We start from the raw sequence: 72,089 nt of genomic DNA, 5'->3' as shown, positions 1-72,089 counted from the left end.
AAAAGTAATCAGAGTTTATTTCTTTCCTGGAAATGCTATTAGATAACTATAGTAACACAGAAACACAACCTAAACTGAAATTGTCACAATCCTGCTCCTAGGTTATTTCCAGTTAGTATAATATTTAGAATTGAGTCAGCATTTTATTTCCTTAAGAATAGAAAAAGAGCTGTGCTGGGTCAGACTAAAGGCCCACCTAATCCAGCTTTCTTCTTCCAGTAGTAGTCAATGAAACTGGATATTTCCCCTCATTGCCGGGATGGGGAACATGTGGCCTTCCATGTGTTGTTGGACTCTAACTCCCATCAACCCCATCCAGGGTGGCCAACCACCTGTGATGATGGGCATTGTAGTCCAGCAACGTATGGAGGGCAATCGCTTCCCAACCCTGCCCCGTGGTGTTCAGACTCACATGGAAGTGTCATTGAACTATCACAGCTAATCTCCACTGATACATCTATCCTCTAAAAAACTAAGGTAGTGGCAATCACTATTTGTCAGGGGATGGAAAACCTGTGGCTCTCCATCATTCCTGATGATTAGCCACGCTGGCTGGACCTGATGGGAGTTATAGTGCAGCAACATCGGGAGTGGGAGTTATGTTTCTATTTAAGTTCAAGCATTGGATTTTAATTGTTACAAACAGCCTACCAGTAGGTAGTATCTATCTAGCTACAGTCGTACCTTGGAAGCTGAGCAGAATCCATTCCGGAAGTCCGTTCAACTTCCAAAACATTTGATAACCAAGGCATGACTTCTGATTGGCTGCAGGAGCTTTCTGCACACAATCAGAAGCCGTAGAAGCCATGTTCCAAAGAACGTTCACAAACTGGAACACTCACTTCCAGGTTTGCCGTGTTTGGCAGCCAAAACGTTCGACTTGCAAGGCGTTCGGCTTCCAAGGTATGACTGTATTATCCTACTATCTATCTATCTATCTATCTATCTATCTATCTATCTATCTATCTATCTTGCTATCGATGTATCTAAAATTTATTTAAACACATATATACCCATCAGCCATCATTCGGATACTACACTATCCTTGTGAATAGTTGGGAGCAAACAAGTTCCTTTCCAGTGTTTTTAATCATACATGGGCATTATGGTTGTTTGTTGCTGTCATTACTGATATATACATAAAAAGTATATTCTGTGCGTCTATGCTCCTGCTTGTTAGTTCTTAAACAGGGATGGGGAATGTGTAGGTTATGGATGATGGGAGTTGCAGGCCACCAATATCCGGAGGGCCTCAGGCTCCCCATCCTGTTGTTAGATGTGCACATGAACCCTTCATTATACCTGTTTGAACCCAGGTGGAGCGTTTTTCAATCCAGCACCCTTCTCCCATCTTTTCGATACTTTGGATCTCATTTCCAGTGTAGCAGTTAATAAAATATGTGAGCTGGCAAGAATCCCCGCTTCCAAATTTATTAAGGTTTTGTCTCACAGTGTTACTTCCCCCCCTCCCCCTTTGGTTTTGATGGTCTGTCAAATGCAATGAATCAATTTTCAGAAATAAAAAAGAATTTTGGAAACCAAAGTCTACCCAGTAATTGGAACAAGAGTCTCATAATTTCAAGCTCCCGAGAGAAGCTACATTGGGGTGGGGAATAATATAGGTTTTTTAAAAAGTGGTCTATATAAAAATCACAGATCGTTGAGTGAAAAGAGAGTTGCAATTATTTCTAATATTTACAGTGAAGCAAGACGTTTAATAAAAGTATAATAAATCTAAGGGTGGGTTCAAGGCAATGCACATGTAATACTGTACCATAACCTTATCTTGAAGGACCTCTTTCTTTTTTTCTAAATCTACGCAGTGGGTTCCTTTCCAAATAATCTTAGTTCTTTTTCATAAAAAAGCTAAGTTTGTCCTTTGGAGAACACCTCTGAAATTCTATTACAGCAGGCACAAAACCCCCAAACGAGGAGCTGGGGAGAAAGGGGGAGTCACATGTGAAGCTGCCTTTAGACTGCACCTTCTTAAAAGCCAGGCCATTAGGGGTGTCAGGCACCAGGTCCATTGGCAGACCAACTCTGCATTACAAAGATGAAGGCTGGCAACATCAACCCTGCTATGTGGGAATCCCTTGCAGACGACCACAGTGCCTGGAGACAGACAGTCAGGTGGTGTATCCATAGCAGTGACCAGAGGAGGAATGACCGCTGGGAGGAGCGCAGAGCGAAGAAACACCACGGTGCATCTGCAGCAGCACAACCAGACACCTCCACCTGCCCCAGCTGCAGCAAAACATGTCTCTCCCACATCAGTCTCTACAGCCACAGCAGGCGCAGCAACCTTCCAACAGTTTGACTTCACCCTCAAAGATGCACTCTTCCAACAACCAACAACAGAGATTTCCATTCTTAGCCTGGAAACAGCACCCATATACATGGTCTCTTTACCTGCTCTAAGTGGAACTGCAGCCCCTGTCCCTCTCAGTTTACTGCTCCATCTTCCCTCCTTCTCCTTCAACTACCAGATTGGATTCATGCTAACTTGGCAGGGTAGGGTGAAGGACTGGAGAATGAGAGTATAGGGAACCCTGTATAGGGAAGTTGTTAATGTTTGATGTCTTACTGTGTTTTAATTTGCTGGTAGCCACATAGAGTGGCTGGGGCAAACCAGTCAGATGGGTGGAATAATAATAATAATAATAATAATAATAATAATAATAATAATAATAATAGTTGTTGTTGTCGTTGTCGTTGTCGTTACTGAAGGACAGAACAGGAAGGACAGAACAGGAAGCTCAGCAATGGCAGGCTCATTCAAAGCATTTAAAGGTATGGGGATCTGGCAACGATATAAACAAATAATGTGGATAATGATGGAGCCAGTGGGGCTTTATCACAGACTCCTTTTAGCTCTTTAGCCATCTCTTCTTGCTCTATCCTCAATGGATCAGATAAACAGTTTATTTTGCCTTTCTGAATTGAATGCTGCCAACACGTCCCCATTTTGCAGTGCAATCCTGTTCCTGTCTGCTTAGTAAACTCCGTCGAGGGCCATGGTACTTACAACCAGGTAAGGGAGTATAAGATACCAGGCTGCTTGGCACAATCCTAACCATGTCTACTGAAAAGTAGGTCCTACTGAAGTCAATGGAGCTTACTCCCAGTTTAGTGGGTTTAGGGTTGCAATCCTAATCACCTTTAGCATATCCTGAAACATACCTAGCATGTCCTTCCAGAAATATATGAGTTACATTTGATAACGGTTGCTGTGCAATGGTAAGGGTTTACTTCTCCTTAATGGCACATTTCCTCCCCCCCCCCCCCCGTTGGTAAAATAATAAAAATAAGAAACAAGTTTTCCAAACACAGCTCCCAAATTGGGCCTGAAACTCTGGGTTGGCTCAAGATCTCTGCTGAGGCTCACCACAGACTTTCCGGCATGATTTCCCCCCCTGGACCTGGAATGTTGCCATTGTTGCCTTGTCAAAGGTCAGCCTTTCGCCATAACTCCTTTTCATTACATGGAACTGGCTTCTGGGAATGCAGAAGCCGTAAGCTGGCTTCCTGCCCCCCTTCCTGGTACTTTCTCCCATTAAGCTGCTGTTCATCTCTGCTCTCTAGTTGAGCTAAGGAGGCAGCTGCAAAGGGAGAAGAAAGGAAGTCGTTACTTTGGTGCCTGTGGGAGAGGCACTGATGTTGCAACAGAGCTTATCAACAACTTCCATAGGCCCATGAATTCATGGAATTATTTTGCTCCCTGGGGTTCCTCCAGTTTTGTTAAGTTTCCAATCGGCTCTACTTTTCATTTCGACACACTCAACACTGGCTTATGAGAAGGAGAACACCTGAGGAAATTAGGCGAGGGGAGCCATTGTTCCGTATAGTCAACAGAACTTCATAGTTTTTGTTTTCATGTGCTCATAAATGCAATTGTCCATTCATAACGTGCATTGATTTACAGAAAAAAAAATATTTACACCCTGTCTTTCTATCCGTCAGGATCCATATGGCTTAACAATATAAAAGTAATACAGTTAAAAATGAAATAGGGATAGCAGAATTGTTTTAAATGCCCAGCAACAGCAGTGAGTAGCATAATGAGAATTAGTTAGGAGAAAATAGCACAAGCCCTTTTAAAGTCTTGGGGTCTGACTGTGGACATTCTTCTCTATGGAAATTTGAGAGGTGCCAATTATATACATACATACATATACGCATACATAATACATCATTTTATTTGTATGTCGCCTTTCCATGCTTCAAAACATGCTGAAGGAAGATTACATCATGAACACTATATAAAACATCAGAAAGTACACGACCAAATTGAACATTGCCATGTAAATTATAGTAAGATCTAAAATAAATATACTAAAAATACCAATAACAGCAACAGCCACTTGCCAACAAAACTCCATAAATAACACTCAGACCTGGGTCAGGGCCTTGCTCTCCCAGGCCGGATGGAAAACACCTGCAAGGCAGGGAACATGACTTCCAGGACTCACAGACAAGATACTATACTAAATTTCTGATGCCTTCTGAATACTTTTTTCTTTTTCTTTAGACAAGCTTTCTCAGAAAATTGATCCCATCCATGTACAACTAAATTTTTAAACTGTTTCATTGCATATTGATATTTTAAATTCTGTATATCACCCTGAACATTTCTAAATACAAAGTTATTAATGAGTGTTCATAAATAAATTACACAGAGAAAGAGAGAGCAAGCATGATGGTTGACTCTGTTTCTCTACTGACTCTATTTCACTACTGGCGCTATGCCTCATAGTGTTTTCCTTCCTCCTGCTTCTCCTTTGAAACATGGGTAGGTCAGGGCCTAGCCTTTTAATATCTTATGAGAACCATCAAACTCTGGGAACAGGATGAAACATTGCTCCGAACTGCTAAAATCACAGCTTGTAATGCCTTGCTGTAGTCTCTCAAATGTTAACAAATTCTACCACTTTCACACATCTGCCTTAGGTGAAATCACACCTTTCTGTGGTGAAAGCAACGTAGCGTAGTGGATTGATGTTTTCACAGAGAAAACCACAAAAGGCAATGAATAATTCAGGGTGGGGTGGGGGGACTCACACCTGTATTGCATCAACACCACACTTTTTTATTTCAAGCAAAACGTACTGTAATGCCATATGATGAAGGTAAAATGTGAGGAAATCCCACTATTGGATGGATGGACCCAACTAACTCCTGCTTCTCCAAAGAACGTCAAGATTTGTACAGTGCCTGTGAATTTAATTGCTTCATTCTAATCTTCTGCTCCCACCCTTTTCCTTTTCCTTTTCCTGTTAAGCCCTTCTCAGCCAAAGCACGTTTCACTATTCTGAAATGATTCATCTCTCCTTCCAGCTTTCCAGCTATCTGTTTCTCTTCTCCACTTCCTAACATCCTCTGTTATATATGCTCTCCTGGTCTCCAAATGTTGCTCCAGTTACTGTTTGATGGTGGAATTTCCCAGGAAATCTAGGCCAAAGGGTTTGTACATGGATCTGGATTAATATCCTTTTGCCTTATTTGTATTTTATTTGATATCAAAGCCAACACTCTATAAAAGCTGTATAAAAAGGCTGGTACAGTATCTTCACCCCTGAAGAGCTTTCTTAAAAGCAATTGGATAGAATGATGTTTCCAACCTTCCACTAAAATGTTTATGAAACATCCTGTGGATCCAACAGCCTACATTCTGAAGAGAACATTATAAGGTCAACAACAGCAAAAACTGGAAGGAGATAAATTTTCTGGTGATGTTATCTTTCTCAGTAGCTAGAGAAATGACGCAGCAGGTGAGATGTTGCTTTAAATCTCTGCTAGACAAACCCAGAGGAGGAGACCTTGAAAACCTTTTCTTTGGCTGTTTCACTTCACAGTATCTCTCCACACATAGAGATTTTTTAAAAAAACTGGCTCCCAAGACTTAGGTCTCAAGACCCTTTAAATAATAAGATCTGGGTAAAATTGGTGAAGTAGTAGAATTTTATTAAAGGAAAAGCATCATTGCGCAAGGATGGGTGACCAATACAGGCACACTTGGATCAGGAAAAGCACAGGTTATAAAGTCCTTTGTCCAGCTGAAAGTCCCTCCTCTACATGCCCACAGTAAAAGGCTGAAGAGTTTACAGCGTATCCCGTCCGCCTTATTAACATATTATCATCCTACTTCATTCGTTACATTGTATAAATATGGTCAAAGCCCCCCCCCAATATAAATTGAATGATGCACAAGCAGTATGTTTTTATTACAAGATTGTCCTACTCGGGGGCGTAGCAAGAGGGGCATAGGGTGTGGGCCGCCCCCTGTTCCATAATGGAGGGGGTGACAAATGATCAAGGAACAATAACAATTACTGCCCTACTAGGGCGGTTCATAAAAAAAAAACTTTTTTTAAAAAAATGCCTGCTCCAACGGTCTTATCTTACTATACTAGGGATTATATAGCTATATATGAAATTTCATGTATATCGGTTAATATCTTGACCCTCCTCCACCCAAATAGCTGTTGACTTGGCTGTTTTCCTATGTCGTGAAGGCTGAAATTTCAGTTCAGTGGAGCACTTACTGTTCCCAACCCTAACCCTGTGGAAAGCCATCTAATTAGACTTTAATTTGATTTTGAGATGTTTTTAGGAGGTAATTTATTTATTGTTTGATTTTATACCAATGTTATGTATCTGATGTTAGCCACCCTGAGCCCGACTTCGGCTGGGGAGGGCGGGATATAAATAAAAGTTTTTTTTATTATTACTTGATATTATTCCTTTTGTAAGAAAATATGAAATAACGTAAAACCATTTTTGCAAGGGGGGGGATCAAAATGGCAAGAAATTTTCCACACTGGGTACCACCTGATCTTCCTATGACTCTGGGGGGAGGTGACAAAAAATCCCCCCCCCCGGTACCAATATACCTTGCTATGCCCCTGGTCCTACTTACATACCTGTTGGCCGCAGGCTACCCTAGTTACTAAGTGTAAACCACCTTTTGTTTCTAATGTAACCATAAGCCAGTTCCTTATCTGATAAAGCTAAGAAGACAAACCCCAATTCGACCACCAGTCACAGATACATGCAGCCTTCGTATCTGGGTTCCTTACCACAAGTTACAGGCCTTTCAGGTGTGAGATGGTTTTGTGTCTAGGCTCCTAACCACAGGCTACATACTTTCTGTGTATCCTTTAGGTGAGAGCTGCTTCCATGTCTAGGCTAACCCTCGTGGTTACCTTATCAGCTATAACCTATCAGATTCTATGCTCCGTAATATCCTAGCAGATAGCTGCTTTTTAGACCTTTAGACTTTTATGAAAAAGCATACAGAAGCATAATTTAATGATGCTAAGAGCATCATTAAAAATGAAGAAGTATTAGGAAGGCAAAAAGTTGCTTAGAAACATCCCATTCAAAAATGGTCAAACTATAGATTGAGATAGCTGCATCTTAGTAAGAAGCATTAATAAAAACATTCTTATAATAAGAAGCATTAATAAAAGTATCCTTATCCTAGGGAAATAATGAAAAGGCAACATATTGGCAACATACTTCTCACATGAAATGGCAACTAATCAATAATAATAATAATAATAATAATAATAATACACGTTAACATTTTCCAGGCCTTCAGAAACTGGCAAATGTTACCTGCAAAATTTATTGCTGGTTGTTTTTTGTGTTTTATTGTGCATTTGTGCGTTTAACTGTGATTTAAAATTGTTTTAATGTTATTTCAAGATAATTGTAAACTGGCTTAAAAGAAGAATTGAGTATAAGGAAGGAAGGAAGGAAGGAAGGAAGGAAGGAAGGAAGGAAGGAAGGAAGGAATCCAATGATCACCACAGCTTCCCTTCAAGCCTACCATCTTTAGTCACCGTATTTCCATTGTAGAACCAATATAATTCCACTTCATGTTAAACACTTTTCAGAATTTTCTGTTTATGGTCTATGAATGGACTCCCCCACCCCCTTTCCCCACCCCTTGCTATGGAGGGCTTATTAGAGCAGTTTTATTGCTACTTTCACACATTTTCTTTGTTAAAGTCTAGTTTAGAAGCTAGTTTCAGAAGCTTGTAAACAGGAGGTGTAGCAATTTGTTTGGCAGTCATTTCATACACCCCTCCTGGTGAAAACAATTGGGTTACATGGGTGGCTTCTCCACTCAAACAAAAAGCATGTGCACCTCCTCCATTTTGAAAGGAAGCCAAAGTGGAAGGCAACTGCCCTGTTGCCACCGGCATATGAGCCTGTGGTTTCAGAGCATGATTAGAGGTGCCTGAAATATGTTCGAGGAGCCAAAGGAGAAATGTTAGGGTCCAAATCTTACTTGAAAGAGCTGAGCCGTTCAGAAATCACTGATGTAATGGAAGGGCATTTTTATGCAAGTTGAAATTGGCTTTCTCCCAATGTGTGAATGTTAAACCAATACATTAATGCAATATACATTCGATTTTTTCTTCTGCAAACTGACCTACATCAACAAGATTCACACATGGTCCAACTAGCAAGGGAAGAATTCAGCTGCACTTCGGGTGTGAAGGAATGTCACATCTACATTATTGCAATTTATGTATAGAATGGTACCATCTGGGATAGGGTGGTGGGTGGCCAAGGATGATGTGATACTTCATGTTTTGTTTGTTGTTCTAACTTAATTGTCTTCTTGTTACTGTTATTGTTTTTATTGTTGTTTTTATATTGTTTAAAATGCCTTGTGTTATTGTTGTATTTTGTTTTTCTGTGTTTTATTGGAAAATAATAAAATCTTATTAAAAAATAATAATAATTGTCTTCTTGCATAATTAATAATAAAATATAAAATATAAAAGAAACATCATACTTAATATAGGGTGAACCTTTCAAAAGTGGAATAGAAATAGGAGAGTTTTCAAGAAATAGGAGAGTTTGAAGAATCTTCCTTCCTTTCAATCACTCTATGTGAATCTTTCTTTCATTCACTCACTCACTCACTCACTCACTCATATATAGTGATAGGTGGTTTCTCTCAGTTTCTCATTTTTCCAGCCTTCAGTTCTTCACATTTCTGCATCAGTTTGCATTTTCAAAAGATGTCTCAGTGAAAATTTGCCAGTGCAATTTTTCTCCAAATATACACATATTTCTAAGCCGTTTTGCCTTCTCAACATAGTTTTGCAAGCAAATTCCTCATATGCACTTTAAATGTTATTTTCACTAGTATATGCATTATTATGCATACTTCTCCCAATATACTCATTTTTGTACACATTATTTGGTTGGGAAGTTGCATCACAAATGTCTGAGAAGTGTGAATTTCAAAGGATAGCTGGGCTTCTGTTCATGTATCGTTTTGGAAAGTACATTTTTTTAATTCTATTTCTATACCACCCTTCTTCCAAGGATCACAGTGTGGTTTACAATATAAAAACACAAAAATACGTAACATGGTAACAAACAAAAACCAGGTAGGTTGACATTAATATCAGGTAGGCTCACATTAAAATTCTAACGAAATCGAATTTCTCCTTCATCCCTACTCACATATTCAGTTATATCTCCACAATAGCTTTGTAAATGATGCCTTTAGCACTCTAGGTGTAAACAGAAGGGGAAATGGTATCTGGGGGAGAGAATACTGCAAGTCTGTCCAGTCTTTTTTTTTTTTTTTTGATCCTGCAATTTCCCCCACATAGACCATCAAGGGGGAAAGATAAATATAGAAATCACATGATGTGTGCTGGGTGGACATTGCAGAAAATGACTAATGAGGTCTTATTCAATAGAAATTATCATTAAAATATAAATTTTGATGATGGTGGTGGTGGTGGTGGAATAAAGTCCATAGCTTTTTCTGCAGAGCCCTCTGATTTCTTAAGCAAGACTCGCTGAGAGTCATGGCCCTCAGAGGCTGTAAGCCTAGAGGTTGTTAGCTTTCTTCTGTAACTCTCCAAATAGTATATGTATGTATTTAGAATATGTATATATTTATTCAGGTTGGAGAGAGCAGCCTTCTCTGTTAATAGCTGTGGTATTGTATAACAAGTCGACAAGCATCAAATTGCTCCTATGTTGAAATATGTTGTTCTTAGAGCTACTGAGAGTGCGTTTCCCTTGACAAGAAACACAGATGTTTGAAACACAGAGGGAATTCTGGGAGATTTAAACCTAGTATCCCCCCCCCCAAGTTGTTCTGCACACGGTCTTCAAGTTTAAGGCTCCAAAAAGGTATTCATAAGTGCACTCAGAGAAATCAATGGATCCAATAGCACAATACATATGCTTGGAGTAAGCGGAGTTCAAAGGGGCTTACTCTCACGTAAGTGTGAACAGAATAGGATTGCAGCCTAAGGATGTTTAGGACCACTATCTACCTCCCTCTCTTCAACTCCTTCTCTTAGTATTGGGCAGACTCCCTATAACAGGCAGGTAGGTAGCCGGGTTGGTCTGCTGTAGTCAAAACAAAATAAAAAATAAAAAAATTCCTTCCAGTAGCACCCTAGAGACCAACTAAGTTTGTTCTTGGTATGAGCTTTCACGTGCATGCACACATCTTCAGATACTTCAGATCTGAAGAAGTGTGCATGCACACGAAAGCTCATACCAAGAACAAACTTAGTTGGTCTCTAAGGGGCTACTGGAAGGAATTTTTTTATTTTTTATTTTGTTATAACAGGCATAATCCATCAAGCGTTATTTCTCATTAAATCCAATCTAAAATCAGTTTGAATCCTATTTGAAATATCTTATTTGTAATTAACCACGTGTTAACCATGCCAGTATTAACCATGTTAAGTCCCATTCCACTGTCAACAGGATGGGAGTAACAGCAAACTTTAAAATGGTCTTCAAACTAAAACTGTGTGTGTGCCTGTAACATACACACAGCATATGTACAGAATTATAGGCAAAGGTTTTCTCCAGCACATACTGTTAAGAGGTGATTTCTAGACTATTTCTTGGGAAGAAAAAAAAAGTTAGCGGCATAAATGAAAAGATACAAACATTTTTTAAAAAAACTGTTCCAAGCCAACACCTTTTTCGGGCTTTTATCATGGCTTCCTCACCATTTGAGACATTTATTTAAGTTATTAAAAATTCCCTAAAATTCACAGCTGAAAAGTTGGCTTCTGTTTTTTCTACCAAGCTAACTCACCTGATTTGTCAGAACAGCTTGAAAATGAAGTGCTAACTGGTGGATTTTATTGAAAGGAAACCAAGTGGAACAACATATGTATTTTCTTAGGAAACTAAAAAGCTCACAGTCCTGTGCCATTCCTTGGGGTAAATTCTTTGTTATGAATTACAACCTGCTTACTGATGAGTTGTTAATAAAAAGTGGAGCTGCTGGGCCATTATTTTTTTCCACACAGTATACCTAGCATTGTTGGGTTAAAAAAAGGGGTTTTCATTAATGCACTGAGTGTGAATAAATCTGTTTCCCATTTGTAATTGTTTTCCCTTCAACTAGACATTAATTTACTGCCAGATCTAACACTCATCTATTTTCTAGTACCCTAGCAAACTGAAGATTTTTTTTAAAAAAAACAAATCTCAAAGAGGTTGTGCTGCATGGGAGATTAAAATGATAGACACAAGACATCCAAGCGTCTTTTGTTTCCTCACAGACCATCCAAGGGTCCAGGATCATGAGAAAGGGGCAGCAGGGTTCTTGTGAGGCCCCAGCCACGTTTGGCGTAAAGAGACGCCAGCTGGCCTCGTACACAGCCAAGAAAACGGGCCGAAGGAAAACGTCAAGGGAAAGTAGAAACAGATGGTAACCTGAGGTGGCAGTATGGCTTTATTTACTGAGGCGGCTTTCTTATTTATTTATTTATTTATTTGGTTTTATTTATTTAATTCAAGAAATGCATCTGCTCCCACTGGGGAGTCTCTTCAGTTTTACTCATTACTGCTGGCTAATCAAGTTCTCCAAATAAGGGAGGGGAAATATATCAGGTTGGTTTTGAGCACTTTGGGTTTATCAAATGATAACTTTAGGCGCTGCCCAATGGAGGTTAAGGTGAGTCTGGAAAACATATGCTCAAAATCTCTTGGTGTTACTCTATTCTGGTGGTTGGTTGGGAGGGGGGTGGAGGGGGGTGGGGCAGAACAGGGGCAGGAGGTTTTAGATAGATATTCTAGACTGAAATTGCAACCTCCTCCCAGGCCTGTCTGAGGGATCCTATATTTCAGAAGAGTGAAGATTTTAGGAAGAAGAAATATGGAGTGCCATTTTCCATGATTCCTGAAAGAAAACAAAAGGCAACCTATGGCCTTAATGTGGTATCCCGTGGAAAAGTTGTTGTTTTGCTGCTTGAAGACATGATTCAGAATCTTGAGAATCATCAGCTTTCAATAAAAGGAAGGGAAATTGCATGTTTCTTTACTTAACATTTTACTAAATACCACTCTCTCACTCCATAAAGTGAAGTGTCTCACATACAGATGCACTGGGCACCAAAATGGAGATGAGACAGAGATGGAGGCCTCAGAGAAAGGAGAGATCCCAAGGTTTTTCAAAAAGGAAGGCCTGCCTCCTCACAAAAACACACCCACACTACAAACCAAGTCATACGTAGGTGGTAGGTTGCTTTTATCGCTGTGGATGAATTGGGCATGACAGTGCAGGATGGGTTGGAGAGGGAAGGGACAAGGAGTGGTGGCATGAGCAAGTTTTTATGAGGAGGCAGGCCTTCCTTTTTGAAAAGCCTAGAAGTTCCTCCTTCCTCTGATGCCTCACAGGCCAATTGGGAAGCCCTGGTGGGAACTAATTAGGCCCAAGAGATGGAGGTTTCCTACTGCTCATTAAAAGGAAGGAGAGGGAATGGAAGGGATGAGTGTTTTGGGGACTAGCAGGAGTGAGATCACTCCAAGCCCTTGGACTGGCTTTTTACTATTCAAAAAGTGGATGTATCCTACACGTGAATGCACTGGGCACAAAAATGAAGAACGAGAGAGGGACAGAGGGACGCTTCAGAGTAAGGAGAAATTGAAAGGGAAGGCATACTTTCTTGTGAAAACAGGCACACCAGAAACAGACAGGGATGGAGGACTGTACATGCACACTGCCCTCATGAAAACATTGATATGTCAGTGAGTTGGGTATTAGGCTGAAGAGAACACTATTCACTTCTCTTGAGTCTTGAATCTAAAGGCAAGGGAGTCTGGAGTCTTCACACACTCCTTGATGCAGTCCTCACCAACCCCAAAATGTAGGAGCTAGAGGCTGCAGAATCAGACAATGGCATGTTTAGCCTGGAGAAGAGAAGGTTAAGGGGTGATATGATAGCCATGTTCAAATATATCAAAGGATGTCATATAGAGGAGGGTGAAAGGTTGTTTTCTGCTGCTCCAGAGAAGCGGACACGGGGCAATGGATTCAAACTACAAGAAAGAAGATTCCACCTAAACATTAGGAAGAACTTCCTGACAGTGAGAGCTGTTCGGCAGTGGAATTTGCTACCAAGGAGTGTGGTGGAGTCTCCTTCTTTGGAGGTCTTTAAGCAGAGGCTTGACAGCCATCTGTCAGGAATGCTTTGATGGCGTTTCTTGCTTGGCAGGGGGTTGGACTGGATGGCCTTTGTGGTCTCTTCCAACTCTATGATTCTATGATTCTATGATTTTAAGAAACAGATAGTTCCTCATAGGAGGTGGGGTTAACACGTGATGCAGACCAGCCTTTATAAGGCCTAAAGATGCTATTGAGGCAACACTCTCCTTGGATAATTTAATTCTAGTCAGAAGGTGCCACAGTGACCTGTCCAGGGTCCTGACAGTCCTGGCCTACCTTCAATGGATATTAAAATACATACATATGATGGCTTAAAAGAATTGTAACCAAAAACCCATTGTAGTTTGTCTAAGATGAAATGCAATGCTTGGACATTCTGAAACTTTCTTAGTAATTTTTTTAAAAATAGAAGCCCCCAATAACATTCTCAAGAGGCACTCTGAAGATTGTTCTGGGAAGCTTATTAGAGGTTCTCTAGCCTTCTGATAAAATCTTCATTGAAACAAATATGTGAAACTGCAGTAGCCAAACAGCCCAGAGTTCTCTCTGCTCCCTGCACACACACTGCATACCGAGGACTTCACTTAAGAAAAAAAAAGTGTGTGGTTGGGGGGGGAGGGAGAAATGGCTGATTGACATTCCACATTCATCTCACCCACATTTAGTGTGACCAATAAATATGCTTAATTATGAGCAACCCCCAACCACTGGCACACCCTATAAGGGTAGCCTGTTTTGATTCCATAGCTTTTGGTGTCCTTTTGATATAAGAATTAATAGCATGAGGACCCCAGTGGGCTTCTTGGGTGGGCATATATACATTTCTCCAGTCCACTGTTGTTGCTTTCATATTTTGGCAAATGGAATGTGCTAATCCTTAAACCATTTCAAATTATTTCCAAAATTTGGGTAGATGGGATTACCAATATGCATTCTCTGGGAAAAGTGAAACGGGGTAAGTGTTTGTGTTGGAGGGGGTGAAGCAGGGAAAGGAAATGCTTGCAAATCACACGACTCAATTGTAAACCAAGGTAGAGTTTGGTATAAATTGCTTTTACTCCAGAGGCCTACCCTACCCCCATCTGCTGTGTCTTTAATAGGTAACACAACAAATCCTGTTCTTTCTTCCTCCCTGTCTTGGGAGCTGCTGCCTTGACTTCCCCAAAGGTGCTGGGCTTCACACGGCTTGTAAAAAGCTGTTTGGCAGCTAAGAGAAAATGATGCAGACACATTTTTCATCCTGACCTCCTCCCACCCCCTAGCCCCCCACTCCTAACCACAGTTAATTCTTCCCTTTTGCCCTGTGTTATAGGACTTACGTCCGGAAACAATAGGAGCCTAGCACCTTCCCATATGATCTCCTTCTTCGTTTTAGCTGCTTGTAAAAACCTATCCCAGTCCCTTGAGTCCCGACGAGTAATAAGTACAGTGCCTCCAGCATTGCCTTCTCCAGATGGGATTCTCATCGGGATTGAGTCTGCAAACTGAACTCAAACGAGGAGCTTCGGAAAAATCAACAGCCAACCTGTCTGGCAATAGTTTACTGCACGATATCTGTGTCCAGCTTCCTGACTGGATCTCTTCAAAACAGGGATATTCCATTGTTTCAGGAGTTTTTCAGGGTTACCAGCCAGATCCCTGATGCAAAGGGAACATTTTCAGTTAAGAGCTGCCACTCATGGTTTTGGCTGAAGGGAAATCTCATCATACACCACCTGTGTTATTAGGCCAGGCAGGGCACATTGGCAGGAAGAGAGCAGATGCCAAAGGAGGCTTTGGGGGCCTAGGAAAGCAGGGAGGCTACACAGACTGAAAGGGGTTTGGATGAGAGATAGAAACTGTTTTGTGGCTGAGCCAAAATTTATCAGAAAGGAATGCTCAGACTTTTGAAATTATATCTTTCCCCCTTCAAACTCCTGTAATGCTATTGAAGAATTTCATTCCTCCCCTGGGGAACATTTTGCAGAAAGGCCCCCACACCTGCAATTATATTTTAATATTGACGGAGGAAGAGATGGACTGGACCCCTGCTTCTTCCAGCCCTCCTCTGTTAGCCCATACCTACCTGGGAACTTCATGGGCTTTGAGCAACAATAAGGGAGTGAGAAAAAAACTGCTGGTGAATTTATCATTATTATTATTTTGCTGAATTGTGACACGGTTGGAAAGGGCAGGTGAATTGGCATGAGAAGTGAAAGGCAGGACCAGGCGCCAAGCAGGGACAACTTGCCATGCAATCACTTCAGCCCCTGCCTCTGATGGCAATAGCAGCGGGCAGACCTTGATTTCAAATTTCACAAGAGGTGAAACCTCACAAGAGCCATAACTGCCTATTTAAAACCTGGGTGGGACTTAGATCAAGGTTACTCACCCCTATCAGGTTTGGCCCTTTCAAAAGCTATTGAGTATATACTGCTTAATTGAAATGCTAGAGTCCTAGCCACTGTGAGGCATGAACAAGGCTGGTATGAACACACTGCATTCTGAGACATGAGCACACAAGGCTCAAATATTCCATCAAATATATGCAGGTCTGCCACGTGGAGACACTTTTCAGCTTCCTTCATGCTGGAGCTGTGAAACTGTAAAACTTAAACAACCGCCAGGTTCAAGTGAATGCATGGCAGATGAGTGAGGTTATGCAAATTAATTTGTTTATATGATGATGGTTAGATTTCGTATTCACCCTTCAACCATAATGGCAGGTGGGTTACAGCCTTTTTAAAAATACAACATTAAAATCAGTTTCAAGCAAGTTACAGTGAAAAGTATGTATCTCAGATTATTATTTTTAATGCAAAATGTGGACAGTGACCCCATGCATCCACTTGCACTTGCACCTATATGTAAAAAGGCCTGTTTTAGGTATTTTGTTCTCACTCAGGACCAGTTCCTCTTCCCTTTTTCTTATTTTTGCAGAAAAGATCCTTAAGCAGGGTACTAAACTCCAGCCACTTCCTACTTGTGCAAATCTCTGTTATTGTGTAACATTTTCTGGGTGTATTTTTCCAAGAGGGAAAACAGTTACAGTGGTACCCCAGGTTACGTACTTAATCTGTTCCGGGTTACATAACCCGAGAAGGACGTAACCCAAACAATTCGTTCTGCTCATGCGCAGACTGAAAAATCCGTGAAAAACGCTCTGCGCATGCGCAAATTGCACGCGCATCAGGTTACACTTCCGGGTTGGTGGAGTTCATAACCTGAAAAGTACGCAACCTGAGGTATGACTGTATGTAACCTGAGGTACGACTGTATATGAGGATGGGAGCTATGCAGTGAAGAACACAAGAATTCAGAGCTTGTGATCCCAATAAAGAAACCTCAGAATAGTCAGAAATGCACCTGCAACCTTTACAGTCGTCTTGGGTGTTTTTTTTATCTGGGATGACTTTGTGTAATGTTGTTTGACATAATGTAGTCCCATGTAGTGTGGGTGGAAAAATATGTGTCTGCAGCTACCTTGACCCTGTGGCAGATGCCATGGAGGAATAAAGTGGAGAACCCTCTATCTTATTGTTATTGTCTCTCCTCCAAGCAATATTTTCATGCATATGTCTTATTCTTTTTGTCACTAGATGGCAGCATGATGGATACATTCACAGCATTTCCCAATATTTGCTTGGGGAGGCTAATATTTTAAGTGATGTAATCTGTTTAGGACATAGCACATAGCAATGAGTGAAAACATAATCACCAGCTCACCTCATGTTCATTTCCGAAGATTTATTACAGTGCTGCTGTCATTTGCAATGTAGCATCTGTGTTGTATGCGTGCTGCATTGCAAATAGGTGAATGCATGAATACTATGGGAGGCTGCTTGGTTTGTCTGGCCCAGGAATGTCTCTCCAGATGTTGTTGATGTTGCCCCATTTCCCATCAATTTCAATCAGTGTGGTCTATGAGTCAGGAATGCTGGAGTCCAGCAACATCTAGGGAGCAGTGGCTCCAAGTCCTAGGGGCTGAGGTCATTTGTCCCCCCCCCTCCTTAATTTGGGGGTGGGCGGGCAGGAGGAGAAGGAGGAAACCAGGCCACCAGAGAAGAGTAGCTGCTAGCTGTTGATGCTGTACTGGAGCAGTGTTCAGTTCTGCTCCTGGCTCCTCCCAAATATATTGTAACCAAGAGATTACAATGGATAAATTAATTTGAGCACCAAAAATATGTTTTTGAATGGCATTAGCTTTTGCATAAAATGAAATACTAAAATATGACTGGCAATATGATAGCAGCTGCAAAAATTATTATAACTAAGAAGTAGAAAAGATGAGCAACCCATCCATAGAAAACTGGCTTTGGAAAGTCTGGTATGTAAATGCTCATGTGTAAAATTACTCCTATGGTACATGAGTGCTTGGGGAGAGGGGGGAAGCCATTCAAAGGTTTGTGGAAACATGGCAGTGATTTGTAGAACATTGGAACTCAAAAGAGGACTGATGACAATCCACGCTCAGATTTTTCAGATGTTTACATTCAGGAGTGATGTACATTGGCTGCATATATTTTTGTACTTGATTTTTTAAAAAATGCATTATATAATTCTCTTATCCATGCATAAACAACAACAGATTTCCAGAAAATCCCAATCCAATTTTGTGGATCCAGTGTGACCACATTACAAGCTTCAGAAGAGACTGAGTTTCTTCTGTGAGCCACTGATTGATGTTCCATCAATTGTATAAAGATGATTGGTGATCCCTTGAGTTTTTACTGGCACACCACACTTTCTAGAGAATACAGATGTTGAAGTGGGGGAGAGGTTGCTTCAGTGTGAAGTGAGAAAAGTTTCCTTATAAAATGATATCATACGTGATTGGCGAGCCAGGTTGAAGTGTGCTTTAGAAGGCTAGAATGATGCCCATCCCTTTTCATGGACTGTGTTTTCATAACACCCTAATTAACTGAAATGTCTTCATCAGAAAATAGCTTTCTGTAGGCATGTCTCCTGTTTTTCAGACCCTGTGGACAATGATTCATTCTCTCTCTCTCTGGCTTTTATTATATGTTTCCCCCCGCCCCCCGCTCACTACGGGAAAGTACTAATAATTCATGCACAATATTCAAAAGTGATCTCTTTGCATTAAAGTAGTTCTATTTTATAAAGCAATGCAAAACAGTTGAAAATTTAGCCAGTTCTATATGTTCAAAAAGCAAATTATTATTAATTGGATTGCATTTTGAATGTTCAGGGGGTTCTTCAATGGTCTTCTCTCCCCCCCCCCAACCAATTGTGGGGCAGGAGGTGGGGCAGGACGAGGTGTGCTGGCAACATCCTGACATGAAGCAAACAGCTACGAAGAACATCCCATTAAGTCAGCAGCGCTTAATTCCAAGTAATTTTCCAGTTTCTAAGCCATGTTTAGAAAGCATCTTTCCCATATGGATTGGCTCTGCTGCCAATGTAGAAGGGTGGGAGAGGTAGAGAGAACCACCTAGTAGTTATTGGGATTGCAGGAGCGATGGACCAAGCATGCACCTCCTACATTAAGCATGGGGAGAGAGAACTTGGTGTTAGACTCACAGCGCAAAACCCTATACATCTCTACTGATTGAATTCATTGTGTCTTACCTCCAGGTAATTGGGTATAGGACTGCAGCCTTAGTCCAAAAAAATGCCCCCATGCCTGTGAGCTGATTATCTCTTTCAGCTAAAACAGTGCTAATTCGGAGGAGTGAACATGGTGTCCTCCAGATGTTGCGCATTGGCTATGCTGGGTGGTGTTAGTGGGAGTTGGAGTCCAACATCTGGAGGAAACTAGGTTGGCAACCCTGGCATTCAGCGTAGCATGCAATTTCTAGTTATATTATGGGATCACCCACTGGCAGCGCAATTCCTGTCCCAATGTGTTCACTCAGAAGTAAACCAATTTGAAATGAATGGGACTTCTTGCCGGGTAAGTGTGTTTGTGTGTATTTATATAGTGTGTATACACATATAAAGGATTTCAGCCTAAAGTGCTTAAATCCATAGGTTTCTAAAGCAGCAGCTACAAAGACCTTTGGAGAGACCCATGACTGAAATCTCTCCCTCTTTCTCTGAGCACGATGACTCAGTGAGAAAATGGCTTTCAGCTCCAGATTGACTTTGGATTTTGTATTTGCAGCTGTTAACACAAACAGAGTTCTCAGCAGGGCTGCAGCATTGTTTTTTGTTACACGGACAGAAAACTATGCATGGTAATCTGCAGATAGCTTAGAATTTAAGTGCAGTGGTGGATTTAAAAACACCACATGTTCAGGAGTCTTTATCATATTATATCACCTACATATTTCACTAGACAGAGCTAAAGATTGCAGGATGTCTTACTTTGCAAAGCTCCTAATTCCTTTCAATTGTGATGGTAAGTCGCATCCACAGTGTCATTTACACAGTTCTCTGAGGTGGGGTGCAGCATTGCAAGCACAGTTAACTTGGCGCATGGAGCTTGTGTGATGAAGCGGGTAGACTGGGGAAACCTAGGCTCAGATCCCCACTAGGCCATTAAGTTTATTGTGGGAGATCATTGGCCAGTCTCTGTGTCTTGGCCACCCTCACCCCTATGGGACTGTCACAGGGACAGAACAGATATGTGTTACATTCTGGATCTGTTTCGATCAAGGTTACAGAATCACTTACAGCAGGGGAGGAATACAAATCCAATAATCCTTGACCATTGGCCATGCTGGCCTTGGGCTGATGGGAGATGGAGTCTGACAATATCCAGAAGGCCACTAGTTCTTCACCCTTATGGATCAAGACTTTATAAGACAAGCCTGGTATGGCACAGCCTCTAAGCTGGATAAGAAGAGGCTCCAACGAGCAATAAGAATTGCAGAGAGGGTAATTGGTGTTAGTTTGCCTCCAACAGAGACACTCTACGCTGCTCAAGCCAGGAAGGGAACAGAGAGAATTGTCGCAGACCCTTTGCATCCTGGTCATTACCTGTTTGATTTACTCCCATCTGGACGTCGTTACAGGACTCTATACACAAAAACATCTAGGCACAGTAATAGTTTTTTTCCTTGTGCCATCAAACTGTTGAATTTGTGCAGAAGGGAGGTCAGTTGGTGGTATGGGGTTCCTTTGCTGTGCTGTTGTATCGCAAAGGGAATAGTGTTTGTACAAGGTACGTTTTTTTTTACATTGCAATGTAGTCGAAGCAAAATTCCAAGTATGATTGATACTTGGCCAATAAATTATTCCTTATTCCTTATTCCTTATTTTATAGGTGAAGGTTTTACAGTTTTTTCTCAGCCTGTGGCCTCTCTCCTCAGGCCAGAGGGAATGGGTGTTACTCTTAAACTTTTTTTGCATAGTATATATTCATTTTTGTACATTTATATCCTGCCTCTCTTCTCTTCTAGCATGGAACGCAAGATGGTGTACGTGTGGGTCCCAGGTACTCACCCATCAGGCATTAGCCAAACCAAGCTTGCTTCTCCAGCAAGGTGTTACTTTGTGTGCCTTCAGATCATGCCTTGTGGCCATAAGTAACACAACACAACCAGACTGCATCCTGTTGTTGCACACTTGGGAGGGAGGACAGGCTATGAACAGAACCGGGCTTGCCTGATTTTCTTCAGTTGTTGTTTTTTCAATCCACAGTGGCAAAAAGAAGGCTGCAGTGCCAACACCAGCCCAAGGTTGGTTGCCTGCAAATAGTTGGAGTGATGTTTAAGCCATGGAAGGAGACCTGAAAGAGTCTTTAGGCATCCAGGATGTCTAATATCTCAGAACACTTCATTTTAAGACAGAATTTCATACGGAAAATATCCCTGTAAAATTATATGAGGAAAACTGGGCCCTGGTGGGACTCTTTAAAAAGTAATTACTTTTCCTCCCATGACCTCGGTTTGATCTTACAGAATCCAAAGAGTTTATGTTTGAGTTGTGTAACTCTCTGGCAGGAGAGCTGTGTGCTGGAGCAGCGTTCAAATGGGACCCGAGAACAGGGTTAAAGAGCCCAAGGGGAAAGATCACTAATAGTGGTGCATCTGTTAAGTATTCTTTTGTCTTGCTGTCCATTTTGGGGGGATTGCTTCTGTCTGAAGTGTATTTTCGAGTTGGCCCAAATTGGCTTGGCCCATTAGCAGATGCTCAAGGTCATCTAGCAACTTGCCACATAATATACTCTCTCATCTCCAGCCCTGCAAAAACTGATGAATTATTTGCTCTGTCCAAATAGTCCTTGGACTGCAGTCATACCTTTGAAGAATGAAGGCCTCAGTCCAGGATTCCAATGGGCGTATGCCCTTGTTTCACACATGCACATTCCATCAAGACACTTTAAAGGGCTAATGCTGCCAGTACATGTGAGGTATTTTCTCCTGGGTTTCCTTTGAAACTGCTTTCGTGTCTGTTCCTGAGGGCAGCTCTTGAAAACAAATATGTCTGAGGTAGATGTCATTCTCTGTGTGGTGTAGTGGTTAGAGTCTTAGACTAGGAGTGTGGAGACGTGTGTTCAAATTGTATTCTGCCATGGAGCAGACCTTGGGACAGTCTCTATCTCTCTCCTAGTCTGCCTCACAGGGCTGTTGTGCAATAAAATGGGGAAGAACAATATTTGTCATCTCAAGGAAAAGTGTGATTAAATGTGATTAAAAATAAAGTAAATGTAACAAATTAATATATAAATGTTATATACGAACACATATAAAATTAATAATTATCTGGGGTGTGTTTTTGTGTGCTTCTTTTTGAAAATGTACAACAGCATTTGAGAATATTTACAAATGTTTTGGAGTATGCTGTGATGCCTCTGAATTTGACTGCATTGTCTGGAGGCTTTCATGTTGGGCTACCTGAGGGAACTGGCACAAGATAACAACAATGCCCTCCAGCTCTGGACAAGACAACCCTTTTCTTAGCCAATTTTAGATGCCACATGAAGTTGGTCCTCTTTTGCTGGGGTTTTAACAACTCAAATCTCTTTCTCTGCCTCCCTCCTGTTGCATTTTTTTTTCTATTTCTAGCTACAGTTTGACTGTTGTTTTATGGAAAGCAGAATTTATAAAACTAGGGAGCAATTCTAAGGTCCCTAGAAGAGTGTCTGAGGAGATGCTGGGTGTTATAGACCTCCCACCTGCAGAGAGGGAGGTCTATAGTAAGGTTACCAGATTCCCCCCCCCCCAATTAATTTGGGGGACACTTCATTGAAATGAGTCGGAATGATAGGATTTTGTCAGGGGACTGATTTGTAAATCTGGGGACTGTCCCAAGGAAACGGGGGTGCCTGGTAACATTAGTCTATAGACTTTGTAAGAAGTGCAGCACCAGAGGCCTCCTCAAGATAGCAGTGAAAAGTTGAGCCACCATCACGCCTCCATTGTCAGTGATCTTACAATGGTAAGAGAAAAGGGGAGTGTGGGGGATAAGTAAAGAGTGGATTACAGGGAAACCTTGTATTCACAGAATCAAAAGCCTCCCCATTTCTTCAAGGCCACCTCCCCTGCAAGAAGGGGTGAAAGCTACACCAGCCCTCGTGTCTTACTTGCCAAAACACTTTACAACTTCTTGTTTATTTGAATGAAGCTGTGCCTCAGAGTGTGTGTCGTGTGTGGGGGCGAGGGGGGGGGAAGAGAGAAATAGGTGTTCCTACCAGAAGTCAAAGACTGCATTCAGAGTGGATTACATGCATGTTTTTTAAAAAGTGTTAATGTGTTAATCTGCTGGTTACTTGATCCAGGCAAAATGCCATGATATTCCACATGAGCAAAATACCACGGTTGTTGGAAGTTTCCTATAAATATTACCCACTGTGTTTCCACATTTGAAGAGCTGGTCTTGTCTATTAAAATCAACACACCGGAATGGGTATCTGGAGATAAGCAATATTATTGCATTTAGATTTATAAACTCAAAATTTAAAAAAAAAACCCTCTTCATTTTATTAAATAAAGTGGAAGGGAATATTAATCTTCTTGTGATTTTATTTGCCGAATGTGAATATTTCATCCGTGCCTTCCAGCAGTAAAAGCACATAGTACCACATGTTTGACCATTGTGTCCAATAACGTTAGGTTCTCTGTACTGTACTGAGTCCAAAAACAAAACAGTGAGCATGGGAGGCAACACAAGAAATATATTGATTTACAGTGAAATAGGCCTCACACTAAATAAAAAGCTCATTCATGATTAAAACATCCAGATTTATACAGTACTCCTGACTCAGTTAAACAAAGAAAAATTACTTTTTGACAAAAAGAAATCTCGGTGCGTTTAGACCACACATAGTGCATCTATTCATTGTAGATGTATCACTGGATTCCTGTCAGTAAATTGGCCGAAGCTTTTGAATGCAAGTTAACAACTGTTATTGTTAATGGTGGATTAAATGGGCTGGCTTGGATACATAGGAAGTAGCCTCTACTTGTATTGTGTCATGTATCGCACCACTTTGGGGACCTCTTGACTGAAAAGCAACACAAAAATAACTCTATTGCTGAATAAGAACAGCGTCATATTTGCTTCCACCCCCTGCCCACTTCGGTCTGTGGGCTTCTTGGGTTACAGCAGAATTTTAAAAAGAGGAACCTAAGCATGAAGATATTCATCATAATAATGGTCTTTGGGGAGAGAAATTGGGGGGGGGACCTAACTTGTATTTAGAAAGCATTTGTCCTCAAGCAAAAAGGCTTCATCTTTTCAGCCACCAAAACCTACACACTTTAAGCCTCTCGTGTTGTTAAGTACTGTACTACTCTGCATAAAAAGTGATATTTGGGTTGGTTTTTCAAGGAACTGAATCCGGTGCAGAGTGGCAGATGTATGTGACTGAAAAGCCATGATTTTGAACCTGGTATGCCCAAGATTTTAAGATTCTAACATCCGTGGACAGGTAACACCTTTAAAAACCAACTAAAATGACACAAAATGGTGAGCAAGCCTTTGCATTTTTTTAGAACCCTTCATCTGGCTATTAAACAAAGCAGGGCAAGGGGAGCTGGCTTGATGCTGAAGCCACAGTGCCTTTGGCGAGTCAATCTTCAGACAGAGCATGAGAGGGAAAGGCTACTTAAATAATTTGACTCCCGTCTACTGTGTGCTAAGCAAGTTTCAAGTTGCACCTGGGACTGCCCTGAAGACTGCTGAAGTGGTCCTTAATTACAGTACTTCATCATAAGTTCAGCTAATTCTTCGTAACCTTCCTTGTTTTGTGTGAGGGAGGTGGGGAGATGGAGACCTGAAAAATATGACCCTGAAATCAATAAAACTTTGAGGAGGAAATACAGGTGGAGGCAGCTGTAGTCAATCACTGCAGCACTCTTCTTCCTACCCCTCCCCAAACAGGTAAACATGGGTGAGCCAGAAGTGGAATGTTGTGGTGATGGCGAGGCAGGGGAGACAAAATGGCTACCGGGAGCAAAAGTGCAATTGTGCTTGGAGCATTACACTGAGGAAGGGCGAGGAGAGAGTTGAACAAGGCAAGGGAGAAGGAGTATGGAAATCCTGGGAGGCTACAGCAGCAGCCATGTTGCCAGTGGCAGAACCTGGGTTCTCAAATCTCAGCGATGCCAAAATTCAGTGCCCCCAGCCTCTCACCTTCCATTCTACATAATGGCTGTGCTGCTGCCTGCAGCATTCCCGAGGCTCCACGCCCAGTGCGATTAAACTGGTTGTGCTCCCCTAAATCAGCCTCTGCAAGTAGCAGAGAGAGGACAGGAGGGAGAAAAGGCAATTGGAGCTAGGAGTATTGGGAAATGGGTCTGAGGAGGAAGCTCAGTGGTGAGCCAGACTTTGTTTATTAAGTTAACTTTAGTTTTAGGGGAAGTCCACTGATGAGAACCGTCCCTCTCTTCCTCAGGAGGTAGAGAGCCACCAGGCAGGCCCTGAAGTAAGGGTGCACACCAGGGCTTTGCAGGTTCTGTCTAGAGATGTTTCATTACTTGTGTTGTTGTGGGGACTGAAGAGGCTTGAACACTGTTTATGGTCAAATTGTGTCTGTAGCATTCTGTAATGTCTCCCAAGTCTACTCAAATTTTTCAGTCAAGGGTCTGGACATTCCTCCTAGTGATTCTCCCTGCCCAATTGGACTTCTTCCAACTTCACAAGTAGGATGGTGTGCACCCAGCGGCACAAATAAAACAGGGAATGAGGCAAACATTCCTTTGATTTTTGTTTGTTTGTTTGTTTACTGCCTTTTTGTTCATGCTTTTAAAAAATATTTTTGGATCCCATTGAGCCAAAATTAGCATTTTCACATTTCGCATCCCCCCACCCCGCAAGTGGCCAACCCATCCAGATTAATGTTACCTCTTTTTAAAAACTCAGATACAGCTATATTATAATTCTGTATCAATACCATCTGAATTTCCATAGCACCATGTTTTGTAATCTGAAGCAAGGTTTCCTTATTATCTTTTGTCCCAGAAGGTAACATTATATTTCAGGATGTTTCAACTGAAACCTGTTGAGAAAATTCTGCTAATAGAAATGTTATCAAGTAATTAACAAAGTGGCCTAAATGGGCTTTCCCCCTTTGTGTTTCTGAAAAAAAGAAAGGAAACAAAACATAAACCCAGGTCAAATCTAAGAAAATTATTATATTCTGGTATGTTGCCAGCATATTCCATAACAAAGATTTAAAAGTTAATAGTCTAGGAGATTAGAAATTGGGGTCAGTTACAGATCTGTGAAAAGTTATTTCTTTACCTTAAGATGGAACAGCTGAAATTAATAAAACACATTATTCTCTAACCCCACCCACACCCCCGCTTTCAGCTCTAATTGAACTTTTTGGTATGTAGGCCAAAGCTGCTCAGGTTGGTTGGATGGTACCATTCCCTGGTAAAAGAATACAGTGGGGAGGAAAGCTTAAAAGGAAATGGGTATTACAGTTTATCTTGGAAAATTAAAACCAACTAATTTACATGTTGAAAACAAAATGCAGTATTAACAGTACAAACCTATCTTGAGCATTGCTAATCAGAAGTAAATGTCACTAATGAGCCCAACAAGATTTACTTCTTCGAGCTATGTATTTGTTTTATTTAGAAAAAAAAATGTGAAAATGTCTTTATGTGTGTCCGTGGAAATAAAATAATATAAACTAATTACATCCATAGGAATGCAGTCTAAATTACAAAGGTTGTCTTGAATAGCTCAGAATAGGGTAGGGCTGTGGAACATTGAAACAACTGAAAAGCTGGATTTCCCCTTCCAAAGCTATGAAATCAACTCAAGAGAAGGGTCTGACATAATATATAAAATAGCAAGTGAAGAGAGTGGTCATCATGAGTCCTACTTTACAGAGCAGCAAAGTCCTCTGTTTGAAGGACTTGTCTCTTCTAAGTCATGTTAAAGATAAACGACCATAGGAAGGGAGATTAGGGGCCTTAAAAGTTGCCCAACAACACAAGGGATGGCTGGATCTTTCACTTCCTCATTTTTTTGGGGGTATAAAAATTAGTTTTCCACATGTCCAGATCAGTTTGCAATTTTTAAAAACCTCCTGAAATTTCATCAGCATTTTAGTATGAATTTCTTCTCATATGCACGTTTTGAAATGCAGTTCTGCCTTACTTGGTAGTCTTGACCTTTTGCATGCACTGAGCTACGTCTCTACCTAAGGAAGAACAGAAAAACACATCCCCTCACTAACTACAAAGAAACAACAAAATACAGAGACAAGCTGCTTTTGCTTGGGACTTTTGTTCTCTGTGTTATGGGATTTGTATGTGTAACTGCAGTATTACATAAACTTACATAGATAAAGCAAGCACAAAGCAAATGGAACAAGGCTTAGAAACATGCTGAGAGGGGGAAAAAGGAGGACAATCTTCAGCTGGGCCAAGGAACGATATAGTCTTGGCCACATGTAGCCACACCAGGCTAAGCTGCAATCGGTTTGTGTGTTGTGCCAAACAAAACCTTTGGCTCTGTTGTGACAAACGACAACCTGGGCTCCTCTGACAGCAATTCATTGCAGAGACTCTTGAACTTCACAGCAGAGGCTGGGGGAAGAAACAAAGGCTGCTAATGAAAGACTGCTGTTTGTGGCCCAATGAAATGCACACTCAGTCAGATATCGGCTGGGCACCAGAACAAAAGAACATGAAGGCCAAAGAGGTCCAGGCATACTGAGATGCCTGTCCGGCATGGCCTATGTTTAAAGTAGCCCATCATCCCTTCCTCAATGATGCCCTGAAAAGCAAAGGGAATGGAGGCTGACTTTTCTCCAGCTTGTTGCATGATGATGGTAGGAAGAAGATTCCATAAAATGAGCAAACATGTTGTTGACATCAGCAATGATGATGCAGATGAATGGGCATTCCAGGGGATTTTGGTTGTAGCTTAATGGTAGAACATTTGGTTTGCATGCAGAGCGTTCCTGATTCAATCCCTGGCAACCAGTGCTGGCTGGTGTCCTGGTTGGGACTGGTAGGGTGGAATACAGGGAGATCTACAGTGGGTGGAGCCAGTATGACAAGTGGAGCCAACTAGTTCTAGTTATGTCCCATCATCCTCCCTGCTGCGTTCTATGAGGGCAACACTGAGATGGAGGAAGTTGACAAGCAGCAGCACCCTGTGGGATGGTTGCAAGTAAGCAAACAGGCAGGTGAGGGCTGGCTGGCTGGCTGGCTGGGGGGGGGGGTAGACTGAGGATGGTGCAGCATCTCCAGATAGGACTGAGAATGTCCTTTGTCCAAATCCCTGAAGAGCTACTCCCAGCTAGTGTACACAATAGTGAGCTAGGTTGGCCAATGGTCTGACTCAGGATAAGGCAGCTTCCTATGGTAGATGGGTGGCAGCCTTAACACTTGGTTTGTTGCATTTCTATTCTGCCTTCCTTCCAAGAAGCTCAGGGCGGCAAGTGCCAAAGTGATAGAACAATGCTAGTAAAAAATAAAATACAGCAAAGGCAGATTTAAAACAATTAAAAACCTCTAAAAGGAATTAATAGCATTAAAAGTATCTAAAACATGTAAAACAATCACACACCCTCACAGTTAATAATCTCAAGGTAGCCAGAATCAATATCTTTCATCCATCAAATGTCTGGGTGAACAGTTAATTTTTTAAGTTCTTCCTAAAAGTTAATAATGAGGGAATAAATTAGCAAGGATTCTGATCCTGATGAGCAATGGGAACTGACAGACAACACACATTTTAAGCACAAGACACTGGAAGGTCAAGAAGGTTCTGGGAATTAAAAAGGAAAAGAAAAGAAAATCCACATTTCACCTTTGGAAAGAAAAACGGACCTTTGACAAAATAATCCAGATAATACAGGCCAACAGCATGCCACCATTTTATAAGATGATGTGATGGTTCCACATGATTTAGAGAGTGCTTTTAGTAACAGTAGTTTGCCTTGTAAAAGAAAGATTTGATTCCACCAGGAAACCCTTTTTCCCAGATATTAAAGCCAGCCCCATGGTGACAAGCCTGGCAGCCAACCAAGAAAAGGCTATAACGGAACCTGCACAGTGCAAGGGAACAGCTCGTGTAACCTCGGGATTCCATAGATCAGGCCGTGCAAATGACATAGGCTCACACAGAGGAGCTGGTCTGGTCACTTAATCCCAACAGGTGTTGTACAGACATGCTGTGCATTAAGGATTTGCTCTTGGGCTGAAGATAAAAAAAAAATCAGACATGCTGGTGGAAGAATTTCTCTCTCTCTCTCTCTTTTTTAAGGAAGCCTATGTTCTCTGTTTGATACAAAATTATCTTTCACATAATAAATAGCATGCCCTCATTTGTGTTTTGTGTACTGCAAGGAGGAGGGAGGAAGCTAAATTCGAAACGGTCTTTTATGCAGCCCAGTTGGCTTAAAGAAATTAATAAAGACTGCTTCTAGCAGCTGCTTAAAACAATTAGGCTCTCTTCAAGGAAAGCCTCACAGACTACACAGAGCCTTATGAAAATAATCCTTTCAATTAGTGTGTGGTCACTGGTGCACCTGCAACAGAGACTTGTCCAAGAGAGAGTATCTGCTCATGTCAATGAGAACAATTCATGGATTCATCGTTGGGGCCTTTCTTTTTTCATATTACCACATTTACACAGATGTTAATCCCTGGGGTGCAAACACCAGAAGGATAACCCTTCTGTAATCCAAAGAGCATGAGAAACATGAGTTCAGATCAGGAAAGCTATTAATTTTCATGTATATTTGAGCAAACTCTTATTTTTCCTTATGCGCACTTATAGATTGGCCGTGGCTAATATTCCTATGGCATTACACAAAACAATATTGTTCCATAGAAAAGAATATCATCGTATTCCCTGTGAACAATGACATAACCTAAATTATTACACACATATAAAACAACAAGCCTGAACTCACTTCCAGCTGTGTAACTTTATCACCTGTCCCATACTTGTGAATGAACTCATCAAGATGGAGAGATAATAACTTGTTTGAGTTTTGGTTGAATTTCAAACTACTGACAGCATTTTGGCTTGGTCAGCAGGGAGGATTGATATCGTATATGCCATAAATGGCCTTCTCATGATAGAAGAAAAGTCTGTCAGTTTAATGCAGACATCACTTGCACGGTATGGCATATACCACAGTTATGCAGTTTCATTGAAACCCAAGGAACTATCTCAGTTTAAGAGCTCTGTGAAAGATGCTATGAACAGTTCATTGGATGTGTGATATAAAATAGCCAGTATGGAACTGGGAAGTGATAGGTCCTAAAAGTTTCCATGTTTCCCTTTGGAATTACACTCCACACACTCATGGATCACCACAGAGCTTGGGTCTAAAAATATAACAAGTCACAAATATTCCTACCATGTACCAGCAGCAGGTAACAGCAATGGTGACCACCATCATGGCCACCACCATCTTCCTCTCCAACTCCTATTCCATTTCTGTTTTTCCCTTAACAGGTTACCACAGGCACAGTAAGTTGGATCCAGACCATTAATCACACTTAGTTCCCATTGAGTGATGTACAGACTAAGTTAGTTGTACTTGCTTCCTGTTGAAATCAATGGGGTTTAAGCTAAGTCATAACCTGATCCATTGTCAGTCAAACCATGTTAACTCAGAGTGGGTACAACCTATGGAAATGAAATTAATAGGGATAAAGTGAGTCATGGCTATTTTCATAGTGATTTCAAGTGTGATTAACTCAATCTGGATCTGACCCTATATCAAAGTTTCTGGGCTGTTAACCAATACCTGAAGGAGCGTCTCCACCTCCATCATTCAGCCCAGACACTGAGGTCTTCTGGTGGTTCCCTCACTGCAAGAAGTGAGGTTATAGGGAACAAGGCAGGGGGCCTTCTTGGTAGTGGTGCCCACCCTGTGGAACGCCCTCCCATCAGATGCCAAGGAAATAAACAACTATCTGACTTTTAGAAGACTTTTGAATGCAACCCTGTATTGGGAAATTTTTAATGTCTAACGTTTTACAATTTTTTATGTGCTGTAAGATGCCCAGAGTGGCTGGGGAAACCCAGCCAGATGGGCAGGGTATAAATAATAAAATTATTATTCTTATATCAGAAAGAAATTATTCAAAAAAGTCAGTTAAGTGTCATTTTACCACGTACTAATGCACCCTGAGCTTCTGCTCAATGGGAAAGGGAATATCCAATTGCATCCATGTGAATGCAAAGAATCACTGAATCCAGGTATGTTTCTGTCCCTCGTTATTGTTGAAAATGGCGCAGATTGAAACATTGACACCAACATATCAGAAACCAGAAATATTTGGGGAGAGAAAAGATTGTTATTCAAAACATACAATTTCCAAGCCAACCCTGTGAGTTGCCAACTCGATAACAGCATATACTGTCTCTCTGTGCTGTTAATGTTGGATACATTTTTAGACCATTGGACATGCATTCTTCAATGCAGATGAATTTCTTTCACTCTGCCAACTTCAGCACTCTTCCGTTAGATAAGCTGAGGCAAATGATTTACACCCTTCACTTGTGGGAGCACAATATTTTAACCTTTCCCAGAAAAATGAAACAGGCTTGTGCTTTCTTCTTCATGTAGGCATTGAGTCCACTTTTGCAATATGTAGTCTGTGTCTTTAATGAATGGGAACTTTGCCTACATAGATTTCGGGATGAGGCATCCTATGAAATGCAGCAGAAGGCTCCATGCCCAGAGCAACATATTATTTTCAAATATCAACAACCCTCAGTTCTGGGGAAATGAGAAGAACCCTTGATTCCAAGCACATATATCATATGAAACAGGAGAGGACAAGAATAAGAATTTCAAATGAATTGCATATTTGCTTCTACGATTTTTCTTTTATAACTTCCCCATATGTTGTACTGCTGTGTCTCCATTCAGTGTCTGTGTTTTCTGTTTTTTCCTCCTTACATTTTAAGCTCTGCCTCTTTACACACAGACATTTTTATCAGGGAAAAGGGGGGTTACAGTTAAAACTTTCTCATATTTCAATTGCTAGTAAATCTCACAGTCTCAGAAAACAGAAGGGTGTTTAAGAAAGGCATGATACCACATCACCCAGAACCTCAGCAGTTTTACTTGTTCTACACTTTAGTGGTCCCACACTGGTTTTGCACCACTGCAATGTGATCAAGATTCTGAAACCAGCATCCAAGCTCTCCTGCTGAAATTTTGGTTTCTCTTGCAAGTGCTGCCCATTATGTTTACACCCAAACAATTTAAAAATTGGCAGTGCTCAAGAAACAAGTTTATTCATGAAGGGGGGAAAGCACGAATAGGCTCTAGAATTATATATGGAAGTGTCCAAAATGGCAGGCTTGGACTCTCACATCTCCAGACTTATTACAATGCCTTCCAACTTAAGCATTTGATGTCACTGATCCATGGGCAAACAGGTAAGCCATGGATATAGAAATTTCAGATCCTGCATATACAGCATATCCCTTTCTACCCTCCTCACTAAAACCCATACTATTTTGAACCCTTTTCCCCACACCACTCTACATGTATTGAAAGCAAAGTTTAAGAAATTGGCTCCCCCAATATCTCCCCTTCTCCCTCTTCGCTTTCACCCATCTTTTAAAGAAGCATGGCAATGCTTAGATTGGGATGGTTGGGAACAGGTGGGCCTAGAGAGCCAGTGTGGTGTAGTGGTCAAGAGCGGTGGACTCGTAATCTGGTGAACTGGGTTCACGTCTCCACTCCTCCACATGCAGCTGCTGGGTGACCTTGGGCTAGTCACACTTCTTTGAAGTCTCTCAGCCCCACTCACCTCACAGAGTGTTTGTTGTGGGGAATGAAGGGAAAGGAGAATGTTAGCCACTTTGAGACTCCTTCAGGTAGTGATAAAGCAGGATATCAAATCCAAACTCTTCTTCTTCTTCTTCTTCTTCTTCTTCTTCTTCTTCTTCTTCTTCTTCTTCTTCTTCTTCTTCTTCAACCAGGCTTTCTATCTTGGCTGTGATGCGCTATGGTTCTGTATTCAGTAATATACTGCATAGATGAAGAAGTGAGCAACATCATGGGAGGAACGTTTCCAGCAATCCCACTCCTTGCCTTTGAAAGCCTTGAGTTGCTGCAAAAGAAGGCTGGTGAACAACATCATGGGTGTTTCTAGAAACAAATTGAAACTCTCAATTTCCATTTCTTCTTATTCTCCGTATCTCAGACATGTTTCAGAGGAAGCTTATGTGATTCATCCAAGGATTATTTACTGGGTTGGGACTCACCAGGGACCTGACTCCAGAGGATAAAGTGCAAGATATATGCAAAGCAGCATTCAACCATAGTTTTGATGACAAAGGGAATTATATAAAACCAGAGTGATGAAACCCTGAAATGTTTATGGTGAGGTAGTCCAGGCAGCTGATTATTAATTGTTACGAAAACAGTATCTTGGCAGTAAATATGCAGAAGTCACAATGCAGACTGATAGAAATGTTAAATATTAGCAAAATGCTTGCAGCGAGGCCAATGCAGGTATGGAGGTGTTGGTTATATATTCTGAAAGTCCAGTCTTGGAATAAGCATCCCTCCTTTGATGCAATTTCATACTTGAATCAAGGTCTGCTGATAGATTGTTGTTCTGAAGTGAATGTTTGAACCAAAAAACACTGCAGTGTGGTGATGTAGAAAAGAAGTTAAGATCCCCAGGCTATAGTTTTTACCTGCTGTAAAGGTTTCTGGGGGTGTGTGTGTGTGGAATTGAGGCTTAGGTAAGTGCTAGGGAATTTGTAAGCTTCTTAACTCTTCACTTAGCACAAGGGTGTTCCCACCCCACCCCCCAGATTTGTATTGTGATTGAATTACAATTATTTCCTTCCTTTACTGCTTGCTGTATTTCATTCTGGCATATTCTAAATGGAGCAGCATTTGCTTCTTTAAATTTTGTTATAAGTTTTCACTATCCACGTAAGTGAAAGCCAAAAAGTGTGTCTATTTCATAATCACTATCAGAATGCCCAAGTCACGTTTCTTTGTTTCTGTGGTTTTTGATGTCGCCAGAAAAGCCTTCAGCAGTTCTGTCTGTGCCAGCTGTGGAGCATTTAGCATCTCTATAAAAAGTAAGAATGAGAATTTGCTTGTACATCTGAAGCTGTTCATTATTATATTCAAATGAGGGGGGTGAGAGGGAAAAACAGTGCATTGTACAAACTCCTTAAACAAAATGCCTCCTGGGAGGAATGAGGAATGGGCTGTGTGGTTTGAAGTCAAGCTTTTTAATAACAACAACAATAATAAAATATTCAGAATGGGAGCTGTGCCTTTCTTTCCACAAGTCTTTTAGCCCTTGTCTTCCCCAAGTATAGCACCCAATCGGTCTTTGTCTCTCAGATGGCAGGGTAATGTGAACCAATTGGTATTCTCAGCCCAGATTTCAAAATGTTGGGTTTGTTTTTTCCCCCTTTGACTCATTGCCAGAGGCACTTTGGGAACAGAGACTCCCTCTCCCTTATATTCCACAAGCAATTTTAATCTTGTGTGAGAAACAGATCCTGTCGTCTTGCAAAAGTTAGCTGTGGGGGATAATAGGAAAAGCATGGATAGGGATCTGAGCTGGGTGGAGATATTAGAGTTGACAACCAACATGCCACCCATTTCCTATTAGTTGGTAGCCATTATTTGCTAAAGCCACAGGCATTAACTCCTTAGCATTACCTTTTATGCCATGCTTACTAACTATACCCAATAAATCACTAACAGATCTACTTCAAATTGTGCTTAATATCCTGTGAGGATTGCGAACACTTCACCCACTCAGCGTATGGATTTGACACTCAACATGAGAAATGGCTGCTTGTTGTATTTTGAAGCTAGCGTTGTCTCAAATGCAATGGGGAGCTTTACTTCAGGTTGGTAGGCTGATGCCTGTGGGGAGATCATAGCTGCTTCCTGATACCTCCCGAGTTCAATTTTGTGTTCCTTGCCTGGTCCATCAAGAGTCAGGGCAGAATTTCTCTCCCTTCTCACAAATGGTTTGGGTTGCCACTGAGAGGTCCTGCCCCAGGTGGCTCATGAGTGTCACATGCAGTGGGGGGTGGGTGGGATCTACTATATAACTTCTTTTGTTGTGCTGCACCTGGTGGAATTCTCTCTTGCTCTTCATTGATGACCTTACATGCAAAAACTCAGACTAAAATGAGAGCCAGCTCATGTCACCCAACCAGGAATCCAGGAGGAGTTGTTGCACATGTGGTTTGAGTGGATTCCTGCACCAAATGCTTCAGTAGCACACATCCAGCACTGACATAGTTCAGCAGCCCCCATTCACCATGCCACCTACCACAACATCACTTTCACACATTCCAAGTGAGAAACTTTGAGCTTGAACTGAATTGTGAATGTTTCAGTTTCACTTTTGTCCTTCAGTTTCACTTATACAATGAAATGGGCAGAAAGCATCTTTCAATCTAACCTTTAGTAGATTTCCAGTCCAACCAGCTATAAGTCTTTTAAGACTTAGGAGCATCTTGTTAAATTCTGAATTTGAGATTTCTTCTTCTTCTTCTTCTTCTTCTTCTTCTTCTCCTTCTCCTTCTCCTTCTCCTTCTCCTTCTTTAGCCAGCATTATTATTTTCTTTTCGGTGCAGTGGTGTTGAGCTTCCTGTGAAATAGACCTTATTTTCAGCAAGGCATGCTTTGCAGCTATTGAAATTATCATCTCAACAAATGCTATGAAAATAGTGCTGTTTACAAAACTAGGAATAGCTATTTTTTAAGCTGAAATCCTGTGCCCATTTACCAGATAGTAAGCCCAACACTACCCACTCTAACCAACCGAAATGCTTTGGAGTCCCAGGCAGAGGCATTTCCCTATCTCCTGCTACCTGATCTCTTAATTAAAAATAAATAAATATCTGAGATTGATTGAACCAGTAATAGGCAAGGTGGTGGTGTTTTCCTGACCTCACATCACTGGCATTGCTATATTTTACTGGGAGGGGGAGGGTGGATGATGGCGAGTCCAAACTCATTGGAGAAGCCAATCATTGACTTCTGCCAGTGTGTTTGCACCGTGCCAATCTCATCACCTGCTCTCCTTCCCAGTAAGAAGAAGAAGAAGAAGAGTTTGGATTTGATATCCTGCTTTTCACTACCGAAAGGAGTCTCAAAGCGGCTAACATTCTCCTTTCCCTTCCTCCCCCACAACAAACACTCTGTGAGGTGAGTGGGGCTGAGAGACTTCAGATAAGTGTGACTAGTCCAAGGTCACCCAGCAGCTGCATGTGGAGGAGTGGAGACACGAACCCGGTTCCCCAGATTATGAGTCTACCACTCTTAACCACTACACCACACTGGCTCTAAGCCATAGCGATGCTGGTGATAAGAGGTCAGGCAAGTGCTGCTGTCCTACCCCACCAATATATGTTGATAATGTTTCATTGATGTTAATAAAACATATTTGTTAGATCCAATGAATTGGCTTACAAGGCCTTGCAGTGACCACATGCAACTCATGGGAGCAGCCATTGATTTGCCCCACTATTGTAGGGTTGATCATGTTCAGCATATCAAGCAGACCGTGATGGATCACATGAAAGGCTTATCTAGTCCAGCCTCCTGTTTCTCACAGCAGCCAGGCTTTGGACATGAGGGCAAGAGTCCTCTCCATTAGCAATTGCTAATTCAAATACAGTGGTACCTCGGGTTAAGAACTTAATTCGTTCTGGAGGTCCGTTCTTAACCAGAAACTGTTCTTAACCTGAAGCACCACTTTAGCTAATGGGACCTCCCGCTGCCGCTGCACCGCCAAAGCATGATTTCTGTTCTTATCCTGAAGCATACAGTGGTACCTCGGGTTAAGAACTTAATTCGTTCTGGAGGTCCGTTCTTAACCAGAAACTGTTCTTAACCTGAAGCACCACTTTAGCTAATGGGACCTCCCGCTGCCGCTGCACCGCCAAAGCATGATTTCTGTTCTTATCCTGAAGCATACAGTGGTACCTCGGGTTAAGAACTTAATTCGTTCTGGAGGTCCGTTCTTAACCAGAAACTGTTCTTAACCTGAAGCACCACTTTAGCTAATGGGACCTCCCGCTGCCGCTGCACCGCCAAAGCATGATTTCTGTTCTTATCCTGAAGCAAAGTTCTTAACCTGAAGCATTATTTCTGGGTTAGTGGAGTCTGTAACCTGAAGCGTATGTAACCTGAAGCGTATGTAACCTGAGGTACACTGTACACATGCTTCTGAACCCAGAGGTAGAATAGACATGAATGTATCAATCTTCCCTACCACTGGGGCAGAGCCAGTCTTTGATGGGATTTCCTCATCTGCTCCTGTAACCTGTAAATGGTGCTTATCTCTCCAACTCTTGGGATCCCAAAAAGGTCTCTTGTCACCTCTGGCCCTGGTTATGAAAGTTTGATTTGTAGTACATGTGTGTATTTGCAGGGGGTGGTAGAATTAGTGCATTGGCATTGAAGACTGGGAGTGCAAGAAAATGTGCTGAGCTTCATTGTCACTAAAATAAACACTTAGTGGAGGAAAGAAGCCTTGGCTATCCATGTCATTGATACTGAGGAGTTTGAATTTCCCACCTCTTCCTACTAGGATCTTGCCATCTTAGCAGATCCTAGTGCTATTACACCCAGTGCCTTTAAAAAATAAATAAATAGAAAAATAGGTGCCGGTACTCACTATGACGTTATTACAGTAGGTGTCACACTTTTTAAGAACAACAAGAGGTGTTGATACTGCGTACCCTTGAGTACACCCCCCCCCCCAAGAAAGAAAGAAAAAGCACTGGTTGCACCATTGGTTCATCTAGCTCAGTCATTTTTTATAATGATAATGATAATATTTTTATTAAATTTTCTCTTTTACAATTTCAAATAAACATTTTACAAACTATAAAATATCCAGTGACTTTCTTTCCTCTCCTTCCATGGTTCATTTTACATATCTTAAAGGTAAAGGGACCACTGACCATTAGGTCCAGTCGTGGACGACTCTGGAGCCACGGCGCTCATCTCACGTTACTGGCCGAGGGAGCCGGCGTACAGCTTCTGGGTCATGTGGCCAGTATGACTAAGCCGCTTCTGGTGAACCAGAGCAGCACACGGAAATGCCGTTTACCTTCCCGCTGGAGCAGTACCTATTTATCTACTTGCACTTTGACGTGCTTTCGAACTGCTAGGTTGGCGAGAGCAGGGACCGAACAACGGGAGCTCACCCCGTTGCACGGATTCGAACCGCCGACCTTCTGATCAGCAAGCCCTAGGCTCTGTGGTTTAACGCACAGTGCCATATCTTACATCCCTGCATATTTTACAATAACCATTCAAATCAATTTTCCACTATTACATCCATCAAAAATCCCTGGGCCACTCCTCTGCTGTGCTGGGCAGCCGGGTGAGGTGAGCAGGCTCCTCTGTGTGCCTTGGCAGAGGCATCTGGTCACTGGCATGGGCTGTTGCAGAAGCCCTGTGGTGCCCCCTCCCTAGCTGGCCAGTGGTGCTATTGGAAGTGTGAGCGGTGTGTGGGCTCAGAGGGAAGAAAGGTGGAGAGAGGGGATGAGAGCTGCAGCAGGAGGAAAAAGGAAGGAAGGAGAAGGCAGAAAGGAAAGCGTTGAGTGGAGGGAGGAAGGCAGGCAGGCAGGCAGATGGTCCGATCAAGATTGGGGGGGGGGGAGCAGAGCAGACCTGACCCTGATGGCCACGAAGGAAGTCCCTGATGGAGCATGAAAGATGATAAAAAGCAAACTTTATTAGTTCCTGGCCCATGGTCTTGCCCAGCTTTTGAGGAACTGATACATGCCATTGCCAAGGGCGCAAGGGAGCCCAGGTACACCTCTGGTTGCCTACACAAACTGGCAGCTCTCTCCAGCATTTCAGATTGGAGATCCTGCTAGCCATCCCTGGAGTTGAGAGTGATTGGATCTGGGAACTTCTGCATGCAGAATAGATGCTTTTCCATTGTCCCATGCCCCATCCCCATTGGCCATGGCAAATATACCCATGTTTTCCAGGAGAGAAACAAGCAAATGTTGTTGCTGCTCTATGGTGGTGGTGGTGATGCTTGTATGTGACTCACTTTTCCACTTTTCCAGTGTTGTAGCAACCTAAAGGGGGGGGGGGCAAGCAGCAAATTCAATAATGACCCTGACGGAGGAGTCCCCACCCCAAATTTGTCAGGCAAGAATAGCATATTTTTGTCACTGTAATAACTTTTTCTCTTTAGCTTATTCCTACATTGTTGTAAGAGCCCCCACACCCCACATTGTGTGTGTATGTGTGTCAGAATCAGTATACAGTGGTACCTCGGGTTACAGATGCTTCATGTTACAGACTCCGCTAACCTGGAAGTAGTACCTCAGGTTGCGAACTTTGCCCCAGGATGAGAATGGAAATTGTGTGCTGGTGGCGCAGCAGCAGCAGCAGCGGGAGGCCCCATTAACGAAAGCACACCTCAGGTTAAGAACGGTTTCGGGTTAAGAAAGGACCTCCGGAATGAATTAAGTTCTTAACCCGAGATACCACTGTATTTTTGTTTTGTTTTTCAAGCTTGGGATTAGTTTGAGGAACATCTCGGCTTGGTGATCTATGGGAAGCACATTTTTCATAAAAATAGCTTAAACACTTGTGATTTTGCAACAAAAAAAGAAAAAAGAAAAAAAAACTTAACAACCTTGCCCAAAAAAGCTCTTTCCGAATTTCCACTGTGGCAACCCAACTTAAGGTGCGGGGGTGGGGCAGGGGAGGGAGATGTTTATACAGGCCAGCCTGGACTTGTGAAAAATACAAGAAAACTCTGCTTACATGGGGATTTTCACTCCCCCTTCCTGAATGGGATAAAGTTATGAGCTAAGATTGAAAATGAGTTCATTTCCAGCATCTGGGGAATTATAGAATTTAATATTCCCCAGACAGATAAAAGGGATAAGAGAAAAATATGTTTTCCTGATGTTTCCAAATAGGTCAGAAAGCTCAAGTAAATGTGGCCTGTTTTTCTGAAAAAAAGCAGAGAGAGAGTGAAATGTCTTGTTGAGGTTTTTATTTTTTATTTTCCGCTTTCATGGTTTAGACTTTACAAGTCAGGGAAACAAAAGCTCTGGATTTTTTTTGTGGCAGCTGTCAACAATTTAAAGACATTCAAGAAAAGAACTGACAGCCTGGTCTGATCTCTTGGTTTTAGAGTCCCAGTGAGGCGAAGTCTTGCTTGCACTGCTGTAGTTAGAGCAGCCTGGGTGTGCCTGCCTGACGCATCTGGGCAGAGCATTGCAGCTGCACATGGTCCTACCTGCTTCTGTGGTTAGGATGATCAGATGCAGTTGTGAATGGAGCGTCCACCCTCCTAATACTGAAGCTGAAGCGGGGGGTTTGCTTTCCCACTCCCTCCAGCTCTTTGATATGACAAGCTGCACCTGCCCCAAGGCTCACTTCTACACAATTGATTAAAAAAATTATGAAAACCTATCCTGTCTTGCACCTGGTAACTCTATGATCTTCCCATGGCCCCTCAATCCCAATGGATGACAGCCTCCATGTACACCAATCCACATCCAAGCCATGGGTAGTATTCAGCACTAGTCCTACTCAGAGTAGCCCTGTTGAAGTTCATGGAGACAGCCAACTTAGCTTCATTAATGTGACTGGGTCTATGTGGGGAAAGCTCCCTCCTTGCAGATATTTGCTCTGAACACCGAAAGGGCAGTGCTAGTCAGTGCACATGCTGTCAGAGTGTATGGCTACTCAGTATGGTCCCATTCTTGCTCACATGTTGGTCTTACGAATGGGCATAACTTCTAAATGGGGCATTATGATAAATATGCCATTTGCGAGGACTTTGGGGTGGGGGGTCAGCAGCTATGGAAGCAATTTCCATCAGTACTCCAAAGTGAAGGGAGAGGAGGTTTAATCCTTTTCTCTCCCACTATGGTCCAGACAAAAATATCCTCCATGTCTACTAAAGGTAAAGGTAAAGGACCCCTGAGAGTTAAGTCCAGTCGCTCATCTTGGCTTTACTGGCTAAGGGAGCCAATATTTGTCCACAGTCAGTTTTTCTGGGTCATGTGGCCAGGATGTCTAAGCCACTTCTGGCGAAACCAGAGCAGCGCACGGAAACACCATTTACTTTCCCGCTGGAGCAGTACCTATGTATCTACTTGCATTTTGATGTGCTTTCGAACTGCTACATTGGCAGGAGCTCGGACCAAACAACAGGAGCTCACCCTGTCACGTGGATTCGAACCACTGACCTTCCAATCAGCAAGCCATAGGCTTAGTGGTTTCTTTTTCTTTTTCTTTTTTATTAAAGATTTTCTTGATTTACAAAAGTGTGTGCCATGTCTCTCTCGTATTTTTTCCATGTAACATTTTTACAAATCAGTTTTGGTTGTTGAGACATTAGGGAGAAAAGGGGGAAAGAGGTGGGTGGGATGATGGGATGGGTGAGGTGGGGTGATGATGTTTCTATTTTACTTAATATATGTAGGGTTTGGTGTCAGCGTTGTTTGTGTAGGTTCTCTGTTGCTCACTTGTGCTCCTTTGGTGGTGAGAGGTTGGGGTTGGCGTAGGGTGTGATTGTTCATTTGTGGTTGGCTGTGGTGATCTTTGGTTTCCTGTGTGAGTGGGGTGGGTGGGTGTTTTTGATCAGGTTAGCCATATTGATTTGTATGCTGTCGGTAGATTTTTGTCATTGTCTTGTTGGGCTGTGTGTGTGATGAAGGGGAACCATACCAGGGTGAAGGTGTCTTCTTCTGTTTGTCCCCGTGTCAGTTTCAGGTTACTGGTTAGTTTTTCTAGTACAGCTGTTTCCCATACTACTTGGTACCATTGGTCCATGTTTACTCCTGACAGGTCTTTCCAGTGTCTGGTTATGATGTTTCTGGCTGCTGAGAGTAGATGGATTATGAGTTCTTTGTGTTGTAAGTGGGCATTATTGAGTTGGAAGATGTTTAGTAAGACCAATTCTAGGGTGGTTTCTAACACTTGCTTGGTTATTTTACATATTTCTCGTATGGTTGTTGTCCAGAAGGCTTAGTGGTTTAGACCACAGCGACACCCGTGTCCTAGCAGTCCCAAAAGATGTCAGTGGAGGCTTTCAAAATAGGAGGCCTGTGTGCGTGTACACATGCACGCACGGACACGCAGCAGGGTGATTTTTGTCAGGAGCAGAGAGAGGAAGGAAAGGAGTTGAACATCCCCACCCCACACAATGAAGTTCTGAAGAAAATCATCCATGATTTTGATGAAACACACACCACCTGTGCCTAGTCCCCCCCCCACATGGTTGCAAGTGGCACAGGTAGAGTAATGTCCAATTTGGCCTAAAGTTCATACATTCAGACAATAAAAAAGGGAAGATAGGAAGATAGTGAGCCCATGAAGTACTGTTATGAACCAGAAATGAGGAAGGTGACTACAGTCCCTGTTACATGTTTCATTTTCCAGGGTATGCACAAGAAGTTTGAGGCATGCACCTAAAAAACTAAAGCTGGATCGCAACAAGTGTAGTTTTGCCAACATGTATCATGTGCATGTACATTCAAAAGGGAGCTTTTATTGGCTGCAGCTTACAGAGTGCACACTTGGGAGCAGACCCAGGTTCGCCTCTGCATAATGTGTGAAATGGCTCTATAGTCAAGCCAAGACAAGACACAAAAGAAGAAAACGGGGAAAGACCACATTAAAGACAGATGGTCTTCCCCATTGACCGACAGCACTCAGTGTAGCCTTTGGAAGAGAACTCATTCTGCACAGCCACCTACATTGTTCTAGCTTTCCCCCCTTAAAATTGAAATCTGAGAATCCCTTTAGTTTAAGAAGTTGGAAATCATGAGGAATGGACCGGCAATTATAGCTTAACTCTTTGATGTGATTTCGTAGACAGGAGTAATAGGAATTTGATTGCCACCTACTGATCCTGCAGAACTAAAGACATGATGGAACCCAGTATGTTTCCATACATTGCAATGTTGTAATGATTTTTAACAAGAGGCTCAAATACAGCAACCTTCCCCTGTGAATTTGGTTCGGGGACATGGATAAATGCACATGGAAAGACAGCAAAGTGAAGTGGAAATTTGGTCTTCATACAAAGTGCTTGAGCAAAAAAAAGTATTTGTGGAAATAAATTGATGGGGGGTGCTTGCCCTATGATCCCCATATTTGCTAGAATATTTTGGTAGTGCTTCAAATACATATTCTAACATGTGTCTGTGGTAATGTAGGGTACTAAAAAGTTTTTGGTTTGGTGTTTTTTAAGCACAGTATGCCCCAATTGCTCTTTCAATCTGGAAACCGTTAACAAAAATATTTTGGGAATAATTGAAACATTTCACACATACAGAATTGATGGGGGATATTTTTAGATCTAAAACATGCACACCCGTCCACCATTTGTAAAAAGGATCATGTTAAAAGAGAAGTCTTATTTGCTGACATTCCTTTGGACTGGAGGATACCTGACTGATATCAGTAACCAATTCCACATTAATCAGTGAAGGGAACAAAGAGCAATGGCTTTTGCATCGACCCACAAGGGCTGCCAGCTCTCAGCAGCCTCCCTAGACCACTGGCACATTTATGAAGTGTGGAGACATTATCAGCATTACAGAGCATTACATGAAACTACAGCTTACTTCCACTGGGGAAGAGCCATAACTCAGTGGTAGAGCATCTGCTTTGCATGCAGAAGGCCCCAGGTCCCCTGGCATCTCTGGATAGGGCTGTGACAGACTTCTGCCTGGAGTCCTGGTGATCCACTGTCTGCAAGAGTGGAGAATGCTGAGCTAGAAGGAACAATTGTCTGAGTTGGTATAAGGCAGCTTCCTATGTTCCTATTCATCTTTTTTATTTTTGTTACCCTCCACCCCAGTCTCCACAGCAGTGCAAGATGCCAGGGGTCCAGGGTCTGTGTCTCCTTCAGAAATGAGGGGGCAGCAGAGACTGTGGTGTTTTTATGATAGATGGTTCATTTACACATATATACAACCTGAGTCTAGATGGAGAGGCTTCAGAACACACACATTCCAAGGGGATCTTGCCTTCCCCGTAAGCACCAATAAAAAACAGACCCAGGCCAATATAAGTTTCAATAGTGAGAGTAATCCCTACTCACAAGTCAAATGTGAATTGCAACAAGAGTACATATAGTTACTAACAAGAACTCCAATCTATTTAACTTCTCCGTAAGCACAGCACTGGGTTCCGAAAGACACAAAACAACCAGCCCACCTTGTGCTCTGTCCCACCCCGCTCCCCCGCGTGCCCATTTGTCACTGCTCACAGTCCCAAACAATTTGCCTGGCTTACATCATCCAAATTGAAATCCAAAACCCTTTTTGTCTCTGCCCACTAACAAACCACTGGAGGAGGGGACCCTCCCCATCTCTGCCCTGCTGTTGGCTTTCTTGATGAATCATCACCAGTCTTTGTCCCCATAGCCACCTACACTTAGCTAGCAACCACCAGGCCAGCCTTGCCTGCTAACATAAGCTTAATCCAAGGGTTCGGTTTTTGGCCCACTTTAACTCCCCAAACCTTGATTAATTCTAAATTCTATTGGACCCAGGAATTTAGGGTGTCCCGCAACCCACAAACTCATAATACTACGCACCTATTCATCTTCTTTTCTTAATATTCAGGCGGCTGAAATATCAGTGGTTGAAATCCAGAGGGCTGTACAGGACTTTCCAGGTGAACATCAAGTCTCTCTGCATCCCCTGAAAGAGGAAGACGTGAAAGTGGTAGCAGGTAAACATCAACAGAAGCCCAATAAGAACTAGAATGTGCTTTAGGAGCTCAGATGGGGGCTTTGCCAATTCTTCCTTCCCTTTTGCAGTTCTCATGTTTATTAAGTAGTGGGTGGACATAGCAGACGACACAGAGATTCTCCAAGCAGCTCTTTATTCTTAAGCTGAAACTGAACTGAACACAAACAGCTCAGCCGGCCTGCTTTTATAGGCAGCCGGCTGAAAACCTTGTAACAACAACAGCCCAGGGTATCCTGCCGAAAATAACTGTTGTGGACCTGAGTGAAAACTATATACACAACACCCCTGTTGGCCAGGGTGAGAACTTCAATACATAACACCGTTCAAACTGCATCCTCAGCCTCCACATACATTTTTCATGACACAGATCAAGACTTTCCCCTGTCACTCCCCACCAAGGGCTAAAAGGCCAGAGGCAGTGGGCAAAGCCTGATCAGCCATGCAGACTTCATCCTTCGCAGAAGCTTCTGTATCGCATGCTAACCTTCTCTGGACTCTTTTTTGGTTGGCTCCACCAGTGAGCAGATTTCATCCAGATTCCTAGAGGGAAATCTGTCATGCAAGGCCAGGTTGGTGGAAAGCCTCTGCCCCAGTATTCCTCAAGGGAATTCACTTATTCTAGCAGTATTCAGTGGTCAGGAAAAGTGACTCGGTACATGTTCAAAGTCTCTTTCTCATTCCACATCTTCCAAAGCTAAGCATTGGCACAGAAAACAGCTTCTGACTCTAATTAAGTGCAGTGTAGCTATGAGACAGCTGTAGAACAGAAGAATGATGTGCTGCACATGTTGTGTGTGCTAAGCAGAAGGAACTTGCAGTGCACACTCTTTCATTTAAAAAAGTTTCAAAGCAAGCATCTAGTCCTCATGGTGTAAAGAAAATAAGCTTGAAAGTATATTGGCAATGCCTGGTGATTTTTATCACGGAGGGGTGTGTGTGTGTGTGTGTGTGTGTGTGAGAGAGAGAGAGAGAGAGAGAGAGAGAGAGAGAGAGAGAGAAATTTATACATATATATAGGTTGTCCCCTTTTTTGATACAGAGTATACCACTGTGTTCTCGAAGCGACTGGCATGAGTTTGGCCAAACTGCGGGAGGCAGTGGAGGATAGGGGTGCCTGGCGTGCTCTGGTCCATGGGGTCACGAAGAGTCGGACACGACTGAACGACTGAACAACAATACCACAGTTAAAGTTTCAAGAAAGAAACTTAGGATGTGCAAAAAAAAAATCCACTACTTTCTGTGTCCAACCTACATATCTACTGTATTTCAGAACTTCCAGATATTAAGATGGGATCACAAATCATATACATCCAAGGAGACAGAGTCTCTCCACCTTCAATTTATTTTCATCTCAGTTCTTCTCCAAAATATATCGGTCTGCATTCCCTATAAAATCCTGAAGAGCCCAGTCTTTATTTGAAAGAAGGTTAGAATATGCATGTGTGTGTGCCTTGTCTCCCACAGACTTAAAGCTACTTGTGTTCTTTGAACTGATGATAGCTTTGTAAAGATATTAAAATTATTGGCTCAAAATAAAGCAACACAATGCAATTAAAATGCTATATTATTTTGACCTTTCCCTTTCCCTGCTAAAATGTCTACTTAGAAGTGGAAAGAATCCTGTTCTCTGCGTAAGTTCTGCTACTGTGGTACATATAAAAATAGAATTATTTCCTGTACTGTACCAATATCTTCAAAATAATATCTCTTAGAGCCATTTTATGTAAGCCTTTATAAGCATATACTTCAACCAAACTCTCATTTTGCAGCCCACAGCTCATTGAAGCTCCTGTTGTTCTTAACAGAACCCAAATACACTTCATTTTCACATTTTGCTATGGAGATCAGGACTAACCACACATTTACTAATGGTGGAGCTGCAATCACTGAAGTTGTAATACATTTTTTGCATGCAGTTTAGGTTATCTTTGGGGGGTTTTGTGGCTATGAACTACCGGTAAAACACTAAACTAGCTATGAACTAAAAAGCTAAACCAGGCTGCTGAAAAAAACATTGATTCCAGTGCATTCAAATTATATGGATGATGTTGAAGATCTCACCCACTGAGCACCAATGGGCACCAGCCACCACTGCGGAAGTCTCAGAAATGGATCTGCTGAGGTTAAGGTCCCAGCAGTAAAGGGGAGGACCTGTATCTGAAACCACCAGTACCATTAAACACTAGCCACCACCCAATTTAAACTACTTGGATTTAAATATGCATTACTGAGGTAAAATAATTCAAAATTAGTACAACTTCCATTTGCATTGAAATTTTTAAACTAAATTTAAGTTCCCTTTCTTTGGTTAATGGATATATCACCAAAGACACTGCCTGATAAACCCTTTGTGTGTTGTCTTTGGTTTTAATGACCTTACATACTGTGTTCATTTGGGCTTTCATAGTTGGCCCCATTGGCCATTCGACACCGTTTTTTACATTTGTAAAGGAACGCAACATGGTTTTAACAAATTCAGCCTGCCAACCCAGTTGAGTTAAACTGTTTTAAACCATTATTTACAAGCTGTGTTAGAGAGTAGGTGGTCCCAGACCTACTTTAAAATCCTGCCGGACACATCTTCAGCTGGTGTTAATTGTCACACTCCACGGGTTAAATAGAAACAGGAACATTTTATTCTAGCCGAGAAGCTGGCAAAATGCAGACCTGTCGTCATCCACACTGTCTGCCGGTGGACAGACAAGCTGTCTCTGAACTATTTTATTTTATGCTATATGTCTAGTTGGGCCTTGAATACATTCTCATATTTCTGTATCTGCTGATCATCCACTCTGGTCTTCAGTATGTCTGCAACATCCTGTAGATTGATCAGAAAAACTTAACAGGGAAAGAAAGGGAAACAAAACTTGAGTTCATCTCTTATACCAAGCATAGGACAAAGTCTCTCTTTCCTCTCCTTAATTTCCATAATTTCGAGAAATTGGGAATGGAGGGTGTTCTTGTTACTGTGGTCAATAGTCAAGTAAGTATTGGCCAAGTTACGTATCTGAACGTAAAAAGCCTGTTCCTCAGAGAATTGCCATTTCCACCCCATGCCAGATAAAAATCTGAGGGCAGTTTCAGAATCCATTTAAAATATGACATGCTTCATTTTATTGTGCTTCATTTTATTGACCTTCACAGTTATTGTTTCTTACGAGAACACAGGTACAGCTCCAGGCAGCCTGGTTACTTCCAGCAGAAGGAAACTCCCTTCCATATTTTCCCCTCTTCTGGCCATGGGAATGGAGCTGGTATGGGCTGCAGCTGGGTTCCCCCCCTTTCACCCCTGCAGTCAGGGAGGCCTGGCTGAATAGACTACACACAGGCACGTCCAACAGGTAGATCGTGATCTACCGGTAGATCACTGGATGTCTGTGGTAGATCACTGGTAGATCATTGGCTCCCCCCAAAGAAGCTGAACAACTGTGGCTCACCTTAAAAAAGCTCAACATTTTACCTCCTCCCTGAAAAAACTCAACAACTTTGACCTGGACCCCCCCCCAAAAGGGGGTAGATCACTGCCAGTTTTTAACTGAGTAGATCGCAGTCTTTGGGGAGTTGGCCACCCCTGGACTACAGCATAGTGTAAATATTACTTTTACAGTATATGCACTGGGAAACCAAACAATTTGTGTGAATTGCTTTATTGCAATATTCACTTTATTGCAGTGGTCTGGAATGAACCCATAATATCTCTGAGGTCTACCTGGATATCCTTGGAGTCCTCTACTAAAGGGGTGGAGAGGAAAAATCAACACAGTGAACACAAGGCAGTTAGTTGTGTAAGCATAAGGAGCTCTTTGGGTTTTCGCCTATATGTTTTGTGTCCGGTATATATTATTTTTTATTATTTTATTGACTGTACACCATTTTCCCAAGTAATTTTATTGACTGTACACCATTTTCCCAAGTAAAGATGCCCTGAGGTGGTTCACACTAAAACAGCAAAAAATACTTACCAATAAATTTCTACTAACTGATGTCAAACCTTAATAGGACAATCCAAATAAATAATTAGTTATGATAATACTAACCTAGCATTTTCATAATTAAAACACTTCTCAGTTTATGTTATTTGTGTCAGTACAGTAAGGAACATGGATGCATGGGGTTGTTGTTTTTTTGCTGTGTTTACCTAAAGTATACAGTACCCCATTTGATGTAAGGGAACTTGAACAAAAAGAACTACTTCACACAATGCGTAATAAAGGGCGCTGGAATCAGTTTCAGCCTCAGCCTTTGAGAGCTCTAGAATGAGGAAAATGCTCTTACTGAGGTGGGCCTGACTCAAGTGTTGCTGCTGACCTTTAAAGCCCTAAGCAACCTCAATGCTATATACCTAAAGGAGCCCCTCCACCGCCATTTTTCAGCCCAGTCACTGAGGTCCAGCTCCAAGGGCCTTCTGGCAGTTCCCTGGCAGAAGTGAAGCTACAGGGAACCAGGCAGTGGGCCTTCTCAGTAGTTGCATCCGCCCTGTGGAACACCCTCCCATCAGATGCCAAGGAAATAAACAACTACCTGTATATGGCTTGTAGAAGACATCTGAAGGCAGCCCTGTACAGGGAAATTATTACGGTTTGATGTTTTATTGTGTTTTTATATGTGTTGGAAGCTGCCCAGAGTGGCTAGGGCAACCCAGTCAGATGGGTGGGATACAAATAATAACATTATTACAATTATTCTCTTTGCTGCCCATTGGCTTGCTCCTTCCATCTGGAACCAAGAGGTAAAAAGAGCTTCAAGGGGCAACAATATACCTGATGCTGGGGTGTGGGTCTCGGTAGGTGTTCAATAATGCCAGCTATTGACACCAGTCCTGACTGCAATCCCATACACACTTACCTTGAAGTGAATTCAGTTTGAGTAGACCTGCACAGAATTGCACTGCAGCTCATGGAATTCACTGGCACAAGAGTTGGTGGCAGCCATTTAAAATGTTTTAAAGGCCACGTAATTGCTGGAGGGGAGGTCTAGCAGCAGGTAACAGCCATGATCGCTAAATGGAACCTCCCTATTTAGAACTAGCATATCTGTAGGTACCAGATGGTGGTAGCAGGCAGCAAGAGAGGGCTGTTGACCTCATGTCCTGCTTGTGAGCTTCTGGCTGACCACACCTGTCAACAAAATGCCAATCTAGAAGAGCCTTTGGTCTGATCCAGGAGGGCAGCACACAATCGAGAGAAACACGCCATAATGAAGCAAACTGCCATTACATGGTCCATACTTCACTAATTGGCTTCTAAGGACAACATTTTATTGGGCAACAATCCATCAGTAGGCAAAACGTAGCACTTGCTTAATACAAGAGTTTTATTCTAGCCCCAGGGAAAGGAAAGACTAAAGGATCAAGGAAACAAATGAAAAACAAACATGGAAAGCTGCAAAGTCCCCCCCCCCACTCTAAAACACACCAAGAGGAGGAGGAGGAGGAAGCCACAAAGGAACTGGATTCGATTTCAGAGTTGTGTGTGTGTGTTTTTTAAAAAGAGAGAGCACCACGATCTTTCTTGTAAATTAATTCCACACTTAATTTTTGGAATTCTTTCTTATTTATCCAAACTCCAGCCAAAAACGAAGTCAGATGAAATGTTATAGGAAACTGGCAGCTGAGGATAGAGTGGTAAACTAGTTTACTTTCACAGTTTCCTTTCATATGCAGATTGAGCACTGCCTTTGCTTTTGTCATTGCTTACCAAGATCTAAGCTTCCTTCCTAAGGCATCATCTTTTATTAATCAGCTTATCCACAGCAGAGTCCAAAGAGACTGGAAATGGGTTCGGACAGATGTTGATAAATGTCTTAAGTTTCTTCTACGCTAAATCAAGGCCAGCTCTGTTTTATTAATAAGGTAACCTTCAAACATACTTGGCCCTCTGTGTACCATATCACACTTTAAGAGATCATCCTGTTTACACTGTGGAAGTGCAGCCTGAGCAATGGCTGTTAACGTCTTTTGTTTGGAAAGGCAAAACACAATGTGCGCATCTGAATATTTGCAATTAATTGCAAATTGAGACATCCTACAAAAGGAGTAGGTTGCTTCGTATCAGGTGATGTAAACAGTAGTAGAAACGATACTACCATAAACATTGCTTTATTTCTTGTCACTTTTTAAGAAAGCTCCTTGGTCTCACAGTACATCAAATGCCCATGTTGCTTGATGTGGTCTTCCTTCTAGGGAGATCTAGATTCTTTGGGTCCCACAGGAGTTTCTTCCTGCTGCAGCACTATTTAAAAGAACTTGTCCTGGGGGTCATATCACACTGGTCTACTTCTAAGATCTCAACTTCCAGCGAGGAGAAATTTGAGATAATCGGACACGGAAGGAAGTCTTCTCATAGCCTCTTTTGTTTCCAAATTCCTTAATGCCTGCCAAATCAATTTGGTCAGCAGTTGCTCGGAGGTCAAGATAATCAAAGGCTTGCTTGTATTAGCATATTCAGCAGTATACTAAGCAAACAATGGAACAGAGCGAAGGTCCTCCTAGCTCAACCAGAAAGGTGTTGTGTTGTAGTCCAACAACAACTGGGGACTCAAGGTTGAAGAACATCAGGGCTTTAAAAGCAGTGTTCCTTGGGACTTTTAGTCATTTAGTCAAAGGATATTGCATGGGAACTCCTGACATGCTCTTAAAACTCACAGTCATGAATATATCAAATATTAAACCTGTTAACCTTATCTGTGAATGCTGTAGATGACAGAGCTTTAGTACCACTCTGAGAAATATTCACCACCACCACCCTCTCTCTCTCTCTCTCTCTCTCTCTCTCACACACACACACAAGTTCTACACAGAAGGAATTGCTTTTGCAAAGTGATGCTCTCAGTCAAAGGAGTGTCTTTGTTTCAGAAAGGCATCTAAGGATGTGTTGTTCCTCATCCTAGACTGGCAGGAAGGAAATTCCATGTGGCAAATTAGTTCACTTCGAAAACAGGGCAGGAAGGTTTCTGGTGATAACTTCTACATAGTTAAACACAAACAGGCATATGCACAGCAGCATAGTCCAGGGGTAGGCAACCTAAGGGCCACGGGCCGGAAGCGGCCCAATCTCCTTCTAAATCTGGCCCACGGATGGTCCGGGAATCAGCATGTTTTTACATGAGTAGAATGTGTCCTTTTATTTAATATGCATCTCTGGGTTATTTGTGGGCCCTGCCTGGTGTTTTTAATTGAGTAGAATGTGTGCTTTTATTTAAAATGCATCTCTGAGTTATTTGTGGGGCATAGGAATTTGTTCATTTCCCCCAAAAAATATAGTCCGGCCCACCACATGGTCTGAGAGACGGTGGACCGGCCCATGGCTGAAAAAGGTTGCTGACCCCTGGCACAGTCAATAGGGTCAATAGTAGGGAGAGGATAATTGTGTGGCAGAGGGAAGACATTCATAGTAAGGCCTGCTGTTTGAGATATTCATAATTAAGCTGCAACAAAACTGTCAGAATAACTACAGCTCCCAAGGGACACCTGCTATGGAAGCCCTGATGTGCTCTCTCCAGTACACAATAGTAATGGAAAGGGTGGGGATAAGTGGGGGTGGGGGTGGAAACCCTCCCTCCAGCTCTCTCCTTGATGCTGCTATCATAGTGGCATCCTAATTTAAAAGTTAAAGGGAGAGTTGGTAAGGGGATACAGTTTTCCAGTTGTTTTAGGTGGGGGCAGTGCAGAAATGGTTTCATTTCAGGTGAGTCCATGAAGAGACTGGGAGAATTTGCTCAACACCACTTTGGGTTGGAACTGTCTCCTTCTCCCCACCACCACCAATCTGCAAACTGGGGGATAATAACACTGACTTGGTGCAATTACAGATGGTGGCATTTTTTGAATGGTGATTATTATTTCTGGCGGAAGCTTTGGTGTTCTGCCTCCTTGCCTGCAGGACTTCTCAAAGCTACAGTTTAGATACCTAAAGCCCTCAGTGCTATTCCTACATGATATAAGTTATTGCAGTTGTTTAATCATACAATATAATTTTGTTTGTTCAATTTATATCATGCCTTTATAACAACAATAAAAACACAATAATCAAACTTAAGTCCATTGTTTTAAGATGGTCTAGTCTGACTAACATTGGATGTTAGTCATTCAAAATAATACGAATCTATATAATATTATTATGGTATACTGTATTGTTAAATGAGGAAGCTGCCTGAAACCATATCAGATGCTCTGTCCATTTTCTTTAGACCAGGGGTGGCCAACTCCTAAGAGACTGCGATCTACTCACAGAGTTAAAAACTGGCAGTGATCTACCCCCTTTATTGGGGTTTGGGTGAAAGTTGTTGAGTTTTTTCAGGGAGGAGGTAAAATGTTGAGCTTTTTTTTAGAGGAGCCACAGTTGTTCAGCTTCTTTGGGGGGAGCCAGTGATCTACCAGTGATCTACCGCAGACGTCCAGTGATCTACCGGTAGATCACGATCTACCTGTTGGACATGCCTGCTTTAGACCAAAGCAGCTTTCCAGGGTTTGAGGCAGAAGACCTTTCCTTTCACTTGTGACCTGAATCGGCTCTGCAGTCCTTCTCCAATACATCCTTGCTAGATTGCATCCTGCCATTCCATGCCTTTGAGTGCTGTTTTTCTAGTGTCCAAAGGTGGAAACGCTTTATAATCTTCCAGCTGCCTGTTGATTGTTGATTGTTGATTCCTCATCTTCAGTCACCAAGAAGAACAAGTTGCCTGATTATAGTGGATTGGCTGAAGGCCAGCGCTGCCATTAGGCAGTGACCACCTCAAGCAGGAGGTGCTGGGACAGTAGCAGCAGCTTCCAAGCTGTTCTTCCTGAGCCCCCCACCCCACCTCATAACTGTTCCCCTTTGCTGTGACAGAACTATGTAGGCCACATGGCCTGTGCAGCACCCTATAAAACTAGCCTGCAGTGTCAGGTGTGGTGGTGAATATTACCCTGTCACCAGTGTTGAGGTAAGGTTAAGCTTCCAATCCAGTCAGCTTTCACATGTGGGACAGGGAGCGGGTACCATGTTGTCCTTCATTTCAGGCAGCAAAATGTTTTGGGCCAGCCCTGGATTCACTTTCCCCATAGTTAGAGCAATCAGCCTCCAGAAGCAGTTTTGGCACAGTATCGGTACTCTGAGCTTCTTAACAATTCCTTTATTTATAGACAGCTTACACTGTCATGCTTCTGCATATGCACTTCTGTGCTTATAAGTCTTTGAGCCAACAGAATTTGACATACTACTTTTTCTTGACAGTTGTTTCTTGCTCAGATGTCTTCAGGCAGTAAATATTGCTTTCACGATGTTGTAAAAAGAAGAAGAAGAAGCATTTTACAACATGATGAAAGCATTTAATTTTTATGTGAGGGGGGGGGGAGAGCAAAAATATGTGTAACAGTCAGAATGACAATAAATCTTATGTTAACATTAGGAAACCTCACACAAGGTTTTGAGGTGAGTAGGAAGTATCACATCTATCAAATTTAGCTGATTAGAATGGAAGTGATGTCGCTAAGAAATTCCTTCTAGTGCTACCAGCAAAATTCACACGGGACAATATGGTGGGAGGAACCAAAATAAATGGTCAAGAAGATGCAAATAAAATCTTGGAGCAAGAAACACTGGAATGCAAATCCAATCACATTGTGATTTTTGCATAGCACACACACACACACACACACACACACACATTATGATTCACGATATATTGCCAGGTCCAAAATTATGAAACTGATTTGGTGATATGGACTTCTGTTTCTTTCAGATATGGTGAGTAATCTCATTTCATGTTTGTTTTATAACATGGTGAGTGTGCATGTTCTATCCAAAAACCACTTGCCATGTTGTGAAGAGTCACGGTGCATGATTTGGGACTCTGAAGCTGCAGGTTTAAAAGCTCCAGGCACCGAGTCCTAAATCTGGATCTTCCTTCCCCCCCCCCCACTTTTGAGGATGGGGACAATGTTTCCCTTCCTCCAGTCTTCAGGGACCTCACCTGCTCTCCAAGGATTCTCAAAGATTGTAGCAAGAGGATAGGATCTGCCCACACATGCACACACAGCATCCTTCACTCAGGCAAGCAAGAGGCATTATCAGAGTTCAATGAAATATTCCAGCCAGGCAGAATCATTCAAGAACAGTGCATAGCAGGGCTGGTGAGCAAGGCCCATTTGACCCCTGGACCATTCCTGCTTTAGACACCTGTTGAAAACCTTTCTCTTTGCTTTCTCCAGCTGAATTTTCAGTTTGCAGCCAATACAACTTGCAACGAAAAAGAAGAAGAAGTGTTTGGATTTGATATCCCACTTTATCACTACCCGAAGGAGTCTCAAAGAGGCTAACATTCTCCTTTCCCTTCCTCCCCCACAACAAACACTCTGTGAGGTGAGTGGGGCTGAGAGACTTCAAAGAAGTGTGACTGGCCCAAGGTCACCCAGCAGCTGCATGTGGAGGAGCGGAGACGCAAACCCGGTTCCCCAGATTACGAGTCTACCGCTCTTAACCACTACACCACACTGGCTCTCAAAAATGAAGGTTTTTAAATCTTGTTTCAAGGGTGATTTCATCCTCTGAATTTTTATATACTCATGTCCACCACTGATATATTTTATACCAAGCCATGGAGACGCCCTCAAAATAAATAAATATAAATAAATAAGGGGAAATGTTTATTTTACTAAGTATTGCACAACTGCATATTCAGTAAAGTGGAAAACCAGATGCTTTAAATCCTGAACTGCATAAAATGCCTTGATGCACATATAATGTGGGAGACATAGTTCGTCCTGTTGCCCGGCCAAGTATTCTGGGTAGCTTCTGTTCAGCACCAAACAGCTCTTGGACAGGACAAACAGGGAGGCAGCACCGTGCAATGTCAACAGGCCATTTAATTATTATGGGTAACTTTACTACATGGCTCTTACTCATCCTTGTAGCAATATTGCTAACAGCGCATTTGCTTTTATCACAGCCTCAGTTCCTGTTACTGGAGAACAGGAGTCTCACAGCCTGCGTCCAGCCCTCCAGCCCAGAAGAAATGACCCATCAGCCCCAGCAACTTAATCTTCTGATCTCAACACTGAGGAATTGTTCAGGACCACAGTCAGGTACACCCCGTGCAAGGCAAGCAACAATATATATGCAGTTGGTGGTGGAGATTATAGTCCATAAATGATTTCAACAATTTGATGGTGGTAGTCCTAGAGATATCATTGGTCACTCTCATCACACTGTAGCCTCTTTGCACATGTTTTGGCAGGGCTTTCTTTTTCTTTTTTTCCTTTTTTTACAGTGCATCAAAAATGTGTGAAACTGTGTAATCACACGAAGCCATTAGCCAAAAGAAGCAAGTGTTGACATAGTGGGTAACAATTCCTTTGGTGTACCACTTTTGACTGACTCCAGCCTAGGCCTCACAATGTGTGTGGAATTCTCAACCCTGAAGGTTCTTCTTCATGCTCCCTTCCCCTACATCCCATAATTTTCATGTTTCTGTGTGTGGCTGTATGCAAACTTCCTCTGCAAATTTGGGGATTTGCCTCTGGCTGCCCATCCCTTCCACCATTATGGGTGCAGTCAAACCTTTGCAGGAACAAGGTGTGAATGTGCCTATCCATGCAATTACTTTAAAGAGTGGAATCCTTAAAAAAGAGATGCGCCATATACTTCAGGAAGCCAAATCTCAAAGCAAAACAAGCAGTTCCTGGGTACTAAGTATTTCTAATGTAGATTATTCAGTGGCGTTTTGGGGCTTTTAAAAAACGCACATTCTCACTGCCACCAAGTACAACCCAAAAAGTGGGACATCATTGTGATCTTTGCTTGTTTTGCACATGATTGGTAGCATACCTTTAAACTGCTGTAAGTAATAAAAAATATATGTGTGCAAGATGGCTATAAGAAACGCCAAAGTTTCACCTAATAAAATTTTGGTATGCTTCAATTTTCAAAGTAAATTTGATTTATTGGAGCCACCAGCCATATGATGACAGCCTTGTGTTTTTTATATGAGTCATGTCCCCACGGGCTCTAGAATATGCCAATAGTGTACCTTGGACTGGGTCCAGTGTCCGCAAACAGGTTTTCATTAGACTTTGATGCCAGTTGCTTTTGGGAGCGGAGAGGCTGCTGAAAACCAGCTTTGCTTTGGGACCGTTTCTTTCTGCAAAGAGAGAAAGAGAGAGAGAGAGAGAGAGAGAGAGAGAGAGAGAGAGAGAGAGAGAGAAGAAATAACAAAGATCTTTTTTAGAGAAGCTTTACGCCTCCGCATTGTAGGTGTAGGACAATATTTTAGGGAACAGTAATCTGTTATTGCAGGTGGTCATGCTTCAAGCACTTCCGTATTTTGAGAATAGATCAGACAAAGTGCAACAACTCTTATTGAAAAATTGCCGAATTTGTAAATTAGAAACACATTGGTCTGTGGCTAAGATTAAGTTAGCATGTATTACAGTCACTGGGACTTTTCTGAAACGCTAAAGGAATATAATTACCTACGCTATTCCACATGTCATGGGGCTGGGGCCATAATCACATTAAAGAAAGCTTTATTGCAATATCCTACCAGGCTCATTCTTTCATTTCAGTGAAGACTCTACAGATGCTTTGACTGGGTAACTCATGATGACCTACAAAAAAGTGATTCCCCCACCCACCCACACTGTTCTAACCCTGTCACCACGCTGCTCTCCACATTTGCTCCACATAGAATACATTTGCTCGGTGTCCTGATACATACACTACTTCAGCAGCTTCAGAAATTTCCCCCCTTCCTCAGTCACCATGTCCTTCTGGTAATCTCCATATCACGGAACCAAGTGCTTCTTTTCCCTGTGATGTGGTTCCTATCCCTGCAAATGTCCCTTTACCCACCCCCTGGAAGACTAAACAATGTAGTGATTCCCACCAAATGCATGAGGATTAGACAAATTCGTGGAGGACAAGTCTATCAATGGCTACTGGCCATGGGGGCTAGGTTATCCCCCACTGTCAGAAAGCAGTATGCCTTTAAATGCCTGTAGTTGGGGATTAGAAGTGGGGAGGGTGATGTTGCGCTTACATCCTGTTTTCAGGCTTCGTACGGGCATCTAGTTGGCTACCGAGAGGTTGGACTAGGTGGGTCTGTTGGCCTGATCCAGGAGGGATCTTCTTATGTTCTAGTGCAGGTGTGAAAAGAAGCCACGACATTTGCCCACTTGGATCCTCCAGAGATGCACTACCAGAGGAAACAGGAGCAACCAAACAAACCTGGAAACAAATACGTAATTATAACAATACAAAGGGCAATGATAGCAAAAGTCCACTTGAATTACCCATGAAAACATACAGCAGGTCAGCAGAAAAATCTTACACACACACAAGTATTGGTGGAATAAAAAGAGTTGTCATGTACTTGAATATATAACAGTCTGACAACCCGGCCAGATGGGTGGGTATTGTTATTATTATTAATAATAGTCTTCCTAATTAACAAATTCGTAGGCGTGCGGGCACTTTTTTCATTCATAAGTCGAAAAATTCGTATGTCGAGTAATTCGTAAGTTGAGGTACCACTGTATACAGCTGGTGGCAACCTACTAGTGAGTTTGTGACTGCAGTAATAGAACTCTGTAATTAAAGGAAACATCAGGGCCCTTTGAAGTCATATTCGTTTCAACAGAATAGTGAAGCATGTGCTTAAATCTCTCCTGCTGAAATCAATGGGGCTTAGAAGTGCTTCATTTTTGGATCAGGCTCCTTGCATTTTGCCCCATATAGGAAATTGGAAAACGGCCGGTTGCTTCATGGATGCTAAAGTTCTTTCAGGAACTGGAATGAATCGGCATTTTACAGACTAAAGAGTTCTGATTGATTGATTGATTGATTTTAAGAGGAGGTAATTCTGTGTGTTGGCATCCATCTGTCTCAGGAGACAATGGAGGAGTGCACCTTGGGGGTGAAGTCAAACTGTTGGAAAGTTACAGTGCCTGCTATGAAAGTTGTTGTAGAAGATGGAGAGAGTCTGAATGCACTCAGTTAAAATTCATTCAAACTCCCCATTCCTGTGCATTTTCAAAACTGACTTCGAATTGAAGGAACCCTGTAAAACACACTTACTCAGAAGAAAGGCCCATCAATTTCAATAGGTGTTATTCCCAAGCAAGTAGCCTGAGTGGTAGGTGCTTTTTGATCAACAATTATTGATGCTTACAAGACTAGTTTAGAAAAATGTGGAAATAGTACTGTAGAAAAATAGTAATATCTTGAGAGTATTTTATATAGTTTATCCTCAGTGTAAAGCCCAATTTATATTTGTATTGCAACTCCACCGCCTCCCCAGTTACCTGACCCCGTACAGGACCTTGTATTCTTTGCATATCTCCAAATGCCACTTGCATTTTCCTTCCAAATGGTCTTGTTTCATACACATAGTGCTTTAGAGCAGAATCCATACAAAGATCAGCACCATGCAGTTATTAGTCATGCTAGATTGCCATTGTCAACAGCCTTTCACTCCCAGACCTAGGAACACTCTTTCCCCTCCCTTCTTGTAGATTAAAGCCTGCAGCTATTCGTCTCTGCCGATATATATATATATATATCTCACTCCTTACCCTCATTTCTATGGAGGAAGTGGAGGAAAAAGAAGTAAAAGGCTTTTTACAAAATTAATTTGCCAAATCATACATTTTTTTGCATTGGCTGTGAGCCTGTGGCTTACAAAAGCACATCATCCATTTCTAGAAAGTGTTTTTGAATTTCTTATTTTCACATCTACCTGGTTCACCACATAGCTTCCATTGTTGTCGCACGTCCACCCACAAGCGTTATGTGGCGTTGCAATATGGGCATGCTTGCAGCCAGGGCCGGATTTAGATGAAGAGAGGCCATAGGCTACTCCACTTGTTAGGCCCATCCCCATCCCCCAGCCTCACAACTAGAAGAAAATGGATGAGAAAGTATTGGCTGATGACTTGTACTGGGAAAGAGACAGGGAGAGTGCAACCTTTTTTAATTTTCCTTGATCTCTTGGCAGTTTTAGATACCATTGGGTTGAGAGTTGGAAGCAAAGTGAAATGATAGCTTCATTCCTGCCTGCAGGACTGGTTCCAGATGTGGCATTAGGAATGCCTTCTCAACCCAATGGCAGTTACCTTCCGGGGTTCCAGAAAGTTCCATCTTGTTCCTCATGCTTTTTAACATCTATATGAAACCAATGAGAACAGGTGGTTTAGGGTGGTCTCATCAGTTCTGTCATCCAAGGTTGTGTGGGTGGTAGATCACTGTCTAGAGGCAGCTGCGGTCTGGATGTGGCCAAAAAACAAATGAAAGTGAAGATGGTAATCCTATAGGTAGGAGGTTCTGCAGTCTGGGAATTGAATAAATAGCCTATTCTGGGTGGAGTCGCATTCCCCCAAATGAAAAGGTGCATAATCTGGAGATGTTCCTGGATACAACCTTGTCATCAGAAGTGCAAGTGGCACTAGTGGCTCAGAATGCATATTTCCAGCTACAGCTAGATAGAGATATTCGGGCACAGGGTTCCATGATGTGGTAACCTCTAGGTTAGATTACTTTAATGTATTCTAATTAAGGCTGCTGTTGTAAACAGTTCAGAAATGGCAGCTAGTGCAGAATGTGGCAGCTTGACAGCTGAGTGATTTAGCGAGCTCAACTCATATAGTGCCAATATTGAACAGTGTACTCTGGCTGGCTGTTTAGTACCTGCCCTCTTAAAAAAAAAAAATTGCTAACTGGCTTATAAAGCCCTGAGTAGCACCGTACCCATTTACCTGAAAGAGTGCCTCTCCCTGTATTGTCCTGTCCAAACTTTAAGATCTACTGGGGAGACCCTACTCCTTATTCCATAGATCAGTTGTGAGAACAGGATGCTGGACTAGATGACCAATTGGTCTGATAGAGCAAGCTCTACTTACAGTCTTACAAGTGAAGTTCATGGTTCTATAACTCAAGAGAGGGCCTTCATGGTGGTGGCTCCTCAGCTGTGGAATGCCTTCCCCCTGGAGAAGCTGTTGGACTCCAACACCCATAAGCCCCAACCAGCATGAGCAGTGGTAAGTAATGAGGGGAGTTTGAGTCTAAACATCTGGAGGAGGATTGGACATCATATTTATGAACATTTTATTGTTTTCATATTCTATTGGTGATGAGTTGTCTTGTTTTATGACCCTCTCCTGGGGGTCACTTGTATGATGAAGGGCAGGGTAAAAATTAAATAAATATAGTGGGGAGCACATGACGTTAATGAACAGGTTTCTTCTACATCCACCTGAGTTGCCAATGGATTTCCAATCCAGCCCTGCCAGAGGTGACGCAAAGTAGGAACTATGTATGAATTCTCTACTAAATGTAGTATAATGCAAGCATTTCAGTACTACAAGTATAAATCAATTTTGGTGAATGTATTGAGGGTGTGTCCCATATGACATAACTTTTAACCTTTCCACCTGAGGAGTACTAAACAAATTATCTCCCCCCTCCCGCCGCCACTGCTATTTTCAACACCCTAAACAAAATGCCTTCTGAGAATTGTTTCTTGGGTGTTTTTCGTTGTTTGTTTTTAAGCTTCCGGGGGTGATAATCAGGTATAACAGCTAAAACAGCTTTCTGCTGTCATGGAAATATAGTGGAAAGGGCAACCTTTTCTGGAATTCAAAACTCTCCAAAATATTCAGCCTTGTGAACTTAAAAATGAGACTTTTTATGGCCTTTTCCAACAAGTTTGCTTATTTTATGTACGTTTATATCACCGTGTAAACGTGATAAATGATGATGAAATGAGATAATGCTTATAGAAATCAACGTGAAGGGTTCCAAATTTCTGCTGGATTCGGTTCAGGCCTTCCACATTTGTAATGCTCAGCAAAGCTTTTGCTTCACAAGTCATTAGGCAGCCTTGGTCCCAATAGTATCTGTTCTTTTCAGTATAACATTAGAGCTGAAAGCCTTCTGGTGAACCTCATAAACAAGAATGTCTAAAGGCTCGTTGGGAAACACTGAACAGACATGAACACTACAGGCCAAATTCTGCTTTGACTTATGGCCCATGCAATTCCACAGAAATCTCTGGGATTGTGCTAAGGTCAGAAAAGATATGGACCTTTGGGTCTAAAATATAATAGCCACAACTTGACCCAAGAAATCCAGAGCATCTTTAAAGACATACCTTATCCTATTGAACTCAATGCCAGCTCTCCCCCCCCCCCCATTTTTTTTCTTGGAAGCTGTTACCAAGATGGAACAACTCGAAGAGAGGTGGGGCAGGGAAACAGGAAACAGAACAATTTGGCACCTCAGTCAAAAGAACATCCATGTAGAAATAAAAGACATTTTGAAATTTGAATGTGCATTGCTTTTGAGTACAAACACCACCAGCTTTTACATTTGCTGAAAACTGATACTTGGTGAAGGTGGTGCTGCCCCATCTCATAGAACTGCACCAATTTAAGCTGTTTGGTCTCTGTGGTGTTGAACAAGGCCGAATCCAAGTTCTTTCACTTAAGGGTGAAATGATTTGTATGCTAGGAAATGAAGAGGGACATCCCTTTTCTCCAAATTTTTATTATTATGCCAATGACTGTGTCGCTGAGAATTCACAAAATTCTCAACAGACCGCATGTTTCCCAGTTTCCATGCAGACACCACCACCACCACCCCATCTGGTGTACAGTGGACGCTCGGGTTGCGAACGTGATCCGTGCGGGAGGCATGTTCGCAACCCGTGCTGCTGTGTCTACGCACGTGCGTGACACAATTCGGTGCTTCTGCACATGTGCAAAGTGCGATTTAGCACTTCTGCGCATGCGCGAGCACCGAAATCTGGAAGTAACCTGTTCCGTTACTTCTGGGTTTGGTGCGGTGCGCAACCCGAAATCACGCAACCTGAAGCGGCCGTAACCCAAGGTATGACTGTACTAAACTGATTAGATTGATTGAAGAGTTAACATCAGCTTTATAAAAAGCACTAGTTGCCGAGTGCTGGCCCTTGGATGATACTCATTGTTTCATGGTCCATGCCTTTCCAGCTGGGTCACTGCTTGCTTTGCATTTTGAATTAGAAAATCTGCTGCTCTCTCTGATCAGCAGCTTCAGCAACCACAACAGTAGCAGCAGATCATGGAGGAATGCCTGTCGCTCAGGAAAATTAAGACTTTCCTGGCTGTCCAAATCCTAGCTGAGGATTTTTTTTAAGAGAGGAAAATTATGCATACTTTTTATTTATAACCATCTCCTCTGAGAATGTGCTGTCATTAACAAGAGATAAATATTCCACATGAAGAATATATTTGGATGACATAAAGGTCAGCATTTAATTCCACCAAGACGGGGAGGGGAGTGTTTACGGGACATGATGCTTCCTATGGAGTTAGAAACCAAGTAGCTTGCTCTGGGTTGCATAGTGATTCTGATGGAGAAATGTGAGCAGAGAGATAGCTCATATATTAGAACTGATACTACTTAGCTTCATTGTTAGGCGTGAACAATGAAGTGATCAAGTTTATGGAGGTTATGAAATTGTTTAGGAGGTTGGCTGTTGCCCAAAGGTATCCCTTGTGCTGATGGAAGGCTCTTTGATCCAGAAAAGGGTTCTGTCAGTTTAATGGGAAAGGAGGCCATTTTTGCCAATGCCCCCCTTTCCCCCCTCTGCACCACCTTCTGTGGTATTTCGAAGGCTTCCTCAACTCTTGAGCAGATATTGGAGGCATATGGGGAGCTCAGGAGTGAAGGTAAAAGAACAGTGAAAATCTCCTCCCTCCCCAGACCCGTCATTCTGGGCAAAAAATTCTCTTTTTAACTCAAAAACAAGGTTCTGAGAAAGAACATCAAAGGAGGAAATGGCTTAATGAACAGAGAGAAGGGATTTCTATCGTTAGCCAAGATTACAGTGGTACCTCTGGTTACACACACCTCGGGTTACAAACACTTCGGGTTACAAACACTTCGGGTTACAGACTCTGCTAACCCGGAAGTAGTACCTCGGGTTAAGAACTTTACCTCAGGATGAGAACAGAAATCATGCGCTGGCGGCGCGGTGGCAGTAGGAGGCCCCATAACTAAAGTGGTACCTCAGGTTAAGAACGGTTTCAGGTTAAGAATGGACCTCTGGAATGAATTAAGTTCATAACCGGAGGTACCACTATATAGAGGAAGCATAGAGATGGGAAACAGGAAAATTCCTACTCGCAAGTAGGAAGACTGCCTCAGATTATTTTCACTGTACATTAGATTGTGGTCATTAGTCACAATTCAGTGCACTGTTTTGTTGACTTCAAAGAGTGAGGCAGCTGCTGCAGGTGTCAAATGCTGGGAAGATATAATGTGTTGAAGAAGGGAAGACTTTGTGTGCCATATGGCTTGCTCTGCAACCCCCCCCCCCAAGCTATCCTTCTGCCCTCAGGTGCAGTAGAGGACAGTCACCAGTCTGATTCAACTGCCAATCTAATTGGCCTGTTTGTAAGGAATGGGAGAGGGCGCCATCTTGTATTTTGCCTCAAGCAGCAAAATGTATTGGACTGGCTGTGCTCCATTCCCATTTAAACTAATAGAGCTTCATTGTGTATCTCTTCAAGATGGATGGCACCCATTGTCTCTAGCAATCTCCCAATGCAATACCAGCTTCCTGTAATAATACACTGTAAGGTTTGAGCGTATTTAATTTAATACTTAATTTGTAATGCAATCAATGTATTTTGGCCACAGACGCAAACAGACACGAGGAAGGAGGAGATGTCATGAATGGCACCAATCCAAGACTTGCTGTGCCACTAAATAAGTGCTAAAGATTAGTTGTTCTGTTCTGACCTTGGAAGGCAGAGCAATAGTTATTACGAATAATGATGTTATGTTGGCATTGTAGGGATATTCTAGGGGGGTTGGGGCAGATATACTAGTGCAAATGTTACAATAATTAGTGGAAGTGCCTTTGCCTTGATGGCTGTCCAGGGTTTCTGAAAACGAAACTAATCCCCGACACTCACAGTTAGCTCCACACTTGAGTTTTCTGCCTGATATTCCTAAATGAGAGCTGCGAGGCTATCAGTCTACTTTGAAGGAACGATCTGTACCTCAGAGGCAGACAATAGCCAGTGTAGACAATATTGAGCTAGAGAGACCAATGCTCTGACACAATAGGTATAAAGCTTCCTATATTTTCTTTGTACATATGTTATAGGCAATATACATGTGAAAGACCAAAAACACCTCCTGCTCCTCTAACCTGGCCCTAAATAACCTTTGCTGTTGATATCACCTTATAAGGTACTTAAACAATTCTGAGCACTGCACAGATATTTAAACAAGAAGAATGTTAACAACTCCCCAACATATTTCCATTGCTCTTTTTGGTGCCCAGATATTTTAAGAAGCCCAAATTCCCATGTACACTGGAAAACAAAATTCAGTAACATCTAAAATTAAAGTCCTTCCTAGCAGAAGCACAGGGAAATCCTGTTCTCTGTTTCCACATTGGCCCACAGATTCAGTGTCAGTGAGAGAGAAAAAGGAGGGAAAGGAAGAGATGGAGAGACATGCCAAGTGTTGTCAGCCCCTGAAACTTATTGGTGAGAGAGTTCTCCCTTTTGTCATTAGATGATGTGTCACATGCTGATTGGACGTTGCCAACAACTAAAATGTCCTTTAATGCTTTCTGGCTTTTAAAATAGAATCCTGCTTGGGCTGCATATGTTTAACATTATCCATAAAACCATCAGTCCCCTCATTTTCAATAGAAGCAGCTGTGGAAGTGGGCCAGAGTGCAAAGAAAGGCAGCTCCAATTGTGAAATTAGCAACTGGACAATATTTCCCTGAAATGTTGGTCCATGTTTAGCTGAGCTCTGGCACAAAGCCAGTCTCATTGTTTTCATTTATTCATTATGATTATTTCTATGCTACCTCTCAAAATACAAATCCTTTCAAGTAACGCCAGTGCTCATCAATAAAATCACAATAAACAATGTTGAAAAAATGTAAGACATCCTCAGGATTCTTTACCCGGGGTAGCAGGTGGCAGATGGCCCTGTTGATGGACAGCTGGAACCAGAGCAGACATGTGGCAGTGGTGGCGGTCAGGAGGCAGTGCCAGCTGGACATGGTGACATGCTGACTCCATCTTGGCCAGAAGTAAACACGGCTTCACATGGAAGGTGAGCTCAAAGGACATGTTTTCCATGTAATAATTATAACTTTCTTCATTAGTCCATTTCAACTTACAGGTGAACTTTGAATTCAGACGGAGTAGAGCATACAGTTGTTCCTGAATACAGCACATTAGGGATGAAGGCTTCAGATGGTCTCTTCTCCAAAAACTCTCTGCCTACTTAGCATATCAAGTAGAAGGATAACCTAAAGCCATTTTCCTCTGATGCACCAACTTTCCACAAGCAGGGGAATGTTTTGTGATGAGCAGCATTTAATTGTGCAGCTCCCCACATGCATTTTCAACTAGCATGGCCCCCAGAAGGCTACTATGTGCAGTTCTCCTGGCTGTGTGAATCATGTCTTTGAATCACAGACTCTGGAGTTCGTTCAGACATATATCAATCTAGCAAGAGTCTTGGAGTACACCACTTCCTCCACAGAATTAAGATAACATGTGATGTAGGTTTCCTAATTTGGCTACCCATTCATAGCATCACTCTATCAGAATAGTATCCCCATCCAGGGGTAAATAGCTGGCATGGTTCAATCTAGGTCAATATTTAATATCCGATGCTGAGTCATCCATTTTCCTTTACTCCCATCCCACATCAGTCCACGCCACAAACATTCGCATCAGACATTTACAGAACACATAGCATGAGGTGAATAACAAATGTGAACTGAGGCACATGGGGAAGAAACAAGTTCCCTTCCTAAATAAACAGGATCCACACTGGTTTAGGTAACATAATAGGTTTATTAAAATGGCTTATATACAGTTGTCTGGCAGGGTCTAAACTGCAGCTGGGTATCTCCTAATACAAGGGAAGCAGTGGGGAGTCTGGACGCTAGGATGTACCAAACAGGACAGTGCACACTGACTACAATATAAGCACTATTTCTTTACAAAACTGGAATTGCTGCCAACACTTTTATTTTTAATCTTTCTTTTTCTTTAAAAAAAAATCTAACTCTGAAAGAGTTGCTGATTTATTAGAACTTTGTACATGTGACCAAGCCAACTAGTAACCAAACCAAACTGAAGTACTTGGATTAAAGCCAGTTTAGTCCCCATTGAATTCAGTTCAATTTAAGGGGCTTAATCCTTTGGTCCTTCCACAAAAACGGGATGGTGAGCTGGGGCTGGTGGTTATCTTTCCCATCTCTATCTAGTGACTGCATGACTGCAGTGATGTCATTGGTGGAAAAAGCAGAGGCGGTGGTAATGCCAAGCCAAACATGACACAGTGAGAAATTAATCTCTTCTTCATTGACATTAGTGGGTCGAAGAGCAGCCAGCAGAGAGTGCAGCATGAACACAGGAAGTGTTTGCTAGGCTTTTTGCATACTTTAATTTAAAAAGTATCTTATCTTATGAAACTGAGCATTTGTGACTCTAGCTCCAGTGACTGTGTGGAAGCCCAATGTCTCTCCCTAGCAATGGGCTGAAGCAATAATTATTTCAAGAAGCACTTCTTATCTCTGAAATTTAGGACACATCTGCAGTGTAGATTCAAACTGCATTAACATTCCATTCCTCCTTCCCCACCCTGAAGGCAACCCAAGGAACTGTAGTTCTGTGAAGGGAAAAGTGGGATAGGAATCTCTAGTCTATGTGACAAGTAAACGAGGTACTGATCATTCTCTGTTAGAGATTCCCAACCCCCTACCACCACCATTTCACAAAATTGTGATTCCCAGCATTCCTTAGGGAGCTATGGCAGCAAACCTGGTCTAGAACTTATTGGTAAGAGCTTCTGGATTGGCGAGTACCAAGGACAGTGCCTTTTGAATGGTGGCCCCACAGCTTTGATGCTTCCTCCCGAGAGAAAAATGTATGGCTGTGTCAATGCTAGGTTTAAAGAAAACTCTGAAGATGCTTTTGTTCTAGTCTTCATTGGCTTTATGAATTTTAACAGCTCTGGGGTTGAAATTTATGTTTTATACTGATAATTTTAGTATAATTATTTTTATTTGTATGTGTTTTCAAACATTATGTAAACCATTCTGTAAACCATTAATGCTTGGTGTTTTTGTTATGTTTTCAGATATGCTGTAAGCCACCCAGAGTGGCTGAGTAATCCCAGCTAGATGGGTGGGGTATAAATAAAATTGTTGTTGTTGTTGTTGTTGTTGTTGTTGTTGTCACCTTCAGCAGACAGCACAATGGTTATCACTGATGGTTATACATCACTGATTAAGTAACTGAGTTCTAGCCCAGTGCCTTGCAATACTACATTTTTATTCTGAATATGCCTATGCACCAATCTAACTGTTTTTTTATGGAATGGGTTATCAATGTTTGTAAATGAGCATGAAGAACACTTCTAACTCCCTTTCATGCAAAAGATGGGATTATACCAACTGCAAGGCAGACATAATTGTGGCCGCTTTGTGGTTATGCTCTAAGCTTACTTTCATGAGTATGATTTGACAAACTAGATAAACAAATTAAACAGGACTTTACTGCTTATTGCTCTATTAACTTTATTGTCTGTAAATGTCTGTTGTGTGTGATCGGATGCCAAGATTACGAGAAGAATCCCTTCTCAGAACTCATTTGAGAGTGGAGCTGAATAAAATGGTTTTCAAGGCACTTCCTTTAGGGTTCATTCAGATATGAAATCCCTAGATTGGTTTTCATATAAAAAGGGGGAAACATTTTCACTGTGAACCTGTTCACATTCACGTCACTCGGAGTTGTAATCCCCAACATTCCTGGCCCAGTATTTGAAGTGAGTGAGGAGTATGCAATCTTTCTAATGGTGGCCTCTTTGGAAAGAAATATGAAGTACATATATAATAATTCTCTATAGGACTTCACTGAGACAACTGTGAAATAAGCATTTAAAAATTGCCCTTATAGCTAGAAGTAACATCTCCTCCCCCCCATTTATTCTGAACCTTTATATTATGAACCTCGTTAACTATGATCAGCAGTAAAAGCATTTTGATTTTGCAACCATTATCATAAATTTATTTAAAGCATTACAAAATAACTGTGGGTTTCAATTTCACCACAGAACCAAGTAATATTAAAACACCTAGGATCAGACCAGAGAGCCTCTTGCATGAACACTTCTACCCATCCAAGGGGGATCTACACTTTTTGCCTGTTTGCCCTTCCAGCTGCAGCCATTCATGCCATACCCATCTCATTCCAAAGGGTCTCCTTGTCCTCGCAGCTCTCAGGAGAAGCCTGGGGACCAGGGGTGGGGACCAGGGGGCTGCCCTAGGAAAGTGGCAGGACAGTCAATTACACGAGGGGTTTTCTCGTTGAGGAATACACACACCTGCCTCATCCCGTGGTTGATCATTATGTCTATTCAGCTTTAGTGTACATTGGACTAAATTGGCTCCACAATGACTGGAATCAGTTCTCCAAGATTTTTGGCAGGAATCTTTCCCACCCTTCCTGGATACATGACAGCATATGGGGCCTTTTGCACACAGCACCACTGACCCACAACCAGGGGATTTTTCCAGTGGGGGGGAGTAAAAACTGAAAGGGGGCAGGAGGCTAGTTTCCCACAAAATTTGAGAAGAATCGTGTACGTACGTTTTGCCTCATATATCAGGTTTTTACAAATGCTACTTATTCTCTTCTCCTTGTTGATGTTGTTTCAAAATGACCTGGTAATCTGTGAATGGGGGGCGGCAGCGAGTAATTGGTTCCACTGCCCCACCCTTTGGGCATCCATGCCCACAGCCCTTCCACTTCTTTAGCTTCCATCCACCCTTAGCAAGCTTCTTCCTTTCACCATTCACCAGCTAGTCTTCTAGCTGTCCTCACTGGCTTATTTAAGGCAGACAGTGGTATCTTATAAGCAAAAACTATCCCTCAGTTGCCAAGGGATGTATGTCTGATTGTGCAGTAGATACTGCACCAAGAAGGGGGGGGACTGTGTGTAAAATGCCTGGAACTCAACTTATGGAAGACCTCAGTCTGAACTTCCAATCCATACATGCTGCTGCTAAATCTACCAAACTCTGATTTGCATCAGACAAAGTAATTGGATTGCACTGTTTAGCTCACAAAAATGGATTTAAGTCAAATCACATCAGCCATGCATTTTCTTTTGTTGTGCCTATAAATATTATATAGTTCTTAGAGCAATGCATTTAATTTAAAGTCCCCTTTATAAAAAGGAATGATGGTACTAAGGAAGAAAATGACTATCTATAAATTGGTTGAGTGATAGTAGCTTTTAGTTTTCTTTGCAACAGATGTTTTGCTGTATTGGTCAATTGTATCATATATAAGCTATAAAATCAAGAAGGAGGCTTTGCACATGATTGGAGCTTTTCCAGCACTTAAATCAGCTCTGACTAGCATGAGAAATGATGCTGCAGAGAGGGCAACTATAAGGAAAAGCAATTTTGATATTCTGTACCTATTCCAGCTTGGCTGCTTGCTGTTTGAACTCCCCTTGCTTAGTAGGACATGGGGGGTGGACAGAAGGGGGGGAAGATACCTTTCCAAATAGTCTCTGCACTGCATTATTAAGCATCCTACTTAGATTTATCCCAATGAAGAGTCTCCTAAGTTACAAGTCGCAAATGAGTTTTTCATTTCTTCCATTCAATAGACGCCGCTGGAAAATGTTCACAGCTCTAGCATTCCATTGTCAACATGGACTTCTCTTAGTATCTTCACAAGGCAATGATGCGTGACATTTGAAAAGCAAGGATGGGGAAAATTGGCTACACCATACATTGATTCTCCACCTCTCTCTTCCTGTCCTAGCCAAGAATCTGAGGCCCGCTGCCATAACAAAAGGTCAAGCCCCTGCACTTTGTCATGCAGAACGACAAAACTTCCAACAATGATATGTCATGGTGTTTTATTAAGGCCCAACATCATCTATGAATTCCTCTTCTTGGAAAATACTGTTACACACCATTCCAGTCTCCACGGCAGTGCGAGATTCCAGGGATCCAGGCACTTATCTGGGGTCTGTGCATCCTTTGGAAATGAGGCACAATGGAGACTGTGGTGTCTTTGCAACAGATGGTTTATTTACATCTATATGCAACCTGAGTCTAGATGGAGAGAGTTCAGAGCATTCACATTCCAAGAAGGTCTCTTGCAGGCTTAGGTTTCAAAACATAGAAATCAGCCATGTTCTCCGTCTCTTTGTTACAGCCCATCATAGTCAGTCCACATGATGCTCTTCACCCTCCCTTCCTCTTCCTTGCCCCCGCTAGCCCAGTGAAAACTATTCCCCTCCAGCCTACATCATCCAAACTGAAATCCTAAACCCTTTTTGTCTCTGCCCACTAACACACAGCTGGTGGAGGGGCTCTACGCCCCCCCCCTTGCTGCCTGGCACTTGGTTATGTTGGTGATTGGCCATCATCAGGTGATTAGTTCATATGGAATCTGGTGTGTGCTATTTCCATCTGGAATCCCTGCTGGATCTGGGAGCTCAGTGTTTGCAGTTTGACTCCCCAAATATTAACTAAATTCTAACACTTACTAAATCTAGAAACTATGGGTGCCTTGCACCCAAAACTTATAACAATACTTACTAGGAAGGCAGGTAAAGACTTCCCTTCTCCAGTCTCTGGTGGTCTTCTTGTTGCAGTTGAGTGACCTTGGACAGACCATGTTGCACATCATAGCCATTGTTTGAACAGTGGGGAGTTTGTTCAAAATCCACATTGTTACCATTTAGCAAATGTAATTCCAGTGATTCCAGTTCAGGTTCATCCTATTCATTTAATATTAAGAGCTGGGGAGGGGGGTGTTCAGTGTGTGTTTTTCTTCCACACAGAGATTTCTCACTATAAAGGAAAAGGTGCCGGAACTGTGTCCACTTGAATGTGTGAAGAATGAGAGGCTCTTTTCTTGCGGTTGCATGTGTTGAGGAGCTACTGAATATAGTGGCTTCCAAACACATGTAACAATAATAAAATAGACACTTGCACATTCTTCACACATTAGGGAGATCACATTTTTGGCACATCTTCCCCCACACAGAAATGAATTCCATGTAGGGAGGGGGGAATCCATGCATAAAGGAACATCCTGCACTCCAAGACTGAGGGATAATCAAAGTCCCTAATCTATTCCAAAATTATCAAGATACCTGCTGAATATCTGAGAATTAATTTTGATCTCTTTGGCTCCAAGACCTCTAGGTCAGGGGCAGGGAGTCTGTGTCCCTCCAGATATTTCTGGACTACAACTCCCATCATCTCTGGCCAATGCTGGTTAGGGCTGATGGGAGTTGTAGTCCAGCAAGATCTGGACGTCCCTGAACTCTAGTATTGTGAGAGAGGGAGAAAAAACATTTCACTATTCACTTCCTCCGTACCAAGTGCAAATTTTATCCACTTATATAATGTCACCTCTTATTTGTCTCTTCTGTAAACCAAAGAGCCCCAAATGCTGCAGTCTTTTTCTCATAGCAGAGCTGCCCCATCCCCTACATCATTTTGGTTACCTTTT

Source organism: Lacerta agilis, chromosome 3 (genome assembly GCF_009819535.1).
Source record: "Lacerta agilis isolate rLacAgi1 chromosome 3, rLacAgi1.pri, whole genome shotgun sequence".
Taxonomy (NCBI): Eukaryota; Metazoa; Chordata; class Lepidosauria; order Squamata; family Lacertidae; genus Lacerta; species Lacerta agilis.
The sequence above is the reverse complement of the archived record's forward strand: the minus strand, read 5'-3'. Positions refer to the sequence as shown.